We start from the raw sequence: 72,089 nt of genomic DNA, 5'->3' as shown, positions 1-72,089 counted from the left end.
TTTTTAGCCACACACAAAAAAAAAAGAGAGAAAGAAAGAAAGAAAATAGGACTAACCAAAAGCAGAAACTTATTACCATAAATCAAGGATTTATCATTATAAAAATACTAGAATTTGAAAATAAGGAAAATAATCTATCTGAAGTCATTTTAGGTCCAAAACAGAAGAATTTTAAACATAGCAACAAGAAAGAACATGAACATTAGAAGCATCTTTTACAAATAGAGAAAATCAGATCTACTCGATATTGGATCATTGAACTATTGACCACAACTAAGGTCATGTGTCATTTAAGGACTAAAGAATAGTTGAGCACTTAGGTGAAATTCAGGAGGTTGCAACTTCAATGCTTTTAGATATACTAGATCAGACTATTTCATGTTTTTTTTAAAATAACAAATGCAAATCCTTTGTACCATAGCAAAACTAGATTATAAATTGTGGTACTAAAATAGTTAAATTGTTCTCTCTAAACTATATAAGGCATAGCATTTCAGTTGTAAATGTGTTTTAAGTATAAAATAAGGAAAGCTTAGAGTAACAGGAGGTAAAGATTCAATATAGATCAGATAGTTCAGGTTTTTTTTAATGCCTGATTTTTAAAAATACAAACAAAATCAAATAACAGGTAAGACAAAAAAATGGGAAGACTTCAGATGGTTTTCATTTTTTCTATGCTTGTTACTAATGGAGATAACCAGATAGGAAAATGTGTTTAACAATTTAACCTAAAACTTTACTATCAAAAACAATGAAATACAAAATAGTGTAAAAGAATGGTGATATTTTTGCATAAATTATAAAAGTAAAATGTAAGACAAAATAATGGGACTAATATACAAAGTATGAGCTGTCTTTCAATATCTCACTTTAATAATACTAGCCACAATTTCATGATAAATTATGATGATAAAATGTATTCTAGAGTTAAAATGTTTACCCCCATAAGATATGGAAGTCTTAAGGTATCAGGTGATAGTTAATTACTTCTTTCTAGTCACCGTGTTCAGGAATAATCAATTTAGTGTGTCCTGTATTTAGAACATACAAGCTAATGTCAAATCATTAAATAATTATCACAGTTTTATTAATAATTGTAATATATTTATGCTATATTTCATAATCAGCAAGACTGGTCCAATAATTTGCTCACTACGAATAAGTTCTATACTTTGGAAAATAATTAACTCTCTAAGGCTGCTAAGCACCATTTAACATATTAAAATTGTGATTTACTAAATGGCAGAAGTTAATCTAAATGAAACGAATGCAGTTCTGCAATTTTTTTTTTTTTTCTTGCTCTGTCACCCAGGCTGGAGTGCAGTGGCATGATCTTGGCTCACTGCAAGCTCTGCCTCCCAGATTCACATCATTCTCCTGCCTCAGCCTCCCGAGTAGCTGGGGCTACAGGCGCCCACCGCCACGCCTGGCTAATATTTTGTATTTTTAGCAGAGACGGGGTTTCACCGTGTTAGCCAGAATGGTCTCAATCTCCTGACCTCGTGATCCGCCCGCCTCGGCCTCCCAAAGTGCAATTTTTGATTATTGTAGTTTTTGTGGCCTCTGCAGTTTATACTCTATATTGTGCCTCATCTGAGTAATGCTCTTACAAAAGTTTAAGGAGAATACACTTCTTTGGATTGTTACACCTAATATACTATTATGACCAAGACCATAGACTGTTGACCTCTGGGTGTTAGGTGCTTCCATTGGGTGGCTTCTAAAGACACACCAAGGGAAGTAATTAGAACTATGTGCATGACAAAATTAACAGATGAGAAATGTCTGAGTGCCAATACATGTTTATTCTAAGAAGCCTTTCATGCATCTGCTGGGGATCAAGTCCACATCATATTTTTACAAATTTTACAATTACAAATTGCAATTATAATTACAACTTCACATCAGAGTACACAACACCTGTAATTAGAAGTCATGCTTATTTTGTCTTTTTCCTTAGTCATCACAAGCAGGACACAATCATGTTCATTTCTTGTGACTCATGACTGTGCCAAGGAGATAATTTGAAAAAAAAATCCAAAGAAAAGAAACCAGATGAGATTTTTCAAATATTGGTTTTAATTTGGAGATATCTTTACTGCTCTTGAGTTTTCCTAAGGAAATGCTGATGTTCCTAGTATTATTTCCAACAAAATAAAAAGAAATAAAAATAGATTTGTATATGCCCTTATTTTTATTAGAATATAGATTTTTACTTCATCTGGAAACACTTTTTAGTTATTTACTTGGTGAAGAAATCTGAAAACAAAGACATGTGCCAAAAATATATAAAATTCATTAAGGCAATTTTATTATATGATTTCTTGTGCCTTTGCAGCACTGAGACCTATTTTTCAATATTTCTGAATGTTGAAATAAATGATCACAGGTTCTTATATGTCATAATACCAACAGTGGACATTTTGATTGGTTGCTTAAAATTATTTGTTATGAAAATAAATAGCTAGTAGTGACAGTGAAAATGTCATGATCACAATATAAGATGTTAATTTGTAAGACTGAAATTATTTAAATTTCAACAAATATTTTGGACAACTTACAAATGTAGTTAATATGACAGACAGACCACAGTTTGGAAAATGAGTAAAAAACAATATTTTGAAGCAGTAATATAAATAAATGTGTAAAGTATTGATCTGAGAAATCTGAAATATGCATTAAAAAGGTTTTGAAATCTTCTTACCATCAACATTTCTACATCTTTTGAAATAACAGTTCTTCTGCCTCTCTGCCATAAGTAATTTACTTAGTTTTTTCTCCTAAATTTCTAAATTCTAATAACAAAATTCTTAATTATATCTAAAAGCAAAACTATCTCTTTGCATTACTGAAATTACTGAACTATCTCTTTGCATTTCATGGCCAATGGTCAGTTGGGAATAAAAGAATTAACAGCTGGTCTGTAACTTGTTTTCTTCTCTGAAGCACCTGGGAATAAATAGTCTAATCAAATTGCCCTCAAAACATACTAATTGAATCTCTTGATAGCATTTATTAGAAGAATGTTTTCTTATTTATGGAATGTTTTTAGCAAGATATACCTGGTCTGTCTAGGTTACTTATGACAAACACACCTGAAATTTATGGATGTTTGTGGTATGATACTCTGGAAAAATGTTTCAGTTAGAGATGGAATTATCAGAGAAATAAATATTGGTATTTCATGGTTGTGCTGATTATAAATTCATTGCCTCTCAACCACAAATTCATCTTTTTAGACTGCTCTGGGAACATAGATTTGGGTCCTTTTAAATATTTGTTTTTCCTGTGCCAGTTGGCAGAACGTTTTGTCAGCAGAGGGCACTGCAAGAGAAAAAGAGCTTTGTTCTGTACTTCGGATATGTTGGCTTTGTAGGTTCCTACAGCATTCATAGCTTCTCTAGTGCCTAACTCTCTCAGCTCAAGACAGGCAGCAATATCTTCATAGCCAGCAGCTTCCATGACACGTCCCATCTCCAGAGCAGTTTTGAAGAAGAGTGGCCTTTTCCCAGTGTCCACTTCTGCAGTGTGTGGCAATCAGTGGCACTTCACAGCACCTCTCAAACCACAGGCACTTCCACAGTATCTGGCCCCTGCAATGCACATGGGGCAGCAGAATCATGTAGTAAGCAGCTTTGTCCAGTATCCCAGATAGTGGATTTCTGGCAAGTTCCAAAGGCCATATTTCCAGCAAGTTCTGCTGGCATGACATCTCACGACTTCTCTGTCATCCAGTGAGCAATAGCTGTGCCCTCTTCTACAAAGTTGAGAACTCAACAACTGTGTGATTTTCTCTCCTCATAGGACCCAGAATGATACAATAATCTAACTAGCTCTGTTTCTGAAGGCGGTGCTCTGATTATATCATGTAGAAGCATAAATGTTAAATTTGGATGAGTGTCTTACAAAAGAGATCTGAGGGATCGACTGGCAGTCTCAGGCTCTTCTGCACCTTGTCTGTGTCTTTCAATTACCTGTAACGTTTGAGTTTGATTCTGAGCAAAGTATTTGATTTTCGTATCTAATTTTACAACTCACGTTTTTGTGTTATCTCTGTATATGTAAAAGAAAAGCACAAATTGTCATAAAAATTACATTGCTGACTCCTAAAAATAAGACAAAGGGACAAACTTTCACTATGAATATATATTACAAAAGCAGTGTTGGAAGAGTACTAGCATGTTCTAAATAAAATATGTTAAATGGCTTCACCAAAGAAAAAAGATAAATTTGCAAAATGTAGAGTTTTTGGAATATGAGTATATTATACCTTCATTTAGTTCTATAGAATCCTTTAGGTTTGGCTATCATTTTAAAAAAGTATTCTCAACTCTGGATACTCTACTAACATCTATTCTCCATTTCCCATACACACAAGTATCTTTCAAAAATATACTATTTTATTGTAAACTCGATATTTTTAGCACTCTTAGGGCAATGAAAGTGAGAGTAAATAACCTAAGGATTGGATGAAAACAGATTTAGTAATACAATAGTTTGACTGACAATATGGTTTGGCCCCTATAATCCCCACATATCATGGGAGGGTCCCAATGGGAAGTAATTGAATCACGGGGTGGTTTCCTCCCAGCTGTTCCTGTGATAGTGAGTGAGTTCTCACGAGATGGATGATTTAATAAGGAGCTTCCCCCTTCACTTGGCTCTCATTCCCTCTCCTGTCTTCCTGTGAAGAAGTGCCTTCCTCCATGAATGTAAGTTTCCTGAGGCCTCCCCAGCCATGCTGAACTGTGAGTCAATTAAACCTCTTTTCTTAATAAATTACCCAGTCTTGGGTATTTCTTCATAACAGCATGAGAATGGACTACTACACTTGATTACTATTTAATAAAAATTAAGAAATAAGACAAATGCCCAAAATCAAGGAATGTGTATTTTTAAATATTTCCTCATTTTTTATTTCACAAATAAGACCCAAAAAAACTACTAATTGAGTTGTCATAAAGATTCAATGAAATAATGAATGTGAACATTCTCTCTTTTTTTTATTATTATTCAGGCTATGACAACTAATCTACAAAACAACCAGTTCTAAAATTATGATGACTTATTACACGAAGGTTTAGGTATTGTTCACAATACATGACTATGACTAGGCAACTCTCTCACTTCTCCTTACCCCAGGACTCAGACTGAACTGAATGAGCAGCCACCAGACTAAATGTTGGCATTCTGCTGGCAGAGTGAGAGAGATCTCTGGATAATCTTACATCCACAATTAAATGCTCCAGTTTGGAACCGGAACTTGTTATTGCCACTAACAATGCATTGGATAGAACTAGTTATATATCGGCCTCGCTAAAAGGGAGCCAGAAAAAGTATATCAGGGTTCTGAATATACACAAAAGCAGAACTACTTATAAAGTCAGAGTGATAAATACCGTAATCTGTCTTCTTGCTGTGAAATATTTCACTCAATTTTGAACTCAAAACACAATAAACCTTTTCACTAAAAGACACCTCAAGTCCAAAATCATGTATGATGTGCAACAGGTTCTATACCAGGTAGACCTGATCCAGACATTTATAAAGTGAAAAAAAGTATCTGCCCCTTAAACACTTGGTACACCACATTAAATGCTCCCATTGACAAGAAAGAGAGAGAGTAGAAAATATAGATCTCACTGGTTTATAGCAAAACAGAAATTCTGCTGTGCAGTTATTATAGGGACGCTTCGTTGTGGATGGAGAATGTTTCTTGATTAGGCCAGGTTATTTTCCTAAAGAGTGGGGGATTCCAAAATGATATTCCTCCATGAACTTTGCCTCTGCCTTCTAAGATTTTTTTTTTCCATTTTTCATTATTGCTTGATTAAATTTCAAGTGGGCATTAGAGGATGTGTTTGCTTATGGGGCAGTTTTCTCAAATTCTTTTGCCGGAGTTACTTATATCCACAGTTATTTTTGAGAACATTTTGGTTCTTAGATTTGCTATTTTTTTTTTGTCGTTTTTGCTTGTATGATGCTCTCTTTTGTGTTTTGTCTTTTGGTTGTTATTTTTTGTTTTAATTTCCATTTTAATTTTAGACTCCGGGGGTACGTATGCAGGTTTGTTACAAGAGTATATTGCATGATGCTAAGGTTTGGGCTTTTATTGATCCTGTCACCTAGCTAGTGAACATAATACCCAATGGAAGGCTTTTCAGCCCTTGCCCCTCTTCCTCTCTGTCTCAGTCCTTCCCACTCTCCCAACTTTTGGAGTCCTCAGTGTCTATTGTTCCCCTCTTTATGTCCATGTGAACTCAATGTTTAGTGAAAATATGACATATTTTGTTTTTTGTTTCCACATTAATTCACTTAGAATAACAGTCTCCAGCAGCATTCCTGTTGCTGCAAAGGACTTTCTTCTCTTTAATGTTAGGTGGTAGTCTGTGTGTATACGTGCCACACTTCGTTTATCCATTCTACCACCGATGGGCACATAGGTAAATTCCATGTCTTTGCTATCGTGAATAGTGCTGCAATGAACATTAAGTGCATGAATCCTTTTGGTAGAATTATTTATTTTCCTTTGTGTATGGGATTTCTGGATCGATTTGTTGTTACGTTTTTAGTTCTTTGGAAAATCTTGAGATGTTTTGGTGATATGCGTTCCCATCAACAATGTATAAGCGTTATCTTTTCTCTACATCCTGCATCTGTAATTTTTTGACTTTTTAATCATAGTCATTCTGATTGGTTTGAGATTATATCTCATTGTGGTTTTGCTTTATATCTCTCTGAGGATTAGTGATGTTGAACATTTTTTCATGTTTTTGGCCACTTGCATGTCTTGGTTTTGAGAAGTGTCTGTTCATGTCCTTTATCCACTTTTTAATGGGGCTGTTTTTTTCTTGTTGATTCATCTAAGTTCCTTATAGATACTGTAAATTAGTCCTTTGTTGGATGCATAGTTTGAAAATATTTTCTCCCGTTCTTTGGGTAGTATATTTATTCTGTTGATAGTTTCCTTTCCTGTGCGTTAGCTCTTTAGTTTAATTAAGTCCCATTTATCTATTTTTTATTTTGGTCATCTCACCAGAAGTGTATTAAAAGGCTTGAGAAAAGATTGTGAGCAGTGTCAACCATGGATATTATGTTTGCTCTTATTCTTTATCTCAATGCTTTATTCTTCCTAGTTATAAATCCTCACCAAGAATATTATTTCTCATATTTTATTGAAGATTTTATAAAACCTATGGATAATAATTAATCAGGTCTGTGATGTACATTTAAACCTAATCCACATGGATATTGACTCCTACTGTAAATCCTTAATATTACATAGTGCATACATTAGTTCATTGGACATAGCACATTTTAGTCAAGACGTCCCTCATCAACATGGATATCCCCTACCAATTTTTGATGTCTTAATCTACCAAACTCCAAGAAATCATCATCCTGCTCTGGAGTGCTACCCTCCTCGCTCCAGGCCAATGATACTTGGGGGTGACTACACTGAAACTATACCTGGCATCCAGTTCTTACTTCAGGGCCATAAAACTAAGATCACCCACATATTCCCCTTAAATAAGACATCTCAATGGGCTAATGACTACCACCATATTAACCAGTCATGGGAGCACTGTCATGCATTTGGTATTTTTAATTTTGGGGGTGATATCACTTAGCATCATGGAAGACCTCGTCCCTGCCAAATCCACTGTCGACAGACTCGGATGAAGTCCATAGTTTATATCTCGGCTGATATGAGCAACTAAAGGGAAGGCAGTTGAGGTGTAACTACAGCTGAATGGTCCACTATTTCCATGCTAAGGGTGCTTCAATATTTTTCATCTGCCTCTTCTTACACGTTGGCTGAGGTTTATACTATGGATCATTTACATTTCTAGAAACCTGAAATATCGGTATTATTCTCCTACTCACAGCTATGGCAACAGTATTCATAGGCTAGTTCTCCCGTGAGGCCAGATATCATTCTGAGGCGCTACAGTAATTACAAATCTACTATCGGCCATTCCATATATTGGAACTGACCTTTTGCAATGATGATGTGATGTAAAATCCATCATCAACATAATGCAAAGTAACTGAAAACCTTGGGACATTTTCTGACAAAACATATGTTAACTTCTCATTGGTGATTAGTGGTGATTCAAACATAATTGAGTGAAAATTAAATAAATGTGCCATTTTTAAGTGTAAAATAATTACTGTCACTTAAAGTATGTATGTAAAACTCATAATTTTCTAATTTACATTGACATAGGTTCTAAGGCTTTAATAAAGGTTTTCATTAGGGAAAATACATACTGGAAAGTTATCTGTCTCTGAGAAAAATATGAAGTTATGCAATAGAACTAATATTCTATGCACAGGTAGCAAAAGTCAATATTGCTAAGGCCTTGCTCTGAGTAAATATTGGAGAGGATGAAAAGTAACATGAGCTTAACTTCGTTGTAGATTAGCATGGACTGAATGTTTATGATCTGACAAATTCATATATTAAAATTCTAACACTAAAGATAATGGAATTAAGAGGGGGCCTGTGGGATATGGGATTAGTGCCCTTATAGAAGAGACTCCATAGAGATCTCTTGCCCCTTCCATCAAGTGAATTTACAGCAAAAAGATGGTTATCCAGGAAGCGGGCCATCATCAAACACTGATTCTGCAAGCACCTTGACCTTGGACTTCCTAGGCTCCAAAACTGTGAGCAATAATTTTTTGTTGTTTGTATTCTACTCAATCTATGATATTTTGCTGTTGTAGCCCAAACAGTCTAGCACAATGTCCCAAAGAATATGAGTATAAATATATATACATATATGACATACGTAAGTATACAAACATTGATTTCTGAAAAAGTCACTCTTTAATATATGTTATATTTCTACATTTCTATTTTATTGTATATGCTAAGAGAATGAACCACATGAGTTGCTTCATTCAATTTCTTGTTCATTTTCCAGTTTGCACTTATACCATGTCCTTTCTTGATTTCTAATATATATCTCTTCTCAAGACTAGAGAAGTACACCCAAGTCCATCTTTCTACAGAAGTTTCCTGGAGAAATAATCTAAATAAATCGCAGTCATCCCTTCGTATCTTTGGTTTCAACATCCATGGATTTAACCACAATTGATCAAAAATATTTTTAAAAGTTGTATCTGCACTGACTCTGTAGACTTTTATTTCTTCTCATGATTCCCTAAAGAATACAGTGTCATAAGTATTTACATAAAATTTACATTACATGAGGTATTATAAGTAATCTAGAGATGATTTAGAGTCTGTGGGAAGGTATGTGTAGGTTATATGTAAATACTACACCATTTATGTAAGGGACTTGAGCATCCCTGGATTTTGGTATCCATAGTGGAGTAAGTCCTAGAGCCAACCGCCAACAGACACCAAGGGATGACTCTACTTCAGCGAAAGGGAATAAGCAACAAAAATAATCATTTAAGGAGACCACTCCATTAAAGAGACCACTCTTTTATTTGTTCTTTCCAAAAAATTGTTCAAAGACAAATCACATGTAAATTATTGTCATTTCTAGTCTTTATAAATAATAGAGTGAAATGAGAGGAAAAATAATTTATTTTACCTATATTAATAATGCTTTGTTTGGGGTTTATGCAACTTGGGGATGGTTGAGCCAAAAGAAAAATCATAATAATGACAATGACAATGATAATAATAAAGAAGTAGAAGAAGAAAAGGAGAAAAATAATTGAGTTGCTTGGTTCCAGATAACACTGAAAGTTTTAATTTTGAAAAATGTGTTTTATGATGAAGAAAAACAGGAAGAAAAATGAGAAAAAGAGACAAGAGAAAAATAATTGGATTGCTTAGTTCTAGATTACACTGAACATTTTTCTTTTTGAAAAATATATTTTATATCTAGTTATAATATGACTATACTGATGAACTAAAAAGAAAATAGAACATTCTTGGTATGCTCTTGCTGAGTTATAGTTTTAGGAATATTCAAGTATTCACCTGCCTACTTGTCATTTTTTTTCTTGGATGTCTCACAGGAAACTAAAACACAGTATGTCCCAACTAAAACTCTTTATGCTATTTCCCAATACCTGCTCTTAGTCAAACAAATACACCAATACTTCCTGTATTTGTAAATGTTACCAATTTATACCCTATTACTGAAGGCCAAAACCTAGGAGTCACAGTTAAAACTTCATCTCATTCTCTTGAAATGTTAACATAGAAGAACAGGTGAGGTAAAAGTAGAAGGCTAGACCCTCTTGCGCTGACCCCTCCCGTTTTACCTCAGTGTAGATTCTTAGTAAATTGTAGGGAATTAAAATTCCCCAAAGGGTACATTTCTTCTGTACAATATTTATTCAGGCTATATAATTGAAGTAGAATTCCTTTACACCAGAGTGTGAAGACAAATTGCCTGCGAACCAAAAGTAAAACCCCAAATACCCTGTAGAAAAGGAAGTTCTCTATTAAATTTCATTTAATTCAGGCTTTTCTGAGTGAAATTAAGTGTCTATGTTAGGATCATGCTTGTTCCCGAAGGATCACCCATACAAAGCTACAGCCATACCAAAAAAAAAAAAAAAAAAAAAAGAAAAAGAAAGAAAGAAGAAGAAATAACATTATACGGTATAGTAGATGGAGGGTTGTGTAAATAAATAAACAGATAAATAAAAATGGTAAAAATCAACAGAAAGGATCTTTAACTTGTTTAACTGGACAAGAAGAATTGGATAGTACAAAGATTTCTGCAGGTCATATGTTTGAAACGGCTTACCAGAATTTGCAGGGTGTACTCATGTATGGCTATTATTTAGGTAAAGAAAAGGGACAGCAAAAGATTGACTGTCCTGCATGTCCGTCTTTTAAATCAGTAAGGTCTGTGCGAAAAATGCAAGTCGGATTTACAAGTCAAATTTGTTAAACCCATTGGGCCAGTTGCAAACCATTGTTAAATATACTGACCCCAAGGGTCCTTCATCAAGTTTCAGACTTAAAGAGCACATTGTAAATCCACTGTTCTCATACTGGCCAGGTTTAAAGAAAGTATTTTAAGTTCATCTGTAAATCAACTCTATCTCCTGAAACAGCCTAGTAAATTTCTTAAGTGACTGCATATTTATATTGAACATAAATGAATTACTTTGTTTCAACATGTGTCTATAGTGGGGTTTTTATTTGTTTGTTTTTTAGTTTGTCCAGTAAAGATGTACAAATTAGAACTCTAATAATTTATGCAATATTAATTGGGTTAACAGGGATTCCTGATTTTCCAGAAAAAATGGTTAGATTCAATAGTTCTATTTTGTATTAAATGGTGATACATATCTGTATATACACGTATATATATGTAGCTACATCTATATATAATTGCAAGAAATAAAGTTAATTTTTCCTTTTATTTTCTTTTTTTAATTAGGAAATTTATTGTAGGTGTGTGTGGGTGTGACTGTGGTGTGTGTGTTCATCTAGTAGTAAGTGACTTTTCATTATAATTTTATTTTTATTTTTTAATTTATTTAGATTTTGTTAGAACAGTTTGGAGCTCAGGTCAAAACTGAGCAGAAGATAAAGAGTTCCCATCTACCCTCTGCTACCACGCATGCAGAGCTTACTTCACTATCAACATACTCCAGAATGGTATATTTGTTACAACTGATGACCCAACATTGACAGGACATTATCACCCAAAGTCCATAATTTATATTAAGGGTCATTCTTGGTGTACATACTATGAGTTTTGACCAATGTATTATATTTTTATACTATTATAATATCATCCAGAAAAGTTTGACTGCCCTAAAAATCTTCCGTGATTCAAATATTCATCCCTTTCTTTCCTCTAATTCTGCACAACAATTAATCTTTTTACTATCTTCAAAGTTTTGCCATTTTCAGAATGTCATGTACTACTACAGCTGAATCATATAGCACATACAATTTCCAACTGGCTTCTGACACTTGGTAATATGCATTTGTTTCCTCCATGCCCTTTCATGGCTTGGTAGGTCATCTCTTTTTAGCGGTGAGTAATATTTCTTTGTCTGGATATACTATTTTATTTTACTCAGTCACTATTGAAGAGCGTCTTTATTGTTTCCAGATATTGGCAACTATGAATAAGCTGCTATGAATAGCTATGTGCATGTTTTTATGTAGGCATCAGTTTTCAATTCATTTGGCTAAATACCAAGGAGTGATTGCTGGATTATATGCTAAGAGTTTGTTTAGTTTTGTTAGAAATAGCCAAACTGTCTTCCGAAGTAGCTGTACAATTTTGCATTTCACCAACAATAAATGAGAGTCATTATGGTATATTTCTCCCCCTTGAGTTAGAGCTGGTGCTGTTAGGAACATCAGTGACAACATTACCATAATCATAGCTTAAAATACACCCCAATTGCCTGGAAATCATTTCTTTTCTTTTCCTTCTTTTTAATTTTTTTTCTTGGCTGATAAAAGATAATGGAGGTTATAATTTGGGGATCCAAGAAAACTCTTACGGAATTAAAAATATAGACAGGGGAATATTATACTTTGATCTACTTCCTAGATCATTCAGATGCTGGTATTCTAAACCACGTGAGTAATTTTCTTCTCAAATTGTAGAAAAATTGGTATCTTAAATCTGCTTCATGAGATTAATATTCTCTGTTAAAACAGCTTTTAACAGAGACAAAGTTAATGTGGGAGAAATTCCTACAGAAGTGACTAATGAGAAAGATTTTGAGTAGCCAGTTTTTTGCACTGTTTATGATGCATTACATAGTTTGGACAGAGACAAATTTCTTGCTCACAGTATTTTTCTTTAGGAAAATAGTTTCTTAAATCCGTAAAAATTCTAGTAGAGATTAATACAATTTAAAATGAGATTGATTCAATAGCAGAAAGAGTTAAACTCTAAGAATCTACTATATCCAGGTCAAAAGCCTTGACAGACTATCAATTTAGACAGTAAAAATTTCTGGGAAGGAAGCCAAGTGAGATAGCACCAAGATAAAGAGCCGTAAATGTGAAGAATGAAGTTCTCTCTGCTTCTAAAGGACCACCTTACTTATCTTGCTCTTTTTAAATTTAAAGATATTTGCTTTATAAAGTCTGAGGAAAATGGTGGGGACTTATCAAGGGTTAAAGGCAACAAGCATTAATTTTTGCCTCCAAGTTCATTAAGACATCAGACATATTTAGAAGAACCCTAAGCTGTATGCCAGAGTTCAGGTATTTAGGATGAGATAAAGTTTATTTCATTCTTTTTTCATAGTGGGATTACCTTAAAAGAAAAAGACTACTATAATTTTGGAGGAAATAAATAAACATAAATCTGAGTTTGCAAAGTTGAAGTAACTGGAAATGTCCTCATGTTTCCCTGGGTATGTTTTTAGAATTAGTTTATTCTGCTCTTGCAAAAATACCATTCTTACCTAAATAGAGCAAAGGAATACAAGCCACTGATTACTGGGCATTTTAAGTGAGACAGCTCAGAGATGTTAACCTTCACCAAAATTCTAGCATTCAAGATACAACATTTGGTAATAGGGTTAGTGAGTAAAACTAGAACAATGATACAGATTTTGAGGAAGGAGTGATCTAATCCCCTATTTATAACATAATTATGTAACTGATGCCTGTGAATTACCTCTGGTTATCAAAAAATAAATGATGTTGTATCTTCTATTGATATAAGGGCATCTGATAGAATTTTATTTTGAAATATCTCTCTGCATTTCAATTTGTTTGGTAGAAAGTCAATGATCTGGGGAATGCATCAACTTCAATACAAGTTCATGCTGACTGCCAATACAGGTTCTTTCACATTACTTTGGCAAAGCAAAAAAAAAAAAATCATATTTCCTGTTTGGTTGCCGGAATATATAAATTTATCAACATTTCCATAATCTGAAAAAAATAGACTATAAACCAATGAACTTTGAAGTTGGGTTTCTTTGGGAAGTAGAATTTGAAACAGAGGTTTATATACAAGGATTAATTAGGAACTGCTCTTTTAATAAACATTGTTGAGGAGTGAAGAAAGCAGAATTGGCAGAACAATAATTTGAACTAAGATTTGGTTACAACAGAGGTCTTGGCTGATCAAACTCAGAGCTCTGGCATGGGGATAACCCTACAGACTTGTCTTGTATTGAAGCCAGGCAACTTGCCTTTACATTCATTGCCTTGGCCAGACATTGAACACTGCCTTCTTGGGTAGGAGAATATAACTTTAGGCAAGAAAACTTTTTTAGATGAGAGTCATTCTTAAAGAGGGGCTCAGGAGATAGATGTGAGCTGCCAACACTGCAAAAACCTGAAAGAAATGAATGATTTATTCTGGTAGCAGGGGATCTCTAGGAAGCCCTAAGAGCGTAGACCACCTCTTGTGTGACTTAGAGCTGCTTGTTTGTATAATGTGGTAAGAAAATACATTTTAAGTAATTTTAGCCAGCAGCTCTTCCAGGAATAATTACAAACTGATGTTTATGCGTATGCATTAAAGTTCCCATTGCTATACCTTGTTGATACTATATTCCTGCAGTTATACGCTCATAACTGAAACTGATTCTTATGTTATCTCTAATCTACTACCAAGTCTAGTTTTGTCTTGTGTTTGACTTGTGCTTCTAGTGGTTTCAGAGATTTACCTGACGGCTTGACTAAGAACTTTATCCCTGAGTGGTCTTAACTCCTGATCAACAAGCACTTCTCAGATGATAGTTAGTGAACTTTCCCACTTACCTTCATTATTTGGCAAAGAATAGATGCACAAGTGAGTCACTTGGGTGCCTGAATATGTATTATTAGTTCAACTATCTCCTGATGATTTAAGTTCATTATCTCTAAAAAGAAAGTGACTTGTTTCCTTGTCAGCGGTTCTCCTGCAATGAGGAGCCTGAAGTGAATGAGTGATAGCCATAGGTTCGAATTGAATTGGACTCTTGCTATTTCCCTAATAGAAGCATTTTCCTTCTGAGAACCTAGGCTCCAGAACAAAACCTACAGTTGTGTAGATAGGAAAGGCAAAATCTCCAAGTGTGTTTCTGGAGAATGCTGAAAAGTGACACTACTACTTATGCGCTTTGGATTGTATTTTACTTATTAAGGACACAGGGCTTCATAATTGTCACTGAGGTAGAGTGTATACTTTATCTTTGCATATAGTGTCCATCACCACAAGGCATCACATCCAAATGGCACTTCAACTTCACCTTGAACAGGCCATTCCTTTGCCCTATTAAGCCAGCACCTTCTGTGTACTGAATGGTGCAGTAATATGATAGGACTCTTGGATTTTAGATCATGAGTTGCAAAATTCTTGATAAATAATTGGTCTCTTAATCCAATTCGGTATTATTCAGGATCCTGTGTTGGTGAATGAAATACTCTGTAACCCTTAAATATTGTATGGGCAAGACATTATGTGCAGCAAAGGCAATACCATACTTTATATGTGTTGATTCTAGCCAAGATAAATTGCCACACCTTTTGGGATTGAAGGGGTCCGAGGTAATGTCTCTTTGCCACAACAAAGTGGCTGGTTAATCCCCTTAAAAGACAGTGACATGTTAAGAGTTCATAATTTGTCACTGTGGGTTGCAGTTACAGTAGCTAAATTGCCCTTCTCACTTCATGTTCACCACGACAGTTCTTTTTATATGCCTCCTACTCACGGTCTCCTAGTCTGTCATTTCAGACCTAGATCAACCAGCCCAGTCAAGCCATTCATACTGGGGTGTGTGTGTGTCATACTTTTCTCAGGCTTACTCTCTTTTCTCACGGAGTGAAGGTCCAGATTTAATGTGAAAACTAACCATCAGGAAGGTTTTCCCTCCCCACTGCCTTTCAAGGGCACCTAAAGGAGGTCTGTAGTATACTCCAAATGCATTTTCTGCTTGCCCTGACATATGAAGTGAAATCACATACCATATCAAGACAATCCATCTGTAAAAACAAGCATGGTCTTTCTACTCCTTCTGCTGGTTTTATTGGAACCACCCTAAAGGGACACAGTGTGAGCTCATGGAGAGGCATGGTACAAGCATGGGGCATGGTACAAACACAGGGGCTGGCTACCTGCTCACACAATTTACTTCCATCCTCCAATATTGCTTGTGAACTGGGTTTACCACTTTTACTTCACCATGAAATCCTGCCTACCCATCCAGTTTTACGAGTTAGTGAGTGCAACAGAACTTACCTCATGGTTGGCATTTCTAGCTACCAGGCACCTTGGTGTTTTTTGGACAGGCACTTCATTTCTACCTGGATTCACTATCGTGTCAGGAACTGCTTTTCAAATGGTATTTTCCTCTGTGGATGGCATAGTTTTATCAATGATCTATCAGGCTGCCTTATGATTCTCCCATGGAGGCTTGCTATAAACTCCACACAGTGTCTTTCTGTAACACTAACAAGTCTAGAACCACAGTGTCTGCCAAATCCTATAATACAAAAATAGGATGGACTTGCGTTACATTTCAGACCTTCTTCAGCATCCTTTCCTGCTCTGATACTCTCCAAGGTTGTTAGTCTTTTGTGTCACATAGTATATGAGTTAAAACATCATTACAAATTGTGGAACATGGTAATTCCATAAACCCAAAGGCCTACCAAAGATTTTGTGTGTTTGTTTTTCTCTCTTATTGTGGAAAGTGTAAGTTACAATAATTTCTCTATTACCTTAAAAGAGCCATTCCAGTATATACATACCCTAAATCACTGGAAGCCTAATATTTCCAACTAATGATGAATGCCCCTGAATATATTTAAGCTTTATTTCAACCCTCTGGAATGCATGTGTCTTACCAAAACTTTTAACCTACTGGCCACTTCTCGTGAATTGGGAGAATTAATGTAATACAGTTGATATAGAGGCTCAATGTCATAGTCTCTATTTCTCTTCAGACCATATTATGGCAGAGAAAAGAAGAGGTGGGCAAGACCAGAAATATATGTTGTTTAGGATCCCATCTATATGCAAATTGTTTGGTTTTCGTTGTTGTTAGTTAAGGTCTTCTGAGAAGCACACACAAAGACATAATTAGACAATGAAGACATTTAATGGGCAGGAGAAGGTAGGCAGACCTTGTAACCTTGACATAGAATTTATAACTATAAAAACAAGGGGAAAGAAAGAAGAATTGATTTGGAAGAGTCGCAGACTGCAGTGAAGCTCTGAGAAATTCTTGACCAAGTAAATGAGAAGCCCCAGAGGAAAAAATGCCCATTAGTGGAGTACTACATTGGGCTAGAAACAACCCAACTTTATTCCCTAGTCATGCTTATTCTTTGTCTATAGGAAATCCGGAGAGAATGCAGCCTTGTCATGAGACTGCTGGAAATCCAAATGTGTGGCAGATGGAGGACTGTTACCATCTACGCTGCTCACAATAGGTTCTCTTGAAAGGACATCTGAGCAGCACAACTGCATGGCCGTCAAAACCTGACTCTGATCAGGTTTTAACACTATATTTATAATTTTCTTCGGAAAGAAAGCATCTATTTTCTGGATCAGACATTAGAATTAATTACAGCAATAACAACATCACTTTCCCTTATCCCAGTCTCTCCAAGGCAATGAAATGAGGGCAGTTGTCAACTGCACTTTCGGGTCTGCGCTACAGAAGAGGAGCCCTCAAGTGACAAATCTAGGATCTTATAAGGAGCTGCTGTGCAGCTGCCGCCCTCCCCTCCTGAGGAAAGAAGAGAAACCTTATTTTCCTAATGTAAACAAATCTCAAAGAAAAGTCCCTAGGTTTTTGCCTTCCTTCATGGCTTGAGGTTTTATTCCTTTTCAAAGTGTAAACACATGGTTCAGAAAGAGATAAACTTATACATCTCTCAGAAGTATTTTATTCTTAGGTTTCTATTCAACAGTCCATTAACCTAGATTGCCTGCATTTGTTGCTCTGAAAGCCATGAACATTCAGAAGCATGGAAACATTTTTTGCTACAATTTCATACTTCTTGCACCGCACAAATAATGCTTAACATATGCACAGGCAGGAAGCAGCTCCTCTATGGCTCCTATGGGCCTCTCTTTCTCAGTTCAAATTTAGAAGAGGGAGGTTAGTGACACGCAGACCCAGCTCCATAGTTGTTTTCAAGGCCAAGCTTGGCTTCTATAGCCTTCTTCCTCTATTATTTATTCTAAATTCTCATGCTCAGCTATCATCTTTGCAGTTTTGGTTTCTTATGTGGTAACGGAACTCAAACTCTCATTCCTGAGTGATGTGAGTTCTTGGTAACCATCCTCTTCTGAGGCCAGAAATGTTGCATGAATACATTTATGGTTACAATTAGAAAAGAAAACACTAAGGGATACTAAAATGAATCGATGGCATGAGTTACACACCTATTTCTTCCTTCCCTAATTGTGTAAAACCATCTGTACCACTTTCTGCTGATCAGAAGAAAACACCCTTGACAAGATAATGCATTCTTTACTTATCTTCTGGTCCCTATACACAAAATGTCTAAAGTGCTTAGGTGGCAAGCACCTAAAAAGCTAAAACATGTAGTTTAATGTGATGCTTACTGTATCATGAGAAAGTGATCTTATGTAGTCTAAAATTCTCCTTAATTCATTATTACATTCCTCCACCCTTGATTCAGCACCTTCAGAATCCAATCACACACATACCATCCTGTCTCCTTCTAGTAATTGTTGGCTAAGATCTGCAATTCACTTATGACGTATTCTGTACCATTAATAAAAATGTCTATTCCTTTCCACACCGGATAATATTATGAATTAATGCTTGTAGTAGGCTAAATATGGCCACCCCCAAAATATTAAGTCCTAATCCTTGAGACATAAAAATGTTAAGTCCTAATGCTTGTGACATAAAAATGTTATGAGGCAAGAGGGTCTTTCAAATGTGTTAAGAATCTTGAGATGGGAATATTATCCTGAATTACTAGGGTGAGCCCCAAATACAATTACATGCACCCCTATAAGAGGGAGGGAGAGGGAGTTTTAACACAGACAGAAGAGGGGAAGGCAGAAGGCAAAGATAGAGGCAGAAATTGGAATGATTAAACCACAAGCCAACAAATGCCCGTAATGACCAGAAATCCTGACAGCACTTTGATTTGGGATCACTGAAACTGACTTCAGACTTTTAGCCTCCACTATAAGATAATAAATTTCGGTTGTTTTAAGTCACTAATTGTGCTAACTAGTTAAAGCAAACACTGGAAACTAATACAATGCTAATCATTAAAACTGCACTTAGAAAGAGATGTAAGGTTAGATGATGAGGGGAGCACATGTTTTCAACAAGGAAGATAACTGTGCATTTTCTTCAATAGCTGAGTTTTCAGCTTTAACACAGAGGACTGAGATATTCTGCAGGTATAGAGGTGCCAGGAGAGTCGGAGGTTTGATGACTTCTGAATACATTGACAAAGATAACTCTATATGAAGTCTCAGAGTCCCAATCCTTTCTATCAGGTCTCTGACCTCAGTGTAACATATTGCTAGCATTGAGAATCAGCTTTCTCTGGAGCTCTCCTTCTCTCATAATTAAGACTTAGCCATGATCCTGAGCTTTTCCTATGTTCCAGCTGTAGGAAATGAGTCTCTTTACATGCTGCCAAGGAGGCCATCTGGCTTTCACACTTAGGTTTTAATTGGAGATTAATCATCCCCAGACGTTCTGAAGCATTGAAGAAACTCAGCAGCACCCACTGGATTTTATAAAGTTAGTATTACTAATTCCTATGGAACTCTCAAAATCCTGAGCCATTGCACTTTCTAATATATTCCTTTCCACTGGTATTTCTTCTCAGTTAAACACCAATGGAAGTTTAATAATTATACCACTACCACAAGTCATACCCATGGGCTATTTATTAGTCAGTCAACTACCACTAACAGTAGGGTCTTCATAGCCAACCAGCCAGCAAGCCATCCAACCCCAAACTCCCATTTTAGAGTTGGCTACTTTGGTTGACTCCTGGCTTCAAATGTTTATGGTCAGGTTTCCTAGGAAAACAACTCTGACACACAGATTTACATACAAAACTCTTTTTTGTTTATTTTTTGGTCTTTCGTTTTGTTTTGTTTTGTTTTGGGGGGAAAGAGGTGGTTTTCTTTGTCATCCTGGTCCTTAATAGTATTAGCCAAGGCTCCTCTCAGCTGCTCTCCTGCCCTGCTCTGCCCTCTACAGCCCTCTCTTGGAAGGACTCCCCTCTCCACCAGTAGAGGACGCCAATGTGACATGAAGGCTGCTGGGAAATGTAGTCCATGGTCTTAAAGGGTCTGCTCTGAGTCCCAGGAACCCCTCCTCTAGCTGCAGGATGGGCTTAAACCTTTTAAGCCTAGAATTTACAACAGTTTGGGGGCCTTTCTCTCTTGGTTCTGCAATTAGCCCTATCCAGAACACTTTGCAAAGCTTAAAGAGAGCCCAGGGCTGTTCACAACTTCCCCTTCCTCTAAGGCCTCCAGCACAGTGAGGTAATGGAATTGTGATTATGACATCACAGACAGTTCAGCTGCTTGCACTGGGGGAAAGGGAGAGTATCATGGTTACAGCTGGATCACCTAAGGCAGAGAGGGAAGGAGCCAACAGGTATATGAAGAAGACTGTATTTCCTCCTCAGGAAGAAAAAATCACCTATAAGTAAGTCTCCACCACTGCCTCTCACTTCAACCAAAGTTTCAAGTCCTTTTTAGAAGCCCTGAATTTAGATGTTAGAAGGTGAAGAGACTGGGGAACAACTAGATGGTTACTGGTTGTTATGTAAATTTGAATCTCAGCAAGCATTAAAGATGATTCAAAGAGATTGGCAAAATAATGGAAAAAGGAGAGGTTTTAAATAATGCCTTCATGTTGTGATTTCTTTGTAGGGCAGAATTTTAGATTTTTAATGTATTGGAAAGTAGTAATAATGCAATTAATTGTTATGGTTATATTTAGTAACAAAGTTCCTCAGAAACATCTGTGTTCTCTACATATTTTGTGTTTTACTTAAGACTAGATAGATATTTTGAACCCAGAAAATTTGAGACAGGTCTCAGTTAACTTAGGAAGTTTATTTTGCCAAGTTTGACGATACACACCCATGACACAGCCTCAGGAGGTCCTAATGACATGTGCCCAAGGTGGTCAGAGCACAGCTTGGTTTTATACATTTTAGGCAGACATAAGACATCAATCAATACATGTAAAATGAACATTGGTTCAGTCCAGAAAGGTGGGAAAACTCAAAGCGGGGAGGGGTCTTCCAGGTCGCAGGTAGGTGAAAGACAAACAGTTGCATTCTTTTGAGTTTATAATTAGTCTTTCTAAAGGAGGCAATCAGATAGGCATTTATCTCAGGGAGTAGAGGGATAACTTTTAAAAGAATGGAAGGCAGGTTTGCCCCAAGTAGTTCCCAGCTTGAATTTCCTTTCTGGCTTAATGATTTTGGGGCCCAAGATATATTCCTTTCACATTTCTTTCCTTTCTTTTTACAAATGTTTTGGATAAGGCATTTTAGAAGAAAATGATTCTTTGGTTCCAGGTTTTGTCTGTATCGCATGGCTAGAATGGTTTATTCCTAGGCAGGTAGGTCCCAAGTTATTAGGAAAGCTCATGGTTAGAAGGTTGTGAAGTCTCATGTCCTGTAAAGAGAAAATAGGGGGAGGAAGGGAGAAAAACAGTAACAAACTGAAGAAGAATTCTGGAAAATCGATATAGGCCACATTACTCTGAAGTCATACATCAGTAGGCAGGTATGAAAGTGGCTTATATATGTAAGTAGGTTGCTGTTATTTTCTTCTGAATTTTAAGATGTCTAGCTTCAGTTCACAGGGCTTTAGGAAAGCACAGCTTAGTTTTCGGTGATTTCAAATCAGGAAAAAATGGGGGAAAAAGGAAAAGAAAGAAGAAAAAAGTGAAAATATTATTTTGGAGGCTTGTAGCCAGGAAAAATTAGAATTCAGCCGAAACTGTAGAAAATAATAAAAATTGAAAAACATGAGGCAAGACTAGAATATAACAAGAGGTGTAATACAGTTTTTGAAACATAATCTTTCTGTCTCCAGTTTCCCATTTTTACTAAAGAAAAATCATAGTAGGGCTGATTTGCCTTATTATACTTGGTCAGATTATTTGTATAAAGTACAGCAAGAATAATTATTTTTCATATAGAACTTTTTAAATTGGCTTTGATGGAACTTTGTTCCACAGAAAGAATCTCAGATAAGACTTTTTTAAAGCCAAGCCCAGCCATCGATTTCTACCATCAAATACCTACAAGTTGGGTGAATTTCCTCTACTCTTGGGGTTTCAAGATAAACTGTGGGCTCCTGGACCTGTCAGAAAGTGACATTCTTTACTTACTACAGGTCAGAAACCCTGTACAGGGACTGTGGAAACTATGAAGGCAGTCTTCCAAAATACTTTTACTGGCTCCATTAAGTCATTTGATTCTTTAAAGGAAAGCACACCATTCCAGTCAAAGGCTTGGTAAAAATAACCAGATTTTTCCAATTGTGTCCTGTTACAAATGGAAACAGATTTTTATTGCACTTATGCAAATAACTGTATTGCCATAAGCTAAGAATACACACAAATAGTTTCCAAATTCTGGCAAAATCAGGGAGAAACAAATATGCTCCAAAGTTTATTCATAGGATTTTAATACATTGTTAAAAGCTGTCAATAGCTTAAAAGTTTCAAGACCCTGAAAAACAAAACAAAGCAAAAAGTCAAAAAGATTAGTTCAGTTCATGCAGTTAATTCCTGTTCTGCTTGATATTTGTGAATATTTTAGCTCTCCATCAGTCTTAAAAATGTTTCCTCTATTCTGATATCAAAATCTCCAAAGTTATCAGAAACCTGCATTCAAGAGCACCTGTTAGAGTTTAATAGCTGATTATAAAACCACCTTCTAAAAAGTACCAAAACAACCCAACAGTTGTCCAGGGATGACAAAAAGTTTTAGGGCAGCCATAGTCAAAGGCACAGTTGACAAGAAAATCTGTTACCTCTGTGGCACACAATAATTTTAACATAACAATTATGACTATTACTTATAATGTACATGTCATATGAGAATTACAGGAGTTTCCCATAATTTGGCAACACATACCAATAACATATTTATACTAATACAGCCCAAAGAAAACCAAACGCCATTTCATATTTGACAATGCTTCCTGCATAATTTTTGTACCCAATAAGCCAAATGATGTCATTTTTGGACTTTATTAAACCTAATATCTTAAAGGATTAATTAGGTCAGAAAAAGACATAATTTATAACTTGATTTGGGAAAGTCTGTCAAATATCAAGGGTTTAAAAGACTTGATTTCACAAAATAGGATTACTATTCTGTAAATAAGCCACTCATTTAACCAAAGTGATAACTCAAGGATTTCAAAAAAAAAAAAAGGTGAAAACCTTCATTCTTTGAGAGAGGAGACTTAATTTTCCAAACAATAAGCCCTAATAAAAACATCATGAAGGTAATTAACTTTCTTTTTCAAAATTTTACCAACAATTATATGATTTTAATCTTGACCATAAGACATAACTTCCATAAACCTTTGATAACCTTTATAACCTTTATTAAGGAATTGGTTAATGCTTAAAGAAAACCTTCTTAATCTGACATAGGGGCCCATATACTGTTGTTGCATCAGTGTAATTTGAAATTGATGATTAATTTAGAGAGAAACTGAATTTATTTTATCTTTCAAAATCAGCCCTTACAATCTCATGTGCCCACCTCTTCCACTATAGTCCCTGGGCCTTGAGGAGTTGAATAGCTTTAATTTCTGGCCCTGTGTCTCAGGAATGCACTATAGTTTGATTGGCATCTTCTACAGGACCTGAAGATGAGGCTTTAATTGCTATCAGTATTTAAGATTTAGTAGGTCTTGGTGTCTTTTTTATACCCAGGTGTCAAAGCCCTGTAACTCAATGTCATAAGAACTTTAAAGGCACATATAGGAAGATACATGGATGTAATAACCTTAATTAAAAAATATATACATGTATCTTATTTTTTACTAAGCAAACCAAACTTAATAATAATGGCATGGTAATTATCTCAATAAAACATAAAATCTGTTAGGCCAGTTACCAAAAGGCAAAAGAAAAGACCTCCTTTACTGCACAGAATATTATGTTGGAAGAAAACATTTCATTTAGATCTTTAAAAAAATAGGCCTTTTACACTTGATTTTAGGGGATCTAGAACTAGAAATACCATTTGACCCAGCCATCCCATTACTGGTTATATACCCAAAGGATTATAAATCATTCTACTATAAAGACACATGCACATGTATGTTTATTATGGCACTATTCACAATAGCAAAGACTTGGAACCAACCCAAATGCCCAACAATGATAGACTGGATAAAGAAAATGTGGCCTTATACACCATGGAATACTATGCAGCCATAAAAAAGGATGAGTTCATATCCTTTGCAGGTACTTGGATGAAGCTGAAAACCATCATTCTCAGCAAACTAACACAAGAACAGAAAACCAAACACCACATGTTCTCATTCATAAGTGAGAGTTGAACGATGAGAACATATTGACACAGGGAGGGGAGCATCACACATCGGGGCCTGTCGGGGTTTGAGGGGCTAGGGGAGGAATAGCATTAGGGGAAATACCCAATGCAGGTGACGGGTTGATGGGTGCAGCAAACCACCATGGTACATATATACCTTTGTAACAAAACTGCACGTTCTGGTCATGTACCCCAGAATTTAAAGTATAATTTAAAAAAAGAATTAATAATTAAAAACCTTATGAAACAGAAAAATAGGCCTTTTAAAAGGGGCGAGAAAGCTGAAAAACAATAAAAATTGAACTTTCGGTTAAAAAAATTGGAATCTCATTATTTATTAAGAGTGGATCGGCTTCTTAAGAAAATTTCATTGTTCCAACCAATAATTTAGTGTATAAGTGTGTTTTTTTACATCAAGCCCAATCTCTGGACAGAGCATTATAATTTCCCTTTAATTATAAACAACTTGATCATATTCAAGTTTTCTTTTTTTTAATAAATTGTCTCATTGTGGCTTATACAGACCATTCCTGACATTCTTAGATTTTATGGTTTGTCCTTAACATCCCTCTTTCTTTTTTTTTTTTTTTTTCCGGCTCACTACAAGCTCTGCCTCCCGGGTTCATGCCATTCTCCTGCCTCAGCCTCCTGAGTAGCTGGGACTACAGGCACCCGCCAACATGCCTGGCTAATTTTTTTGTATTTTTAGTAGAGATGGGGTTTCACCATGTTAGCCAGGATGGTCTCAATCTCCTGACCTCATGATCTGCCTGTCTCGGCCTCCCAAAGTGCTGGGATTACAGGTGTGCGCCACTGTGCCCGGCCAACATCCCTCTTTCTTAAACAACCAGTCGTTTTGTTTTAGGACTAAATTTACTATATAAGATTTTTTTTATATATAAAATTATTTCTCTTTAAGCTTTCTTATCACATCAAAACCTCTTTATTTTTATAATTTTCTTTACATCTCTCTTATTTTCTGGTTCCTTTACTCTGTTTCCTACATAAACTTTAAGCTTTGGATTAGACAAAACTTGTTCACCCTTTTTAAAAAGGACACACTTTTTTTTAAGAAGAATGTTTTCCCAAATTTTCATTGGAAAACACCCAAAAAATGAAATCTCTATTATTTAATTTAATGTAAATTTATATTCTAATTTATGATGTTTGTCTGCAAGTATTTATCCCATTACATTACTAATTATTTTATTTTGTTTACCTAGATTATTTATGAAAATTGCAATAGTCATCATTTAAAGTTATGGGACCACCATTGCAAAGTTATAACTGAGACACTGAAAAAGATTTGACCTAACTGAATCCATCTTGCTTTTAACCTCCAAGCTGTGTTTGTTCATTCCTGAGCATAGGCTGGACTAACATTGGGGGGAATTTAGTTTATAGTTTAGTCTGAAACAAAGATGATAACAGTTCTTTCCCCAGAAAAACCCTCCTTATTGCCTGTGTAATAGACTGCCTAAAGCCACAGTATTAGAAGTTATAGTAATTTCACTAAATTCAAGGGGTAGCTATTTTCATTAAACCAATATCAATGTCTTATTTATTAAAAATTACACAGCAAAAATCATTCTGTATTGGACTGGGTTTATAGTTCTGTTACTCCTATGCCAAATTTTGACACCTTATAGTATTTGGCAGGGATAAATATGAAATTACTTGATTAATAAATGCAACCAAAAATTGTATGCTGGCAATTCTTAAGACATTTCTAATATTACTTTACCAACAATTTTAAAGCTAGCTTATTTATTAAGGATTTTACTTAAGTTACATAAACTTGAAAAAGCATTTGACTAGTCTTTTTTTTTCCAGTAAAGTATTTGATTCAAACACCTTTATTTTCTTAAGCCAATTAATGAGAATTCTTTACATATTTTCAGTAGTGAAACTTTGTGTACACAGCACATAAATAAATAGACGTATTAGGTATGCTGATAGAAGTACATCTTATAGATTCTTACCTCCTTTTTTTTTTTTTTCCTATCTTAGACTTGCAAGCTTTTGATAACCTGTTTCCTTACCCTGGCAGTTGTCAGCTAAACAGGCTAAATCTGCATATTAAAGGAAACAACTTAGGAGAAAATCAGATAGCACAATTTACATGATAGTATCAAGAGAAATTCTGGTGAGCTAGAGGGAAATTAAAACAAATTTAATTGCCAATTGAACATAAAATTATAGAAGTCTATTATAAAGGCCTTCAAATATATATATATACACACACACACATATACATACACACATACACACACACACAGATTCTATAGCTTTTTCTTCAGTACTTTAGCCATGAGATAAATACAAATTCACCAACTTGCAAACAAACAAAAAAAACAACCTGTTAGTTCCAAAGAGTGGTTTTCATCTCAGTAGAAAAGTAACAGCAGATTTAAAACAGGCAGAAAAGAAAAATAGAGAAAAAGAGAACCTGGGAACTGTAGTTTCCAGGTGGACCTTAGGGCTCTTTTTCCTTAATGCAAATGTACACAAACACCATATTATTTCCATTTTACCCTGGCAAGCAGAGCTGCCCTGAAACCTACAGAGTGCTCAAAAGGGGGAGGGTCATTCTCCTTGTAGTCTTTTCATTCTTAAATTATTTCCCACTTTTTTATTCCTTAAAAGGAGAAACTTAGCTGTGGCCTAGGGTTTTTGTGTGGTAGATCGGTATGTGCTGCTTGTGGGCAGGACTCAACCATGTATCACTGCTGAGTTGTTTCCACCCTCTTACATGTCTCAGTTACTCTCTCTCCAGATGTCTATGAACTCTGAGAGGGCTCAAAACACCAGGTGATCAGCCCTTATATGCATTTCCTAGACCAACCATTTTTAAAATTATTTTTTGTTGGGGATTTCCCTGCAGGGCCACTGCACATGGCAGGGGGTCAACCCTCAGACATTCCTATGAGGCCCCAGTCACTCAGGGATACCTTTCAGCTGGGAGAAGCAAATGCCCTTTCTCTTCAAAGCTAAGAAAACCCAAGTCTCTCATTAATGTGTGAAAACAACAGTTCAGTTTCTCATGCAAATATGCACAGACAAACCAAATTAAGATGAATTTTGGGAGAAAAAGCAATAGTAAAGACCCTTTAGAATGCACCTCCAAGCTAGAATTAGGATCCTCAACCAACAACTTCCTAGGAGAAAAAAGAAAAAACAGCCAAGACCACTTCCTGCAAACTGCTCATCCACCCGTAACTTTGTAGCTCTTGTCTGCCATTACCTATGCCAAGGTCAAATCCTCTCACAGGGCAAAGTCATCCCTGTTACCCCAAGCCAAAAAGATCAGGTCATGCAATACAGAAAAACAGACCTTTAGACCTAAAAAGAATCTTCCCATGACTCTAGAAAACTCCCCAAAGAAAACATAACATCCCCAAAGAGGATAAGTAGTGCCTTCGTTCTGAATTCTTTAAAGGGGTTCAAGTCATTAGAAGCCTTCTCTAGATTTTTTGGTATTGCCAATAGCAAAGGGGGAAGGAGGTATTGGGTGGAATAAAAGTAAACAAAAGAGCAATCTTTTTTTTTTTTAAGACAGGAAGCAAACACAGAAACCAAGCATATGCTTTTTTGTTTTCTCTTTTTTTTTTTCCTTTTGCAGCTGCGATGAATTTTAGCCAAATTTAAGAGGCCTTGAATTTGAAATTGTCACTCAGATTTGACTAAGTCAGGGAGAGTTGGTCAAATCTGATGGGAGAAAGACCAGAACAAACAACAACAAAAATCTCAACAATATGATCACTGGGTGCTCCAATGGTAAGGAGAAATTGAGACCAGCTGGTTGTTAATCTTAACTTCAGCCAAGACAAACCCCAATTCAGTTACTTACTTAGCGATGAGTCTCAGGCTAAAGACTGCTCTCTACCGTCCTAGAAGCAGGGGGAAAATATAACGCATCTTTCTTCCTGGAAGCAAGCTCAAATTCCGTAAAGGAGTTGCCTGCCTTCCATCATCATGGAAGCAGGAAAAACTTGCCTTCCTTGTGTTGGAAACAAGAAGAGCTCCAAAAAAAACAAAAACAAAAAAAAACAAAAGAGGAGCTGTACAGCAAAATCAACTTTAGATCTTGAACAGATTTTGGGAGATCAGAGATTCTCTGGAGGGGGTGCTCTCAGACCTCAGCAAATTGTCCTCTTGGTTTGAGCCATAAAGTTAGCTCATGCTGGTATCAAGCACCAATAGATCTGTCAAAGGTCAGGGGAGCATCTCCACTTAGAATTACTTTGTGGTTGCCAAATGTGAACCCCCAATATTCGAGATAGTCTCAGTTAATTTAGAAAGTTTATTTTGCCAAGATTGAGGACACATACCCACAACACAACCTAAGGAAGTCCAGATGACACGTGCCCAATGTGGTCAGAGTACAGCTTGGTTTTATACATTTTAGGGAGACATGAGAAACCCATCAATATATGTAAAATGAACATTGGTTCAGACCAGAAAGGTGGGACAACTTGAAGTAAGGAGGGGACTTCCGGGTCACAGGCAGGTGAAAGACAAAAAGTTACATTCTTTTGAGTTTCTGATTAGCCTTTTCAAAGGAAGCAAGCAGATATGCATTTATTTCAGTGAACAGAGGGATGACTTTGAATAGAATGGGAGGCAGGTTGGCCCTAGGCAGTTCGTAGCTTCAATTTTCCTTTTAGCTTAGTGATTTTGGGATCCAACATATTTTCCTTTTATGTTGTATATCCATGATCAGCTAGAAGGTAGATCCAGTGGGGGGAATCATCCTCACTTGAAGGAATAGAGGAGGCAGGAGTCATTGAATCTGCAACTGGGGTGGAAGTGAGGGTCAGTCTGTTTAGGCTAGAGAGTTTCTTTCTGTCATTAAACTTTTGTTTTAATGGGTTTCAAAATTCTGTGATAGATTTTTGATCAATTGTTTTTATTTCAGAAGAACTGGTTTTAAAAACTAGTATTTAAAGCTACCACTCTCTTCTGCACACACACACACACACACACAGACACATACACATACACACACACACACAGTCTAGTAAACATTCTCCTTTCTTCCTGAACATTTTATGATGCTTTGTTATCATTAACCAGTTAAGTTTCAATGGTCAATAGAGACAAACAGTTCTGAGATATTTCACTGATTACAACTGGGGTGGCAGGTGTTACGGATAATATTCATTAGGCTTCTGAACTTTCTAAGCAGACTTGGTGACATTGCCAGCTCTAGCAGCCTTCTTGTTCACACTTTGATGATGTTACTGAACCCTGATTTGGATGCTTGCTGTTCAAAAGAGAGATATGTGAGAAAAGAGTTGGTGACAGAAAAAGCAGGTTCATTCAGAGAGCCAGAAAACCAAGTACCATATTAAATCAGTACAAATTTCAGGCTCTTTTTATGTTAAGGGAAGGGAAAAGAGAGGGAGTTTGGTATTAAGAGGTGACCACCGACTACAGATATCTGGGTCCCAGTGAGAGTCTGAGCAGGTTGGGAACTTCTTTCTCCTTGGTCAGGTCTCAATGTTCCTATAAATGTTTAATAAAATATAGTTGTTTAAGGCCAGGTGCGGTGGCTCGCGCCTTTAGTCCCAGCACTTTGGGAGGTCGAGGTGGCCAGATCACCTGAGGTCAGGAGTTTGAGACCAGCCTGGCCAACATGGCAAAACCCCATCTCTACTAAAAATACAAAAATTAGCCAGGCGTGGGTGTGTGCACCTGGAATCCCAGCTACTCGGGAGGCTGAGGCAGGAGAATTGCTTGAACCCAGGAGGCAGAGGTTGCAGTGAGCCAAGATGTCACCACTGCACTCCATCCTGCGTGACAGAGTGAGACCCCATCTGAAAAAAAAACGTTGTTTACATACTTCTCCTTTAATTCCAGAGTTAGTTTTAAGGGCTGCATTGCACTTTTTATATATTATTTCACTGATCTAAAATTATGTTTACATGCAAAAATAGGTAAAAGCCTCTTAAACAAAACAGTGTTACGTTCTTTTACTGTTTCACTGTTACAGTGATACCCACAGGAAGTGTCTGCTTCGTATTATAAACAGCAAAACAACCTAGAGAAGGATATTCAGACATGTTTTCAATACACATGGGCTAGCCAAGAACCCTATCAATGATGGCAGCACCAGCAGATTTCAAGAATTTGAGGCCATCATTCTGGTTTCTTGCCAGAATGATGACCAGTCTTCTTCAGCTAAGCAACCTTGCCAGCAATGTGAGCTGTGTGGCAAAGACAGCACTGATTTGGCCTAGATGGTTCGGGATAATCACATGACCAGTGAAGCCAGCTGCTTTCATTGAGGGATAATTTTTACTGTTACCAGCCACTTTCCTGTAACAAACATATTTCACAGAAATGTTATTAATACTGAAGCCCTTTTGTCCACAAGAAGAGCTTCTCTCAAAGCTTCCTGGTGCATTTCAACAGGTTTTACTTTGGATGTAACACTAAGGAAAGCAAAGGTGAACATGATATTAGGTTTAATAATTCCAGTCTCTCCTAGGACCACAGGGACAGTACCAAGTCCATCAATTTTGGAAACATCCTGGAGGGGCTGATGCTAAGTCTTGTCAGTTAGTGGGCAGAGAAAGAAGTTGAATTTTATTATTGTCTCCCAAGCCAAGTTGTCTTACATCAAGGCCCACCATGATCCATGATCATAGGTGTCTTTGTTGCTCATCCAAGTGTGTATTTTAATTCACACATTTGCTTGAATGACCAATATTTATAACTGTAGTCTATGGAGGTTGTGTTTTACTTAGTCAACTTGCAGTAACCAGGAATTCCATTAACAGTATATCTATAAAGGTGTTTATCTGTGTTTGATCTATTGAATCTCCTCAGAAACAGAATGGGCAGTCCTAAAATTAATTTGGAGATTATATGTCTATTTAATTAAACCAATTAAAGTTACTCTTAGTGCTTCTGTAAGAGTCACAACCAACAAGGCTATGCATACCTTAATTCATACTCCTCCACATTTACTGAAGGTCAAAGTTGATAACCAGAGAAGTTTATGGCATTTGCATAATGGTCCAGGACTACCGTCTATGACAAACCTAGACTTAAGTTGATTGGACTCTACCACAGCTATAAATGATCTTATTCTAGATTAAATTAAATTTGTCTAATCTTAATCTGGAAAAATATTACAATTGAAAAAAATTTGATGGGTTAAAGAGTTGGAAACAAATCCACAAACAAAGCCATATAAACTACATAAATTTGTGACTAATCAGAAACTTTGAATGGTGGATACTCAGGTGATAGATAAAAATATGTAGATCTTGAAAAACTGGGTGTTTGTCTTTATTGGAATGAAATGAACTTGTTTCTGGGCTTTTTCTACAATTATGCCACTGATCTGTTTATCTTCATGCCCACCCAAAAAAGCTTTACATTTTAGGCCAGGCGCGCTGGCTCACACCTGTTAATCCCAGCACTTTGGGAGGCCGAGGCGGGCAGATCACGAGGTCAGGAGATCGAGACCATCCTGGCTAACGCGGTGAAACCTCGTCTCTACTAAAAAGATACAAAAAATTAGCCGGGCGTAGTGGCGGAGGCCTGTAGTCCCAGCTACTCAGGAGGCTGAGGCAGGAGAATGGTGTGAACTCGGGAGGCGGAGCTTGCAGTGAGCAGAGACTGCGCCACTGCACTCCAGCCTGGGCGACAGAGCGAGACTCCCTCAAAAAAAAAAAAAAAAGAAAAAAAATGCTTTACATTTTATTGTTTGTAATATCTCTCTATCTGGCACACTTTCCTTGGTTTTCTGCAGGGTAATCTTAGACTTTAAATGTTCTTTATTTTTTTCACATTTTGAATTACCTAGTCCAGTTTCATGAAATACCCTATTGGGATTTTGAGTGTTTATTTTCATGAACAAAGTGTATCATTTTATGTATGTTTCTTTTCTATATTTTTAAATAAATTATTATACTTTGATTAAAATAGTGTTATTCCATATTATAAAAGATTAATTTTATGCATATTTTATTTGCTGTTCTATTTAATTTTTACTTTAACTATATGTGAAATTAATTTATTTTAATGGCTCTCTTAAAAAGCAAGCATTTAACTTTTAGTACTCTGTTACTACATATATATTTTTAAAATAGACAATGATATTACTTAAAATATACGTTTATTTTCTTCCTTTATAACATATATATTTTATATCTTATTTATACGGTTACTTATTTATTTGTTATTAGTATTTGTTTATTGTGTTGGCTAAGAATTCAAAAACAATATTGAAGACATGGTGTCAATATGTGTATCCTGGTCCTTGAACTTGCTATAAATAACAATTATGTCAGATTAAGGATGATCCTTTAGTTTTCTATGAAGCATTTTTAATCTCAAATGGATCTTTCCTTTTAAAATATTTTTAATCACATAATTTATATATTATGCTATTGTGAATTACTCTAATATGTTTAGTCAAATAGTCTCAAGGACATGTTAATGCCATGAATCTCATACCCATGATTTTTATCAAATAATTTTTAACATTTTGTTATCACTATGGATTATGTTAACATGCTTGTTTTTTATATTGTTGAGATTGTACAAATATTGAATTTCCCAATCAGACTCTCATGAATCAGAAATCTCAGTCAGTATCAAAGCTTAGCAAATAAGCACCAGCTTATCTGAAACAGGGAGAGGGCCAGGACTTAACAGCATGACTCCCTAGCTGTTTTCTCCCCTAATGTGATGTGCATTGGCCTACATTAAAATATAAATTTCTAAATAAGGTGGGCAGTAACAACACTGGTATAGAAGGCAGGTCATGAAACATCTCTATTTTATGCTCAGTTATTGGCTTACATGACATTTCCCACAAAATCATGTCTCATAAATTCATGTATTCTAGACTTATTTACTATAAGCAATCCTTGACAAATATGTACATCCTGCTAAAGGCAAATGATTAGTTTTTTTTATTTCCCCAAAACGTTTATCTAGTAAAGGAGTGAAAAGATTGCTGATCTGCTGCTACGCCCACAGTTAAATTCATGTTCGCATTGCAAATTATCATGTATAAAGTAAACACAATGCCAACAAAAAATTTGAATACAATTTTCACAAGTGAGTTATCATGTAATAGCCACCCAGGTTCAGAAATAGAACATTGACTGTACCTTGGAAGGGCTCCTTTCTAATAACAATCCTAATCGTCACTGAGAGGTAATATCTAATTTAATTTTTATGATAGAACTCCTGTTTTCCTTATAAAATTATCAGCTGGGCCCGCCTTCCTAAATAATAGAGTTTTATTTTTCCTGGTATTGAAATGTATTTATATGGATTTTATATAAATCTTATAAATTGATTTTTATAAAAAATATGAAATTATATGTTATTTTATTTTTTATCATTCTTCTATCTCATTATATTTTATATTAATTCAGGTTGTTACATGTTTTTGTGTTTAGTTATATCCACTAATGAATAGCATTCCATTCTATGACTCTTCAAAAATTTATTTAAGCGTGCAAATAGGCCTTCGTGGTACCTCCTAGTTTGGTTTAATATGGGGAAAAAACAGATTGTGTATTATGCAGAAGCATGTATGGGCATGTTTTTCAAAAAATATTGTAAGGCATACACTTCTTGGTTCACATTTACTAGAAAATGCCAAAGTAATTTTTTAAAGAATCTTTCATATCTCTCCCATAGGGGAATATGGAAGTTCCATTGTTCTATTTCTTAAAAAGCAAATAAACAACAACACTAACAAGAAAACACTCAGTGTTGGCAGTCTTTAGTAACTTCAGCCATTCCTAGCTGTATAATGGCATCATATTGTGTACTAATTTAAATTTCTTTCATTTATGCATTTGAGCACATTATCTTATAGCTACTGTCCATTTGGATACCTGCTTTTTTCTGGAGGCCCTGTTCCAGTACCTAATTTTTCTATTACCTTCTTTCTTTTTTTTTTTTATTTTACTTTAAGTTCTGGGATACATGTGCAGAAAGTGCAGGTTTGTGACACAGGCATACCTGTGCCATGGTGGTTTGCTGCACCTACCAACTTTAAATTTTCTTTCTTTCTACTGATGTATTGAGTTATTTAAGTATCCTCAATAGAAGCCTTTTTATTATTCATCTTACATGTCTCTCACAATATGAATTACATTTTCAATCTCTTAATAACTCTTAAAATCATGAAGATATAAACTTCTATTGTCATTTATAAACACTGTTGAATCTTCCGTATTTTCATGTACCAATTGAATGGGAACTGATGGTGGGCTATAATATTCGACAGGCATTAAGACTCTTTTGTTTCCACATGGTTACAGAGCAAACGAATAACAGGCATTGAAAAGATGACACTTGCCCTGCTTCCCTGAAGTGCCACCTTTGTTGTAAATTATGTGCCCTTATGGGCACGTATCTACTTCTGTGTTCTTTTCTCACCTCTGTTGAGCCTTGTACAGGTATCATTGTACAAATATCAAAATATCCTGTCTTAATCATTCTGGCTTTACAATTACTCCTAGTATTTGATAGAGCACGACTTCTTAAATTGAGCATGTATAGATTTCATCTGGAGTTCTTGCTAATCCCTAGATTTTTATGTTATTTATATGGCATACTTCTTAAATTTTGTGTTTGGTGCTGGTATGCTATCATGTATTTTTTTTTTATGTTGTTTTCTCTGGTCTTTCTGATATGCTACCTTAGAGCATTAAAACTATTAACTAAAACACATTAAACAGTGTAAAATTGTATGCAATTTATTTTACTGGCTTCTTTTATACTTGTTCATATATCAGAAAAATTTTTCTCAACAGCAAGGCAACTATTGATAAGGAGTTACAACCTTTACACAGTAGACTCTTCATTTAAATTTGAATCATAGAGGTTACTTCTTTTCTTGTCATCACCTGTTTAGTTTATGAACTAGATACATTCCAGTTGCATTAATGTTTAAAAGAAAAAAATTATTAATTTAATTAAATATTTCTTCTATCCTTGAATACTTGTACAGAATAATGTACTCTAACAATAGTTAAATATTAGATGCATATTATTGTTGAATCATTTTATTTTGATTGATATAAAGATACATCAACTTGCAAATGATAGCAGCAGTGATGCTTAACTCAGTAGTCTTTAATAGCTCATTTATTTTTGACCCATTTTGAAGTATGAATTGAAAATTGTTGTGAGAGTAAAAATTGCCTTTGAAAACAAGGCTTCTACAGCTTTTATTAGAAGCCCTTGAATAGTAAGTGAGTTTTGAGATGGTATATGTTTTCTTCATTTTAGAAATTATTAAGGCAGTTTCCTCTGATGATACTAAAATAACTTTAGAAAATAATATGAAAATGGTGAAAGTACATCTAATACTTTTATTGTAACCCAAAGCTATTCTATGAATATATGAACTGTCATTATTTTCAGTGTTCTATGATTAAAGAATAAAAATGACTTAAGGATAAAGGGTGCATATTGCTTCATAATATTTAGTTGTCAATTACATATATTGGGAAAAAAGGATCAGGCTTACTTTAAATAAATTGTAATGTTATTATTATAAGCAATTGTATCTCTTAATTTCCTACATTTTATTTTAATAATAGACTAGATCTCAGCCTCAAAGAGTTTTCATTCTCAAAGTTACTTAGAGATCACTTAACCTTCAGTTACAGTTAACCCTTGATGTCACATCAGTATTAATCTTACTTGGAAATAATTATATTATTATCAATTGAATATAAATTAAAATACATTTTAAAAGAAAAGCTGAGCATGGTTTTATTTTGTAGCTAAAAATGTAATTTAAGAATCTACTATTTAATTGTTTAATCTAAACAAATTCTCAAGCAGTATGTCTACCACATGTAATTGATTTTTTATTTTATGGAGTCTTTTGATGGGCAAATGTTTTGAATTTTAATTAATTTCAACTTATCAGTTTCTTTATTTTATGGTTGCTCTTTCAATCTCCCTAAAAAAATTTCCTACCAATGATTACAAAGAAAATTCCTTCAAGACTGTATAGTTTTTAAAAGTATCTTGCAATTTATTATTCATTTTCAACCTGATTTGATCTTTTTAAGTTCTTATATTCATACATGAAGTTTAGAACTGCTTGTTAATTTTTACTACAAGCCTTCTTGGATTATATAACGAAGCATTGGAACTACCAGTCATTTCAGGGAGAAGTAACATCATAACGATATTGAGTCTCATCAAAGTTTGGTAGTTTTCAGTGTAGTGCTCTGTCACTTCATAAGTTAAAGGTATTCCAAAATGTCTAATTTATTTTATCCAATGGTAAATGTAATAATTAAAGAAAGAGGAAAGAATCATGAAAGGTGGCCCTTGAAGAGGGTTTCTGGCAGAGTTAGGTCAGAGGCACACTTTCTTACAGACTAAGAGTTTTTAAGTATTCAAGGTGATGTTTATCAGAGGTTTGGACTGGTTCTGTGTCTTTTTATTGTGCTTATCTGGGAGGGAGAGTTGTGTGTCTGTTCCTATACATCTTTCTGCAGCTGCAGACCTACTCCCTGAGTCTGCTTTTAGCTTCCTTATCTTAGTGCACCTGAAGGGAAAGGAATGAGCTTATTAAGGCCCACTGTTTTACTGGGGCCCATTGTATGAGAGTGAAGTTTGGCAGTTACCCAGAAGACTTTCCCCTCACCTCCCTCTGTGCCTGAGCTGTCTTGTCTGTGTTTTATTCTCTGCTCTTTCTGGCTGCTTGTAGTTAGAAGAGAAGCTTCTACATGATTTCCTTGAAATGCATGAGACTGGAAAGGGAGCTAGAACTTAAGGTGGTGGTGTTTGTCCAAAATGACAGTGCTCCTCCTCTGTTAGAAGGACCATTTTTATAATTTTTGTTTTAGTTTTTATTGCTAGGTTATAAAAAGAAAATTATTATTATATACTAGATTTTAGTAAAAAACATTTAGAATCCTTAGCATTTTCTCAACACAGACATATTATACACACATAAAAGAGATTTTACTTATTTCTCTATCTGTATGCTTTCTAGCTCTTAAATTATGCCACTATTTGTTCTTTCTAGCACAATACTGAATATAAATGTTCAGATGAGCCAGTTGCAGGGCCTCACACCTGTAATCTCAGCACTTTGGGAGGCTGAGGCAGGAAGATCACTTGAGCCCAGGAATTCAAGACCAGAATGGGCAACATAGTGAGACCCTGTCTCCACAAAAAATGAAAGTAGCTAAGATAAGAGGATCACTTAAGCCTGGGAGGTAGAGGCTGCTGTGAGCCATGATTGAGCTACGGCACTCCAGCCTGGGCCATAGACCCTGAAAAAAAAAAAAAGGGAAAGGAAAAAGAAGGAAGGAAGGATGGAAGGAAGGAAGGAAGGGAAAGAGGGAGGGAGGGAGGAAGGAAAGAGAGAGAGAAAGAAGGAAAGAAAGAAAGGAAAGGAAAGAAAGAGAGAGAGGAAAGAAGAAAGAAAGAAAATAAAAAGAAAAGAAAGGAAAGAAAAAAGAAGGAAGGGAGGGAGGGAAAAGTTAAAAGTTAAGATAACATACTCTTAACCTCCAAATTAAAAGAAGCCATTTAATATTTTAACAATAATAATCTTAGTTGCAGATTATACACAATGTATTCTAACCTTATAAAGTTTCCTATTTTATGAAGATATTTTTAAATTACAAATTGGTTTTGGATTTTGTCAATGTGCTTCCTGAATATGTTGAGATAATTTTTACCTTTTTTTGTTGATAATGTGGAATACTATTTTGGTTGATTTAAAATATTAAAAGAAACTTCCATAATTGAGATAAACCCATGCCTGAGTGTGTTAAAATGTTTATATGTTTTACAATTTGATTTGATAATGTTTTATTAAGAAATTCATATTTTATTTTTGAGTGACTTAAATGGAATAAATAAAATACAATCGACCTTTATTTCCTGAAAGAAGTTTATAAAATCACTATGTTTTCATTATTAAAAGTTTGACAAAATATACCAGTGAAGCCACCAGGTCCTTGAAACTTTTTGCAAAATATTTTAAAATTATAATTCTTTTAAAGTGATTTAGGCCCCTTCGGTGTTTTAAATTCCTTTTGTATCAACTTTGCTAAACTGAGTTTTCAAGAACTTTGTTCATGTCATGTAAGTTATTAAATGTATTAATGTAAACATTTTTCTTCATATTGCTTACTAGTTTAAGGTATTTACAATGTCTAATGGTATCTCCATCATTTCTAATGATTATTTATTTTTTCATTTTTTATCTTGATCAACTGTTAGGAATTTATCAAAATAACTAATATATTCTATCTGTAAGCTTAAATTTATGTTTCCAACTTTGTTAATGTCTACGTTCATTTTTCCACTTTCAATTTGTTCCACTTTCAATTTGTGTGGATTGGCTTTCTAGCTTCGTAATATGATATATTACATAATCAATATACAATTGTTTGTCAGTATTATGATTTTTAGTTATAGAATTTTCATTTTAATAGATTCTATTTCTATAGAGTCTTATGCAACCAATAAGATGATACTGTTCTTCATGTCTGTATTTATATTTAAAATAGCAGCATCAAAGTCCTTGTCCCCTATTTCCAACATATGGGTCAACACTTGATGTGTTCCTACTTACTGCAGTTTTTACCGTATATTATATGTATATATACACACACACATATACAAATGTATACACACACACACACATATACAAATGTATGTATACACACACACACACACACACAATCTCCTTGAACAGATTCAAGAGTATCCACCAGTAATTTAATTGCCTGACAGAATTGCCTGCATAAGGTTCAATTAAATAATCTAATTGCTTCATGAGAGCTCTTCATTCTGGCAGAGCTTTAGCTTCAGAAATGCATAACCTCTGAATCTCTATACATTAACAATGACTTGCTGCTAGGCTTCCCAGAGGCCTCCATGAATGTGCTGCCAAGCTTTTGGCCAAGGACTTTAGGAGAATCCCTTCACAGTTTTCTGGGTGGGGGTCCTCTTCTGCATAACTTTATCTTTCCCAAAACCTGCCTAACAAATTTGCGAACTGAGAAGCTCTGATTTTCCCATGTATGTACCTCGGCTTAGCTTGGGATCTGCTTTCCTGATTAGGAATGCATTCGAAGGTAAAATCTTGGGTGAATGTGGAGCTCAGTTATGGATCCAACTTCTCTCACTCTGCTGTTTGTTATCCAACACCAGAAAACAGTTCACTTATAAATGTGTACAGTTTTGCAGTTGTTTAAAGTGAGAAGTTCACCTTAGCTATGGGTAGAGGAAACCCATATTTTTAACATTACATGAAACAATAGAAAAGGAAACATTGTGAATTCAGAAAAGCTACTGAATCAAGCTTCTGCCTAAAACTAACAGAAACTAATTTCACACACACACAGACACAGACACACACAGACACACAAACACATGCATTCATAGAAAATTATGAAGGTCTAATTTTAACCAAAATTATCTTGAGAACAAGAGGATTAGGAACACTGCTAACACTGTATACTCACATCAAAAATCTGCTAAAAATATCATAACCTTAACCTGTTATTCAAAATGATTAAGAAACATTAAGATATTTATAGGACATATGAAAATACAATATGTGAAAGTTATAAATATCTGAAATGGGTGGCAGGAATGCAGAAATAATTAACTTTTTTAAGTATTAGAAATTAAGATTAAACAAATAAGAACCCAGGAGTGAATTATAAAAATAATAATGCATTAAGATGCATAAACGTTAAAAAAGAAAAAAAACAAAATATAAAATCAAAATAAGTTTTTCAAGAGAAAGTAATGAATATTACATATAGACAATAAAACTCTGAGTTAATAGAAATTTCTGAAGGAGAAAATCATGCAAGGGAGCAGAACGCATACTAAAATATATTATTCAGAAAAACTTTATTGAATTAAAAAAAGAAAACTACGTAATGTTCCAGAATGATCAATATGTATTCCAATAAAACTGCTCGACTTCAAGAAAAAGAATCAGTTCTTTGAGAATCTAGACAAAGACAAAAGCATGAGGTATAAATGGAAAATGTAGGAAGTCTTATATATCATCAATTTATGACAAAAGTATATATCAGAAATAACATATCTAAAATTCTCAGGGAAAGACAATGGGGCCCGAAACTTCAGCCATTACTGAGAAGTGGAATATTTAAGTTCCAAGAGTTCATAACTGTTCCTTCAATAAGAAAAAGAATAGCTGAGTTTAATGTTCCCTTCACTTGTGATAAACATTCTTTGGATGTAAATAAAACTATGAAGAATAAGTTTCTCCTCTAAAGTAGTTGCCTCAAAACACAGGTGTCAGAGAGCACAGATTGCTTATGATTATAGGCCTGATGAAAGGACAAGAAAGTTGTAACAGTCAAATTTCATTTTTAAGGAACTATTTTATTTATTTATTTATTTATTTATTTTATTTTACTTTTTTTTTGGAGACAGAGTTTCGCTCTTGCCCAGGTTGGAGTTCAGTGGCATGACCTCGGCTCACTGCAACCTCTGCCTCCTGGTTTCAAGCGATTCTCCTGCCTCAGCCTCCCAAGCAGCTGTGATTACAGGCGCGAGCCACCACGTCGGCTAATTTTTCTATTTTTAGTAGAGACGGGGTTTCACCATGTTGGCCAGGCCTGTCCTGAACTCCTGACCTCAAGTGATCTGCCCACCTTGGCCTCCCAAAGTGCTGTGATTACAGATGTGAGCCACTGTGCCCTGCCTAAGTAACAGTTTAATCAAAGGGTTGTATGAGCATCCCACAAATGAAAAATTGGTTGAATAAAAACCCTAAACTGCCAAGTAGCCATGGCCCATGACAATCACTGAAGGTTAACTGCATCAGGAGAAACAATGTTTAGCCACAAAGAGACTACCGTTTGTGGATCAAGGATGGAAGCCTGGAAGTGTATGGAGTTGTTTTCTGTTCTTTCTCCCTGGTCCACTTCTGGCTATCACAAGAATAGAGAAACTGAAGAATCATACATATGCATCCCACTCTTTGACTAAAATAAATTCCACAAATCAATCAGGTCATATTTTTTTCAGCAGAAAAATGGTTTTGCCTTGAACTTACTTCCAGGGGACATGGAAATGAAGAAGTTGATGGACTATTTGGAAGGCCCATGATCTTCACATAAATAAATATTATTATTTCCATTATAAAGATGAGGAAATTGAAGTCCAAAGTAAAGGAGCCATTAGTTAAGGTCACACAAATATTAAGTGATGAAGAAATAATCCACCTTATGCAGTCTGACCCAATAAATTGTATACAAAAACACCATACTATAGTACCTGTCTTTGCACTACACAGAATATACTATTGAATTTATGTTGTTATATTTATAGATATTATCTTGATTTTATGCAACATTCTTGCCTACTTTCTAGTTGAAGTATTTCTTCAAGAAAGCCTTGCATTATGTACATTCCAAATGTAGAAGCACATCTGGCAGCGCTTACACCACTGTCCTATTCTTAGGCTCACACAAAAACTTCAGTGAACTTCCTAGATCATTCAGTTTAGAACTCATGCTAAGTGAGTGATGAAAGCCTCATGGGTGCTTTGATTACCTCAATTCCTTGGCCATTCACTGGGAAATAATAAGAATTACATATGATAACGTTCAACATAAGGGAACCAATTGCTTTATGTTGTAATGTGGCTTAATATGTACTTGCAAAAAGATGCATTGAATCAAATAGCAATCTCATCAGCTGACCAGGTTATTCATTTAATAGACACAGGTGAGTTATACTGACAATATGGAAGTAACTGCATTTGTGACACTGATAATTCTAAGAAATATCACTACGAGCTGTAGAAAATGTGACTCATGTATTTAATTGGCAATATTAGAATTTCCTGACATTACACTGTGTTAATTCTAAACTCTTCAGTGAGAAGAAAGACTAAGAGGCTTGAGTAGAATAATTTGTTCATAGCTTTACTGTGTGGCGTTATATAGTCTGTACGTTTGGAATGCATGCATGTAGTGTTAACAAGATGTGTTTGTGTGCAAGCAAGGGCAAGTGATGTTGACTTCTCACCTCTGTAAGCCAAACAATATAGGGAGAAAACTTTAAAGATACCAGTTAAAATTAAATATCAGATCTCACATGCCAAGGAAGAAAATATTTTATACATATTATAAATGAGACTTTCAGAGTTAAAAAGCATGAATACTTTTTTTCTTACCACACAGTTACTAAGTGACTGAGTAAATATCTGAGCCCAGCTTATTTCTAAAGCCCACGTGCTTAATACTGTGTAGTTTTACATTTTTTCAGAAGACAATAATAATACATCAGCTGAGTGAATATAAGCCAATATATATACTTCATAAATAAAATACTGTAGTATTTTCTTAAGGCTGCCATAAGAAAGTATCAAAAATTGGTGGCTTAATGCAACACATGTATTTTTTCACAGTTCTGGTGTCTAAAAGTCTGAAATCAAGGTGTTGGTGGGGTGAGTTCTTTATGAGGGCTTTGAGGGAGAATCTGTTCATTGCCCGTCTCCTAGTTTCTGGTGTGTGCCTGCAATCCTTGATTTTCCTTGGCTTGCAGATACATCACTCCAGTCTCTGCCTTTGTCTTCATGCGGTGCCCTTCCTATCTCTGTCTTCTTCTTATAAGGATACAAGTCATACTGGATTAAGGTCCCAGCCTACTTTAGTATGACCAAATCTTAAATTAACTAATTTCATCTGCAATTATGTTATTTCCAAATCAGATCACATTTTGAAGTACTGGGTCATGACTGCAACAAATCTTTTGAAGGGACACGATTTAACCCAGAATATCTACTACATGCTGAGATGCTATATGTTAATTAACATATTCAGAATGTGTTATTCATGACCCAAGGAGAAACCGTACATCTTTTGAATCTTTCTTCCAGTTGAGAGCTAAGCAGCAACTTTGATTTCATAAGCAAGTGTAAGATTCTTTTTACAAAATAATTCAAAATGCAAGAGTTGTAAAAATATTATGCAACAGAACAGTATAACAAATATACTGACTGGAAAGTGAAAAACAAAAAGTACAAATAGCAGTATAAATAAATACTTCATATGTTCTGAAAGACAGAAGATATGAAAAAATTTTCAGATATCTCTGAAATATCAGTCCAGTGATGTGCAATAACTAATAGACTTGTGGACTCAATTAATTATGTATTTAGAGAGGAAGAACGAGGAAGTGCATTTTAGCAAGAATTCAGATAGATTCCAAGGATATGAGTAAAAGCAGAGAGGTATGCAGAAATTTGTTGTGGAGGTTATAAATTAAAGGGCAGTGATTATGCAGTTGTATGCTCAATGTTTGATATTCATTATTTTTATCCATAATAATTAATTTTAAAAATTAATGTTATTTTACCAAAGAATAGCTTATTATAATTATATGTCAGCCCACATTGTTGAAGATTAAGTTCATTATTGTATTAGTGAAAATGCTTTACAGCACTGAATTAATCAAAATGTTAAATTTAAAACTTCATATAAAAGAAATTCATCTCACGCCTGTAATCCCAGCACTTTGGGAGGCCAAGTCCGGGCGGATCACGAGGTCAGGAGATCGAGACCATCCTGGCTAACATGGTGAAACCCAGTCTCTACTAAAAATACAAAAAAATTAGCCAGGCGTGGTGGTGGGCACCTGTAGTCCCAGCTACTCAGGAGGTTGAGGGAGGAGATTGGCATGTGAACCTGGGAAGTGGAGCTTGGAGTGAGCCAAGATCGCGCCACTGCACTCCAGCCTGGGTGACAGAGCGAGACTCTGTCTCAAAAAAAAAAAAAAAAAAAAAAAAAAAAGAAATCCATACTTCATATAAAAGAAGTATGGAGCTAAGTATTCCAGGGTTGAGCATCTATGGAGTTCTCTATACCATACTTCACTATCCTTGTTGATGGTTTTTAAGTTGATTGTTTGATTTCGACTTCTAGAACTCTAGTTATGACAATGTCAGACTAGTATAAAAAACAAAAGGAGGCTCCAACTGTACGTAGCTGCCTAGGTTTCCTTGCACCTTGGTAATTATTACACTGCTGAGTAAACAGCAGCCAATATCTGTTTGGCATTCTGAGCCTCATTTATGCCAGCTCTGCACTGACTATACCAGGATGCCAAAATAGTTGAAAGGAGAAAGAAAGGGAAGAGGGCAAGCCCTTCCCTAAAAATTCAGCCACATTGAAATAGCACTGTCAATCTCACCCAACACTTGCTCTTATCATTCACTGCCAAAAACTTCTACCTAATGTGAACAGGTAGAAAAAACAGGTTGCAAGTAAACATATTACTTCCCCCAAACTTTGTAAGGAATATTGTGCCCAGATAGAAAAAAGGTTTGTGTTTCTCAGGAGTAAAGGTAAGATGGATGTTGTATTCTCTATTGGAGAGCCCAAATGTGAAACAGCTCACTTGCCAGCTGAATAGTTTCAGAAGTATTGAACCCAGCCTTCAGATTTTCAATTATGTAGACAGGTTGAATTAAGTTCAAAAAGGTTAAACTATTTTGCTGAGGTCACTCCAATACCTAATGCAACTATAAGAATGTAAATCCAGGTCTCCTGGACACTAATTCATATTTGATTTGAATATAATATGCCCCTTTGAATGTAATTCTTTCTACACAAGAACAAAAATTATATTCACAGCTTAAATGCAAAAGAGTTACTTCTAAATTTTTACCTTTTCAGTCATCTTTAAAAATGAAATATAAAACAGATATCAGTGTTCAAATCATAAATGTGAATTTCAATAAATTATTAAAAAATTAAGACATTAATAATCACACACCAGTTTTAAAAATTACTACCACTGGTAATGCTCCTGTCCTGCCACTTCTGAGTCAGTAATTTCTCTCTTCACTCAAAGGCAAGTAACAGCCTGATTTTTAACCCCATAAAAGTTTGCCTGGTTTTGTATTCCAGATTTATAAAATCATATATTTGTATGTATTATGTTTGTAAAATTTAACCTAATACGTCACAGTAACTAGTTTTTTTTAATACAGTATCCTTTTGTGCAGATTTTTAATATTCTATTGATGATATATTTGAGTAACTTCTTTGTTCTGAAAATGCCTCTATTCTAAATACTGCCTCTATGAATATTCTTACACATGGGCTTGAGGCATGTATACACTAAGTCCTTACTTAACATTGTTGACAGGTTCTTGGAAATGGTGACTTTAAGCAAAATGATGGATAACCAAATCAATTTTACCATAGGCTAAGTGACAGAAACAAGAGTTAATTCCCCATGTCATATTTCTGGCCACAAAAACATTACCCAACTTCCAGATAAAGACCTGAAAGACTTCTATCATTGAACATTAACATAAATGTGAGCTATGTATACACTTAAGAAAGATTAATAAAAACAAGTAAGATAATAATTTACAATTTTTAGTGATTCAGGGAGTGATGGTGGTCATCGTCGTGAGTTAAATCAAGGAATAAGTGATTGCAAAGCAAAAAATTGTAAGGAGCACCTTCTACCACCGTGCAGGTCAAAAACAATCACAAATATGGCAGGCTTGCTGAGAGTTTTCCTCCCACATCATTTATTGTTGTGCATTTGTATGATTATCATATACTTTACAGATGTTTATTTTAGGACAATTTGTATTTTGCATTCATTCACTTTCTAATCAGCTTATTCCAGTGCAGGGTCACAGGTGACCACAGCCTGTCCTGGCAGCTCAGGGCCCAAGGGACGAATCCACTTTATGCAGGACAGTTTTCATTGCAGGGCACGCTCACACACCCCCCGCACTCACTCAGAATGGAACCATACAGACATGCCAAGGAACCTAACATGCACATCTTTGGGGTGCGGGAGTAAACAAGGAGACCTGGAGAAAACCCAGGCAGACATGGGGAGAACTTGCAAACACCACAGACTGGCTCCAGACAGGAATCATTTATTTTCTCATCAACATTATATTAAAATAACAAAAAGATGTTGAATTAAATGACGTTATTCAAAGACCTGTGCATTTGCACTTGCTAAGAGAGAAATTGCTGGGTTATATTGTGTGTATTTAACTTTATTGAACGCTCCAAAGTGTTTGCAATCATTTTACTTCCATCAGCAGCTATTGGGAATCCTACTTGTTCCATATTTTTTACGATTACACAGTGTTGTGATTGTTTAGATAGATAGATAGGTAGAGAGTAGTTAGATAGATAATGATAGATAAGATAGAAAAGGTAGATGACAGATAAGACAGATGGATGATAGATAGATAGATAGATAGATAGATAGATAGATAGATAGATAAATAGATTATAAGCAGCTTTTCATATTGAGGCTGCATTTTAAATAAATGGATAGGTCTTCATAGTTCTACATTTATCATTTTTTGGGTGATGTAGCTCTTTCCATCTTAGGACAATTTATGTGGAGTATGGCAACCAAGTAGCCAGAAGCATGGCTGAGGAAATAATTTAGTAGTGAAGGGGCATACGCCTCATGCCTACCACTATTATACCAGTCCAGCTCAAAATTATGAAGTAATGGTAGTTTTAGGAATACAGTAATCAAATAGTTAAAATACTTGTGCAATTCAGAGGTAGGTGTCTTTTTCTTTTCAACAACAATATTGACTTCATGAAGCGTATCATCTTATAATGAAAAGAATTATTGATGTTACCATAATTGTTCCTTTGGATCTTTGAAATAACGCATGTTGCTTTTAACATATCTTGATTTAGTCTTTTAAATTTTCATTCAAAATCAAGTCACACTTTTAATAATTTAGGCATAACTTTGTTTTAAGACTTGATTCAGGCCATTGCCAATGTAAAATAAATTAGGCATAGCACTTCTTAAATCTTAGAAAAGGGGCTAGTTAATACTGTTACTGCCCAGAGCTATGATTAGAAACATGATGTGACTTATTTGATTGAGTAGTCTTTTCCAATGCTTACATGCACAATAAATACTAAATTTATTCTAAGAAGTGCTACGTGGTGGTAGGAGAGGTATTATTTATCATATATTATCTGAATTTTTACTATTATATCTATTCTGTATTGGTATTTGTGATAGTTAATACTGAGTGTCAACTTGATTGGATTGAAGGATACAAAGTATTGATCCTGCGTGTGTCTGTGAGGGTGTTGCCAAAGGAGATTAACATTCGAATCAGTGGGCTGGGAAAGGCCGATCCACCCTTTAATCTGGGTAGGCAAAATCTAATCAGCAGCCAGCCTGGCTAGAATATAAGCAGGCAGAAAAATAAAAGAGAGACTGGCCTAGCCTCCCAGCCTACATCTTTCTCCCGTGCTGGATGCTTCCTGCCCTTGAACATTGGACTCTAAGTTTTTCAGTTTTGGAACTTGGACTGGCTTTCCTTGCTCCTCAGCCTGCAAATGGCCTGTTTGTGGGACCTTGTTACCGTGTTAGTTAATACTTAATAAAGTCATATATATATATATGTATGTATATATGTATATATATGTATGTATATATATATATATTAAAAAACTCACACACACATACACACACACGTTCCATTAGTTTTGTCCCTCTAGAGAACCCTAATAAGGTGCTTTAAAAATTTTTGAACATCAAAATATATACCATATAGGTAATTCTCTTTTAAAATTTTTCTAATCTTAAAATGCCAAAAACAGCATTAATAGAAAAATATACCATATCCAAGGTGGTAAATTATTTAAATATCCATATTGTTATTTTTAGTGTTATAAAATGAGAGAAAAGATATGAATGCAAAAACAGACTACTAGATATAATTTTTGTAGAAGATGAACAGATCAAGAAAACCGTTAATGACTATAGGTGTGTCTTAGTTATTCTTTTCATATGCTATACAACAAATATCCAAAAGATATGAAAATATGTTTTCAATATATGTATAAATTGTTGATCTGTGTGAGTGGTTAGATATGCTTCTTATTCTGATGAATAAAAATGACTTGATACATATGCTTTCATATGTAGGTAAATTAATATAACATTTATTATTTCATTTATTTTTGTATATATCTATATGTATGTGTTTGTAAATATAATATGCGCTTGTGTGTGTGTGCGTGCATATGTGTGTGTGTATTTCTCCTGAAATTTTATGATGAAAAGGAAAGATTTCACCAATGTCTGTTATTACGGCTGAACTACACAACAGTAATTTAGGTTACTATGTAACCTGCGTGGCCTTCAAGTGTCCATGTGTATGTGTGTGTGTTTCATTCTCATTTTTAAAATGAAGAATCAAGCCTAGAGAACTGTAAGTAATGTATGCAAAATAATTGAACTAGTAAACGATGCAGAATACTGGCAGTCAGCTATTCTTCATATTATTAATACTTTTACTGGTTTTATCATAATACCTTTCTGTTACCACTAAATAATCTGTTTTCATTTTTATTCATTATATTACTTTTCTATGCTTCTAATTTTTCTAATTTTACTTTGGTAAATGCCATCTTATTTATTGATTATCATATTTATTTATTGATAATCAATGATAAAAACGAAGTACATGTTTTCAGGATATTTCAGAGATTATTTAGCCTAGACTTGGATTGTTATTACTATTTACCTCATATTTAATAATAAAGGCATTATAAAAACCATAAGTCCTTACTGGGGAATGGTTATAAGGCTTTTGCATATTTCTTTTTTTATTATTATACTTAAAGTTCTGGGATACATGTGCAGAATATGCAGGTTTGTTACATAGGTATACACGTGCCATGATGGTTTGCTGCACTCATCAACCCGCCATCTACATTAGGTATTTCTCCTAATGCTATCCCTCCCCTAGTCCCCCACCCCCTGACAGGCCCCAATGTGTGATGTTTCCCTCTCTGTGTCCACATGTTCTCATTGTTCAACTCCTACATATGAGTGAGAACATGTGGTGTTTGGTTTTCTGTTCCTGTGTTAGTTTGCTGAGAATGATGGTTTCCAGCTTCATCCATGTCCCTGCAGAGGATATGAACTCATCCTTTTCTATGGCTGCATGCTATTCCATGGTATATATGTGTCACATTTTCTTTGTTCAATCTGTCATTGATGGGCATTTGGGTTGGTTCCAAGTCTTTTTTATTGTGAATAGTGAATAGTGAATAGCAATAAACATATGTGTGCATGTGCATTTATAGGAGAATGATTTATAACCCTTTGAGTATACACCCAGTAATGGGATTGCTGGGTCAAATGGTATTTCTAGTTCTAGATCATTGAGGAATCGCCACACTGTCTTCCACAATGGTTGAACTAATTTACACTGCCACCAACGGTGTAAAAGCATTTCTATTTCTCCACATCCTCTCCAGCATCTGTTGTTTCCTGACTTTTTAATGATCACCATTCTAACTGGCATGAGACGGTATCTCATTGTGGTTTTGAGTTGCATTTCTCTAATGACCAGTGATGATGAGCAATTTTTCATGTTTGTTGGCTGCACAAATGTCTTCTTTGAGAAGTGTCTTTTCACATCTTTTGCCCACTTTCTGATGGGGTTGTTTGAGTTTTTCTTATAAATTTGTTTAAGTTCTTTTTAGATTCTGGATATTTGCCCTTTGTCAGATGCATATGGATAGATTGCAAAAATTTTCGCCCGTTCTGTAGGTTGCCTGTTCACTCTGATGACAGTTTCTTTTGCTGTGCAGAAGCTTTTTAGTTTAATTAGATCCTATTTATCAGTTTTGGCTTTTGTTGCCATTGCCTTTGGTGTTTTAGTCATGAAGTCTTTGCCTATGCCTATGTCCTGAATGGTATTGCCTAGGTTTTCTTCTAGGGTTTTTATGATTTCAAGTCTTAAGTTAAAGTCTTTAATCCATCTTGAGTTAATTTTTCTGTAAGGTGTAAGGAAGGGACACAGTTTCTACTTTCTGCATATGGCTAGCCAGTTTTCCCAACACCATTTATTAAATAGGGAATTCTTTCCCCATTGCTTGGTTTTGTCAGGTTTGTCAAAGATCATATGGTTGTAGATATGTGGTATATTTCTGATGCCTCTGTTCTTTTCCATTGGTCTATATATCTGTTTTGGTACCAGTACCATACTATTTTAGTTACTGTAGCCTTGTAGTATAGTTTGAAGTCAGGTAGCCTGATGCCTCCAGCTTTTTTCTTTTTGCTTAGGATTGTCTTGGCTATGCGGGCTCTTTTTTGGTTCCATATAAAATTTAAAGTAGTTTTTTCCAATTCTGTGAAGAAAGTCAATGGTAGCTTGATGGGGATAGCACTGAATCAATAATTTACTTTGGGCAATATGGCCATTTTCATGATACTGATTCTTCCTACCCATGAGCATGGAATGTTTTTCCATTTGTTGGTGTCCTCTCTTATTTCCTTGAGCAGTGGTTTGTAGTTCTCCTAGAAGAGGTTCTTCACATGCCTTATAAGTTGTATTCCTATGTATTTTATTCTCTTTGTAGCAATTGTGAATGGGAGTTCACTCATCATTTAGCTCTCTGTTTGTCTATTATTAGTGTATAGGAATGCTTGTGATTTTTGGACATTGATTTTGTATCTCGAGACTTTGCTGAAGTTGCTTATCTGCTTAAGGAGATTTTGGGCTGTGATGATGGGGTTTTCTAAATATACAGTTATGTCATCTGCAAAGAGAGACAATTTGACTTTCTCTTTTCCTAACTAAATACCCTTCATTTCTTTCTTTTGCCTGATTGCCCTGGCCAGAACTTCCAATACTATGTTGAATAGGAGTGGTGAGAGAGGGCATCCTTGTCTTGTGCCAGTTTTCAGAGGGAATGCTTCCAGGTTTGCCCATTCAGTATGATATTGGCTGTGGGTTTGTCATGAATAGCTCTTATCATTTCGAGATATGTTCCATCAATACCTAGTTTATTGAGAGTTTCTAGCATGAAGGGCTGCTAAATTTTGTCAAAGGCCTTTTCATCATCTATTGAGATGATCTTGTGGTTTTTTTCGTTGGTTGTGTTTATGTGATGGATTACATTTATTGATTTGTGCATGTTGAACCAGCCTTGCATCCCCAGGATGAAGCTGACTTGATCATGGTGGATAAGCTTTTTGATGTGCTGCTGGATTCAGTTTGGTATATTTTATTGAGCATTTTCACATCAATGTTCATCAGGGATATTGGCCTGAAATCTTTTTTTGTTGTGTCTCTGCCAGGTTTTGGTATTCACATGATGCTAGCCTCATAAAATAAGTTAGGGAGGATTCCCTCTTTTTCTATTGTTTGGAATAGTTTCAGAGGGAATGGTACCAGCTCCTCTTTGTACCTCTGGTAGAATTCGACTGTGAATCCATCTGGTCCTGGACTTTTTTGGTTGGTAGGCTATTAATTGCTGCCTCAATTTCAGAACTTGTTTTTGGTCTATTTAGGGATTCGACTTCTTCCTGGTTTAGTCTTGGGAGGGTGTATGTGTCCAGGAACTTATCCATTTCTTCTAGATTTTCTAGTTTATTTTTGTAAAGGTGTTTATAGTATTCTCTGATGGTAGTTTGTATTTCTGTGGAGTCAGTGGTGATATCCCCTTTATCATTTTTTATTGCATCTATTTAATTCTTCTCTCTTTTCTTCTTTATTAGTCTGGCTAGCAGTCTATCTATTTTGTTGATCTTTTCAAAAAACCAGCTCCTGGATTCATTGATTTTTTGAAGGGATTTTCCGTGTCTCTATCTCCTTCAGTTCTGCTCTGATTTTAGTTATTTCTTGCCTTCTGCTAGCTTTTGAATTTTTTTGCTCCTGCTTCTCTAGTTCTTTTAAATGTGATGTTAGGGTGTCGATTTTAGATCTTTCCTGCTTTGCCTTGTGGGCATTTAGTGCTATAAGTATCCCTCTATACACTGCTTTAAATGTGTCCCAGATAGTCTGGTATGTTGTGTCTTTGTTCTCATTGGTTTCAAAGAACATCTTTATTTCTGCCTTCATTTCGTTATGTACCCAGTAGTCATTCAGGAGCAGGCTGTTCAGTTTCCATGTAGTTGTGCAGTTTTGCGTGAGTTTCCTAATCCTGAGTTCTAGTTTGATTGCACTGTGGTCTGAGAGATTGTTTATGATTTCCATTCTTTTGCGTTTGCTAAGGAGTGTTTTACTTCCAATTATGTGGTCAGTTTTAGAATAAGTGTCATATGGTGCTGAGGAGAATGTATATTCTGTTGATTTGGGGTGGAGAGTTCTGTAGATGTCTATTAGGTCCTCTTGGTCCAGAGCTGAGTTCAGGTACTGGATATCCTTGTTAATTTTCAGTCTCATTGATCTGTCTAATATTGACAGTGGGGTGTTAAAATCTCCCACTATTATTGTGTAGGAGTCTAAGTCTCTTTGTAGGTCTCTAAGAGCTTGCTTTATGATTCTGGATGCTCCTGTATTGGGTGCATCCTCTTCTTGTTGGATTGATCTCCTTTACCATTATGTAATGGCCTTCTTTGTCTCTTTTGAACTTTGCTAGTTTAAAGTCTGTTTTATAAGAGACTAGGATTGCAACCCCTGCTTTTTTTTTTTTTTTTTTGGCCTTTCATTTGCTGTTAAATATTCCTCCATCCCTTTATTTTGAGCCCGTATGTGTCTTTGCATGTGAGATGGGTCTCCTGAATACAGCACAGAGATGGGTTTTTAGCTTTTATCCAATTCGCCAGTCTGTGTCTTTTAATTGAGGCAAGTATCCTATTTACATTTTAAGATTAATATTGTTATTTGTGAATTTGATCCTGTCATTATGATGCTAGCTGGTTATTTTGCCCGTTAGTGATGCAGTTTCCTCATAGCATCAATGGTCTTTATAATTTGGTTTGTTTTTGACGTGGCTGGTACCGGTTGATCCTTTCCATGTTTAGTGCTTCCTTCAGGAGCTCTTGTAAGGCAAAATCTGGAGGTAACAAAAATCTCTCAGCATTTGCTTGTCTGTAAAAGATTTTATGTCTCCTCCACTTATGAAGCTTAGTTTGGCTGGATATGAAATTCTGGGTTGAAAATTCTTTTCTTTAAGAATGTTGAATATTGGCCCCCACTCTCTTCTGGCTTGTAGGGTTTCTGCTGAGAGATTGCTGTTAGTCTGATGGGCTTCCATTTGTGGATAACCCGACCTTTCTCTCTGGCTGCCCTTAATATCTCTTCCTTCATTTCAACTTTGGTGAATCTGATGATTATGTGTCTTTGAGTTGCTCTTCTCGAAGAGTATCTTTGTGGTGTTCTCTGTATTTCCTGAATTTGAATGTTGGCCTGCCTTGCTAGGTTGGGGAAGTTCTCCTGGATAATATCCTGAAGACTGTTTCCAACTTGGTTCTGTTCTCCCTGTCATGTTCAGGTACACCAATCAGACGTAGATTTGGTCTTTTCACATAGTCCCATATTTCTTGGTTCTTCCTTCCATATTTGGTCTTTTCACATAGTCCCATATTTCTTGGTTCTCCCTTCCATATTTCGACTTCTTCCTGGTTTAGTCCTGGGAGGGTGTATGTGTTCAGGAACTTATCCATTTCTTCTAGATTTTCTAGTTTATTTTTGTAGAGGTGGTTATACTATTCTCTGATGGTAGTTTGTATTTCTGTGGGGTTGGTGGTGATATCCCCTTTATCATTTTTTATTGCATCTATTTGATTCTTCTCTCTTTTCTTCTTTATTAGTCTGGCTAGCAGTCTATCTATTTTGTTGATCTTTTAGAAAAACCAGCTCCTGGATACTTTTCACTCTTTTTTCTTTAATCTTGTCTTCTCACTTTATTTCATTGAGTTAATCTTCAATCTCTGATATCCTTTCTTCTGCTTGATTGATTTGGCTATTGATACTTGTGTATGCTTCACGATGTGCTCATGCTGTGTTTTTCAGCTCCATCAGGTCATTTATTTTCTTCTCTAAACGGGTTGTTCTAGTTAGCAATTCATCTAACCTTTTTTCAAGGTTCTTAGCTTCCTTGCATTGGTTTAGATCATGCTCCTTTAGCTCAGAGGAGTTTGCTACTACCTGCCTTCTGAAGCCTACTTCTGTCCATTTGTCAAACTCATTATCTGTCCAGTTTTGTTCCTTTGCTGGTGAGGAATTGTGATCCTTTGGAGGAGACGAGGCGTTCTGGTTTATGGAACTTTCAGCCTTTTTCTGCTGGTTTCTCCCCATCTTCGTGGATTTATCTACCTTTGGTCTTTGAAGTCGGTGACCTTCAGCTGGGGTCTCTTGAGTGGATGTCATTTTTGTTGATGTTGATATTATTCCTTTCTGTTTGTTAGTTTTCCTCCTAACGAGTCAAGCCCCTTTGCTGCTGTTCTGATGGAGTTTGCTGGAAGTCCACTCCAGACCTTGCTTGCCTGGGTATCACCAGTGGAGGCTACAGAACAGCAAGGATTGCTGCCTGTTTCTTCCTCTGGAAGCTTCATCCCAGAGGGGCACTTGCCAAATGACAACCAGAGCTCTTCTGTATGAGGTGTCTGTTGGCCCCTACTGGTAGGTGACTCCTAGTCAGGATACATGGGAGTTGGGGATCCACTAGAGGAGGCAGTCTGTCTGTTATCAGAGCTCGAGTGCTGTGCTGGGAGATTCCCTGCTCTCTTCAGAGCTGCCAGGCAGGGAAGTTTAAGTCTGCTGAAGCTGCACCCCCAACCACGCCTTCCTGCCTACTCTGCTCCAGAGACGTGGAATTTCATATATATGTCCCTGACTCGGGCTGCTGCCTTTTTTTCCAGAGATGCCCTGCCCAGAGAGGAGGGAATCTGGAGGGGTAGTCTGGCCGCAGTGGCCTTGCTGAGCTGCGGTGGGCTCCTCCCAGTTCACATTTCCAGGTGGCTCTGTTTACACTGTGAGGGTAAAACAGCCTACTCAAGCTTCAGCAATGGCAGACGCCCCTCCCCGCACCAAGCTCTAACATCCCAGGTCGAGCTCAGACTGCTGTGCTAGTAGCGAGAATTTCAAGCCAGTGGATCTTAGCTTGCTGAGCTCTGTGGTTGTGAGACCTGCTGAGCCAGACCACGTGGCTCCCTGGCTTCAGCCCCCTTTCCACGTGAGTGAATGGTTCTGTCTCACTGTTGTTCTGGGTGCCACAGTGGAATGAAAAAAACAAACAAACAAACAAACAAAAAACTCCTGCAGCTAGCTCAATGTCTGCCAAAACTGCCACCAGTTTTTTGCTAGAAACCCAGGGCCCTGGTGGTGTGGGCACTGGAGTGAATCTACTGGTCCGTAGGTTGCAAAGACCATGGAAAAAGCACAGTATCTGGGCTGGAGTGCACTGTACAGTCCCTAATGGCTTCCCTTGGCTAGGAGAGGGAGTTCCCTGACCCATTGCACTTCCTGGGTGAGGCGATGCCCCACCCTGCTTTGGCTGGCCCTCCTTGGGCTGCATCCACTGTCCAACCAGTCCCAATGAGATGAACTGGTTACCTCAGTTGGAAATGCAGAAATCACACACTTTCTGCCTCGATCTCGCTGGGAGCTGCAGACTGGAGCTGCTCCTATTTGGCCATCTTGCCAGCAATCCTGGCTTTTGCATATTTCATACCAAATTTCAATTATTCTCTTTTAACCTGTGAAATATTTTAAATGAATGCACTTGAATGTATAATGTATCTTTTTAGTATAAAGATTTTCAGGTAAACTAGAACAATTGGTGTGTAGTTTTTCATTAATTTTATGCTTTAGATTTATACTTTAATGTATTTTATAACTCAAATATAAAAGTTTTTCTGTGGATGCTCTGTAACAAAAGCCAGTTATGATTAATTAGCAGAATGAGTATATATATGCTTACCAGGCACTGACAGTTTAGTGGGAAGTTAATATTTCTGGGAGACAAAGATCTGGATGACCCTATAAATTCATGTCCTCCCCCTTTGAAGGAACTTAGCAGAAAGCTGAGTCATCTCATGAGAGGAGACTCATGTTCCAGAGCTTGGAGGCTCCCAGTTTGTATCTGAGCAAAGGCTTTTCCTCAGTGAGGAGCAAATTTCATTCTTACGACCTCATTTAGAATTTCCTTGACTTCCTATCTCTACGATGCATAAAATATTCAGAAGGTGGGGGTATGCTTTCTGAGAAGAGCAGACATTACGTGTGCAGTCCAGCACTGAACACTGGCACGGCTCCCTCTGAGACAATGGGAGATTTGGTATTTTGTGCACTCTGCTCTTTCTCCACTTGTAAGTTTTTCTCTACACTTCCCCAAAAGAAAACAACTGTGTTTTACAATTCTTATATTAGTGCTATATGACACTAATAACCTGTGTGTCCCTGACTATTTGCAAATAATTATAATAAAACAAATGAGTAGTGCACAAACATAACCTTTTTAAGTAAGTATTTTAAAATACATTCAAAGAGAGAAAAAATCTAGACTATTACTTTGAGGGATTTTTTTTTTCTTATGATTTCTCCAATAAGCAATTTTCAATCACTGAAAGACATGTCTTCTGAAAAAGCAATAGTATATAAAATAAAATGTAGGGACAACCTGAGGTAATCTCTCTGAAGTCCCATAACAGTTTTAAGAAACTCTTCAGGCACAAACAAAAAAATCTCATTAATATCACCAGTTTATTTGGAAGGAAGACAAAAAGACTCAAAAATGGAATGGCTACAATTCTTCAGAAGCATCCATCTGGAAAAACTCTCATATTCATACATTCATGCTAATATAATTCTTTTGTAGGCACAATATGGTGTCTCTGTGTGTGTGTGTGTGTGTGTATACATGTTTATATCTTAGAATACTCTTTTAATAATGTAGAATAGAAAATAAGAATGCTTTTTAATTTAAAAAGTTTAAATCTGATTCAGAACTTAAACTAACTAATTTTTTAGACAAAATATAATTTGAGCTATATATAATATAGCTCTGGAACTATAATTGTAATTTTTATAATTTCTATTTATAAATGTTTCCTGTGTAGTTTTCAGTTTTACCTTAGAAGGAAAAGAAAAGGAATCATTATTTTTTGGAAATAAACTTCTCAAATTTTTAATTTATATTAATAATAATTAAGATTGTGCCTTAAACGCCAAATTAGTTTGCTGAGCATAGGAATTGCATCATTGTAGTGAATTGAAAAGTAAACAAATAAACCAGTTTTCAATTTTCTGCCTGGATTTCAAACCTCCTCTACAGAAAGTAAATAAAAACAGTATCATTGAGCCCTTGCTACTCCACGTATACTCCATGCACAGCAGCCACCAGCATCAGCTGTGGGTATTTTTCAGAAGGGAAGAATTTAAGAAGCCTCCCTGGTACTGCTGAGCCTTGACTCTAACAAAACCCCCAGTTGATCAGTTTCTAATTAAGGTTTGAGAACTCTTGCTGCAGACCTATAATTGTTGAACTTGGCTGTGTTTTAGAATCAACTGAGAGAATAATAAAAATGCTAATGGCTGGATTTCATACGCACGTGTTCTAATTTAATTAATGTGACTGTGGCTTGGACATTGGGATTTTGAAGGTACATCATATATTCCAACGTAGTGCTCTCCTCTAGGCTCTTTACAGAATGCTTAATATCATGTAATTCTAAACCCAATTTGCAATGAAGACATTATTGCCTTCACTTTGTATTTGAAAAGGGAGGGTACAAAAAAACCTTAACATTTTGAAGTTTAAAGATCATAAGGCCGGGCATGGTGGCTCATGCCTGTAATCCCTGCACTTTGGGAGGCGAAGGTGGGTGGATTGCTTGAGGTCAGGAGTTCGATATCACCCTGACCAACATGGTGAAACCCCGTCTCCACTAAAATAGAAAAATTAGCTGGGTGTGGTGGTGGGCACCTGTAATCTCAGCTACTTAGGGGGCTGAGGCAGGAGAATTGCTTGAATCTAGGAGGCAAGGAGGTTGCAGTGAGCCAAGATCACATCACTGCACCCCAGAGTGGGTGACAGAGAGAGACTCCGTCTCAAAATAAATAAATACATTTTAAAAAAAACCCAAATATCATAAAGGAGAGCTGGTATTCAAATTATACCCTCATTTTTCTGTAAAAGTCGTATTGTCTTTGGTACATGGTCATAGATGTGAAATTTCAGGAGCATATACACTGAGCCACATTAAAAAAAATATATATATATTTATATATTTTATGTATACATATAAAATCTAAAATGAAAAGTTCTGACCTAGTCTCTTCATCATAGAATCATTAAGACTAAGAAGTTTACTAGCCAATTTCAATTAAAACCTGGCTTTATTCTTTAAACATTTTTTGCTATAAAATATCACGCAGACTACCAGCAATGTTGAGGTAGGGAAAGTAGTGACTTTTACCTAATCATTACATGTCTAAGTATACAGTATTTGTTTGTTTACTTTTATGTTTATGTAAAAAAATGGCCTATTCCAAAAGATACACGCAAATTAGAATGGATACATGCAAATTAGTAAAATTCAAATTCTCCAATTGGATACCATATTGAAATAACAAAGGGAAATTTGGTTAGGAATAAAACATACTTTGAAGTCATATTAATTGCTTGCTTAAGCATACATGCTCATTGTTACATTTGAGCAGCAATTATAAAAATATAAATTTAAAGAGTTTTAGGAGCCATACTTTTCATTAGGCAAAAGAAAATAATTTTCATTAGGAAAAAACAGATAATTAAAAACTTTTCAAACAAAAAATAGATAATTAAAAATGAGGGATTTCATTAAAAATGCTTTTGCATAAAGAAAATGAAAAAATTTCACGTACAAAAAAATTAGCTGGAATTTTTTTGTTGTTTAAATTTTTTTTAAGCTTTTTAAACAACTGAATGTAAAATAAAGGTGAAGAAATCTTACTGTAGAATTTTAAGTTATGTTTTAGCAGCAGACTATTTTTATGAAAATATCACATGTAGTTGTAAAATAATTGAAAAAGACAATGACTATCATTTGATTGAGCAAACATATGATACACAATTTCTAAGTTTTATTTTTCATATGCTTTGTAATAATTTCATTAGATAGATATTATTGTCATTACATTTTATAGTTGAGGAAAGAATAGAGGAGATTGAGTTTAACCTAAGACTTGTTAAAAGTATAGCTATTAGACTGAGCAGCTATAAGTGTAATCTTGACCTACTCATTTTTCCTCATTTTCACCAATAAACATTTCATTAAATCTTAGACCTTACAAACCTGTTTGAGAATAGGGTACGTAGATCAGGGGTCAGCAAACAAAGTGGGCCAAACCCAGCCTGCCACATGTTCTTATAAATAAAATTCTACTGGGCCAGAGTCATACTCCTTTGTTTCTGATGTCTGTGGCTGCTTTCACACTACAATTGTTGACTTTAGTAGTGGTGACAGAAATGACAGATGTAGCAAAGACCTTCTCTTTCATAGAAACAAAAATGTTTACTATATGGTCATTTACTGAAAAAGTGTGTCCACCTATGATGTGGAACAATATTTTCTGAAATGTAAGTTTGGAATATTAAAATTATAATCAATATGCATTGGAAAAAGTTTTTTATTGTCTAATATCTTTGGGAAAATGATAAACTAAACTATTTTTCTTGTATGATTCCTCAGCATTTTAAATATATTAGTATGTTTTTGAATCTTAAAGGGAGATTATATAGTATAGCTTTAATACAATTTTTAAAACTCTAGGATGTATGTACATTCTTTTAGAGCTAGTTTGTGAGTGCTAGGAGTACAGCAGTGCACCATCTGGTAAGCACTGCAGTATGAAATTATAGTTTAATTTCTCCTTTCAATAAATCTACCTTCTAATTATACATTTTACTTTAAGAATAAAATTAGATATAATTATTCCAAGTTTGTATAATAATTATTTCCAAACATTTTTTAAAAATCAAATAAATAATAATTAGCTGAAAAGTTAGGAAATTATTGCTTTTTATATTTATTTCAAACTGATTGACTGTCTCAATCTATTTCTTTCACCTAATTACTTTTGAACACATCAACACTTTTCATAAAATCTTTTTTAGAAAATACAAAAATGGCTTCATTGAGTATTTCTTATTTTGTCGCTGCAAAAGCACAAGCAAGTTAGAGGAATAATACAGAGAATGTCATTAAAATTCCGTTGAGGTTCTCAGACCCTCTGGTAGCTACAGTCAGTTTAGGAGTTTATTTCATAGTAATGAAAAGTAGAGTTGGAGGACATAATTTTAGTGTAAAACTCCAAGAAACATTTGTTTCTCTGTTTAGAGGCTGATAGCTTTTGGTAGCAGCCGGTTTGAGGTTACACTCTCTGGAAAAAAATCATAAAAGGGTTGCTATTGTACTCTCTCAAATAAATTCAAACGTGTGCTTTAACAGCATCCAGATCATTGTTAGAATCAACATCAAAGAAGCTGGTAAGGATGGTGGGTTATTACAGAATTCCATAGACACCGCCTTGGTAGCATTTCCAAGGTCAAAGTTGACTTAAGAAAAAAATTTTTCAAATATTTGTTTGCAAAGTCAAATTGGTCATTCTTGTCCACACACTATTTTATCATGTGAGTATACGAAGAATTTAGCAATGAAAACAATTAAAAGGTCTGTATTTTAAAATCAATATATTTGAACCAAATAAATATGAAAAGGGAATAAAAATATTTAAAAACTAACAGTAGTTAAAATATAGTTAGCCATTTACTTGAAAGTTTATCCCAAGCCATGTTTCTTCAACATTTGTAACATTTACTTAGATTTTAAGTATATTGGTAAAAATGTTGGTGTCTTTAATATATTTGTTTATGTACTATGTACTACGGCCCGTTGTATGTGAAATCTCTTTAAATAGGGTTAATGATATTTAGTACTACTTTTAGGAATTTGAAAGAAAATATATAACACAGCAGTTATTATATATATATATAAAGAAATCTGCCTTTCCCATGGTAGAAAAACTACCACTGAGTACTATCCTCACTACCTGGGTGGCAGGATCTGTATCCCAAACCTCAGCATCATGCAATATACTCATGTAACAAACCTGGGCATGTACACCCTGTATCTAAAATAAAAGTTGAAATTATAAAATAATAAGAAAAATTATAAATGTTACAACCTCTTATCACGATATCTATAAAGGGTCAAAATCATTTTTAAAACTTCAACCAAAATTTGTTTTATTAAATATATTGCTGTTTTCTACTCCTGAGAGAAAAATGAGAACCATACTATTGACCCTTTGCAGTAAATAAGAATAGGAACTTTTTTAAAATTCAAATTAAAATCTCAACTAATTTAGTTTGTGTGATTAATTGGACTCCCTTCTTTTCTGACTTTGGTGTAATACCAGGACATGTTTGATTAAAAAAAAGATAAAAATGAAATCATATAGGATAAGAAAAATGCACGGGCAAGTATACTCTGCTGTGCAATATGACAAAGTGAAAGAAACTGACCCAGCCCAGGTAGCCTATGTGAGTCAGAAGTTATTGAATGGAGTTGGCACTAAAAAATAAAAATTTAAAAAGTGTCAGTTATTCAATTTTCCAACTCCTCAGAAATGCCTGTGGTATTGACTGCTGTATCCAGGCCACATCTGTTCTTAGGAGTATTGCAATAATCAGTTTGGTTGTAAAGACAACTTTTCATTAGTCAAAACATTCCACAGTAGCCAGGATATTTTTACTCTGGATTTGAAGCAAGGAAAGAAGTAGCTTGAAAAGAGACACACTGATTTAGACGTTTTGCAGTGATAGCAATATGCTGTCTCAAAAACAATAAGGGGAAAATAAATAATAAATAGATTTTATTGATTATAAAAGTCACTGTACTCACAATTTCCTACTGTAAATTGTGAATGAATATTACAAGGAGCTCAAATTTGACAGTCTCAAAAGATACTTCTAGCAAATTATATCTGATTGTCTTAAGAGTAAATGCTTGAAAGTCAAGATACCTGCCCTTTTAATATAAGAAAGCTCGTTTTTATTCTCCTAAATTCTGTGGATTCAAGCACCATAAGGCCTGTTAGCTGATTTTGGTCAAAAACCTAAAAGACAAAATGGATAAAGTTTTACATATTTCTTGTCTAAAGAGGGAAAATGGGAAGTATATCATCCACAGAAATCCTGTTCAGTGATGGTCAATATGTTCAATATAGACAAACACAATAGTTTGCCCTATCTTATGGAAACCTGATTTTTTACCCTTGTGAACGTTTTAACAAATGTACATTCTAATTATTGATTTTATAGTCATTGCTTAACTGAAAAATAATATTTGTTTTATATTTATAATTAGCACTGTTAAAAAATCAAAAGACTGATTTAGAGTGTGTCTGTACAAAACTGAGTTGTGTGACATTGACAACACTACATTCAGAATTAACTTAGCATATGTTTATGTATATTTGTTTGTATTTTTTCTCATTTATTGTTCTTCTTTTGCATATTAAGTGATGTTTAATGTAATTTGTGCAACAGAGGAGTGGAAGTATTTGAGTCATTTTGGAGTAAAGCATATAAAATATTCAAGGCTTTATAATCCTTAACGATTACACGTGTTTGAAAAAAATATGCTTCACTGGTTATCTAATTTTATTTCAGTATTAAAAGGAAAAACACACTATCAGCATTTTAAATTTATGATTATTACACATATTCAAAAAATTTATTGAAGATGGATGTGCATGTGAAATAGTTAAGCAGAAGAGAAAAAACATAATTACTGCTAGCTTTATGTTGTCAAAAACTGTTAAGAGAACAGATTTTATAAAAATAACTACAAAACTAATGTAATAAAAGATAAAAAAGATAAATTAATATAAATGTATGGTAAAAAAATAAATGTCTAACATTCCCTAGTTAAGGTAGAGAGATATTTACAGAGCAGGAAATAGTGGAGAGGAAATAATTATTATTGTTCTTTTTTATAATTATAATGTTGCCATTTAGTAATAGGAAACAAGACCATTGGGGAGCTTAAGGATAAAATATGTGCCAAACTACAGTTTAAGAAAGGGCACTGGGGCTGGGCATGGTGGCTAACGCCTGTAAGCACAGCACTTTGGGAGGCCAACGCAGGTGGATCACGAGGTCAGGAGTTTGAGACCAGCCTGACCAACATGGTGAAACCCCATCTCTACTAAAAATACAAAAATTAGCTGGGCCGTGGTGGTATAAACCTGTAATCCCAGCTACTCAAGAGGCTGAGGCAAGAGAATCGCTTGAACCCAAGAGGCAGAGGTTGCAGTGAGCCGAGATCACACCACTGCACTCCAGCCTGGGTGACAGAGAGAGACTCTGTCTCAAAAAAGAAAGAAAGAGGAAAAAAAGGGCATTGGGTATCCTGTGAACAAGACTATGCTTGACTAGATTACATAGTACTGGTCCAAATAACAAGAAATGAAGCAGCAAATGTGCATTGCAGTTAGTATTGGTGCAATAAAATTAATACTCACTAAAAAAAAAAGAAAAACCATGTTGTATCATGTACATTTTTAAGATTTAGAAGATGAATTCTCTTAAAGCAGGAAATGACCATCTATATATGTGATATTTTTAAAAGAAGCTGATTGCTGAATTTATGGGACAATCCAATTGCCAGTAAAGAAGTTAAAAATAGTAAACTGGGGCCAGACACGGTGGCTCACGCCTGTAATTCCAGCACTTTGGGAGGCTGAGGCGGGCAGATCATGAGGTCAAGAGATCGAGACCATCCTGGCCAACACGGTGAAACTCTGTCTCTACTAAAAATACAAAAATTAGCTGGGCATGGTGGTGGGCCCCTGTAATCCCAGCTACTCAGGAGGCTGAGGCAGGAGAATTGCTTGAACCCGGGAGGTGGAGGCTGCAGTGAGCCGAGATCCCGCCACTGCACTCCAGCCTGGTGACAGACCAAGACTCTGTCTCAAAAAAAAAAAAAAAAAAAAAAATAGTAAACAGAAGGTGAAAAAAATTAGTAAAGATAAAGCTTTGAAAACACATGCAACTAGCAGTTTGGTCTTCTGAATAATATCTAAAGATATCAAAGTAAATGGATCACTTAGAGATCATGAAAGTGACTTTATCTCATGGAAGATGGAAGATATCTAATCAAGTTCAATAAAATAAAGTTGCTCTGGTCTTATGCCTTAGTATTTCTATGATGGTATTATTATTATTAAAAAATATAAATGTGAAAGAAGTAAAATATATTTGACTTCATTTTCTTCCAAAGCCTAGGAATCTTTATTATCACTCACTTGTTTTCTTAAAAGAAAATGAGTATTAATTACAGCCACTTTTAATTTATTTATTCACTGATTTATTCATTGACTTATTCATTCATTATTTTTAATAAAAGCTCTATGAGAGCAGAAGTTTTTGAGGGTCTCCACATCTGCTTTATCTTATCTAACATCTGTAATCAAGGTATCTTAATATTTTTTTAACTGCTGATTATTAGTATATTGAACAATACCTAAAACATTGTTAAATTAATGAAAAAATAAACAAGTATCTTAGAAACCAAAAGGTTATGGACAATTAGAAACCTCGAGTCCAGAAAAATCTGAAAAACTAATTCTTCAAAGAGTTAAGATAAAGTAAAAGCCAATAATTAGAATGATTCGTTTGATAAGAGTTCCGAAAGTTACTGGCTACACAAGCATAATGTACCCCAAAAGCCAGAACTGCCAAGTGAGGATTTGCATCTCTTTCAAACAGGGATTGGTTCAAAGATTTCTCGGGAGTTGTAAAACACCTAGATGTCCTTTTATGCACCATATACCATGTAACTGACCCACTTGTTCCATGGCAGAAGATGGGAGGTGAAATAGGGAGAGACTGCTTTTCGCTGTGTGGAGATGTTTGTACAACCAAGAGAAGAAAAAAATGGAGATATAAAAATAAGAGAAAAGAATTCTTGCATCCTAAGCAATTATAACCTCAATTTATCTTCTCCTTTTAGAGTCCCGGAATGCTGAAAGCCAATCTTGGAGACTGTAGGTAGAAATTTGAAACATATCTCACTAGGGAGTTGATCAAAATAAGAAAAAAGAACTATCAATAATAAAATTTCAGTAACTCAGTAACTCCTAACGAAAAGTGCTTTGCTCTTTTATCACCAAATTTGTGAGCATCACAAGTCCATCATATCAGCCACAGAGAAAGAGCTTCCCACTTGTTTTTATTTTATTTTTTAAATATTGTTTTACTTACATAAGAAAAGAGGAATCAGCAGAAACAAAGCCTCCAGATGAAAGAGGAAAAACTTAAAGACATAAAAATGACCAAAAAAGTTACACACAAAACAATAATTGATACTTTGTAAAAATGTAAAATTATATATAATGAGATGTTTATAAAGATTCATATATGTATTTTTTTAATATAATATATAATATAATGTATGTATTATTCTATGTTTTATGTATAATAGCAGAAATAAATCTATGTTTTATGTAAAATAGCAGAAATAAAAAGTCATAAAGAACATTGGAAGGTAAAATTGATTAAAGCTCAAAGAAAGTAATAAACTAAATATCAAAGAAAGTAATAAACTCAAAAAACAGAGAGCTATATTATGATAAAAAGAGATAAAGTTAGTTAATCTATAGGGCAATTTCTGAACATAGAAGAGAAGGCAGTAAAATAGAGCAGGGGAATAAATAAATTTTAAATGAATAGTTCAATAACATTTCCCAAGATTGAAAAGTAATAATGTTCATAATGGAAAGGCGCACCCAGCAAGATGAATTCCAAACAAGACGAATAAAGTTGCACACCAACATTTGTCATAATGAATTATCAGAGCACCAGAGAAAAATAGATGTATACAAAGGGTCCAGAGAGAAATGAACTGAAAATCAACAAATAAGAAAAATAATATCCTCTACAAAGAAAAAGTAAAAATGGCATCGGACATCTTGACAGTAATATTGGAAGACAGAAGCAATGTGAGCAAAGGCTTCAAAATTATGAAAAAGAATTATGTCCTGCCTAGAATTCCTACTTTCAGCCAAACTCTAAATATCTAAAACAAGAGTAGAATAAAAACTTAATGAGATATGCATCATTGTAATAAATTGCTTTTCCATCTATTTATATGGCAAATACACTGGGAGATGTGTTGCATACTCAACGTGCTGTAGTACGCCAAGAAAAAAGACACAAATCTCAAGAAATAAAGACTTCCATTTTCTCCACACCCTTGCCAACACTTACGTCTTGTGTTTTTGAAAATTGCTATTATAAGGGGAATGAGGTGATAGCATATAGTGGTTTTAATTTGCATTTCCCTGATAATTAGTGATGTCAAGCACCTTTTCATCTTGCCACAGAGGGAAAATTGGAAACTATATGAAATGATAGATATGTTCATTTGTTTCACTATTGTAAGAATTTTCTCTATCTGTATATCTATAGATATATAGATAGCCATAGATATATATGTATGTATACATATGCATATATATTTATGTATACATATGCATATATATGTATGTATACATATGCATATATATGTATGTATACATATGCATATATATGTATGTATACATATGCATATATATGTATGTATACATATGCATATATATGTATGTATACATATGCATATATATGTATGTATACATATACGTATACGTATATATGTATACGTATACATATATGTATATATATAAATGTGTGCATGTACGTATCTTGTAACATCATATGTATACTTAAATATAAACAAATTTGTTTAAAAAATTTAATAATAGAAGCACTCATAGTCTTAAAAAATAACCATAATATCTGAGAGCCAGGAAACATTTTAGAAAGGGGTTTAGAGAATTCTATGCATGAGGATTAAGGGAAGTGCCAGGATGCCTGTTGTGTGAAACCACTGTGAGCAAACACTCCAAACTGGGAAGGGAAAAAAGCATTACTGTGGAGAACAGAGGTCAGTGTGGTAGAGGAAGGACTATGGATGATGACATCATGGGGTGCTCAATTCATGTGGAATGGAGATTCAGATCTACAGTAAGTAATTGCAAAGAATCTGTGAAAGGCTCATATAAAAATAAGTCTAAGGAAAGCAAGTAGGCATATATTAACTCCAGAAAACCATAAAGCTAAGCAAAAGTTAGCCTAGATGTGTACAATTTAGTCTTAGTTTCTTTTGTCTATATCTGGTAATTTCTAATATTTATTTTAAAAATAGCTGTTCCTTTTGTCATATTCAGCATTTTAAATTTAAGGTATAATTATCAATTCCTCTTATTACTTATTTGTTTCAAAATGCAGTTTAATGTTTCTTGAGATATTCTTTGTGCCTCCATATATCAAGTTTGGAAAACATTCTATAGATGATATATACACATTATTTTGTTAAGTTTATCAATTGAAATATAATTGACATAAAGTTGACATATTTGATTTTTTTAGTGTTTTTATATACGCATACTATTATGATTGCATACTATTATAGATAATTAAAATAAAATGTCTCAGCCATCTATTAAATAAGCCTTATGTATTTTAATAATTTGGAATTTACATGTTTATATTGTGCCTACTGTATCTCTCAATGATAGTAGTAGTAGAAGAAACAGTAGCACTCATTTTAAGAAATAATTTAAAAATTTATGTTGGAAATTGATCTATGTAATAAGCTCATTTAATGCTCAAAACAATAATCAATATAATTTTTGCCCTTTGACATAAAGATGAAGAAACAAATAAACATAAAGTTTAAGTTACTTTATTAAAGTTTTACAGATAAGTGTCACACAAGAATCCTAACCCAAGTAATCTCCTTCTACAGTTCATGTCTTTAAGAACTTTTTTATTTTTGCTTGAAAAGTACAGTTTAGCACTCTAGATTGACCAGTTTATTTGTACTTAGGTTATGGTATTCACTTTCTACTGTATTGTAAAAAATTACTAATTACAGTATAAGATGATCCCAAAAGTAGTAGCATTAAATTGTTTTAATTTTATTAATATTAATCTTTTTAAAATTTAGAATATAATGCTATTAAGCAAAGTATGTATTTTTGACCTTCACATACAAATAACCCTCAACAGTTACTGTTAAGAAAGCCTGTATGCTGCAGGTATAGAAACTGTGTTTATGTTTAATAGTACAGCTTTATTGAAACATAATTTACAAACAGTACGTTCTCACTCAGTGTGGTTGACAGATTTTTAAAAACTTGTCTTTAAGTAAAAAAAGACATAAAAGAAATCTATTTGGGTATTTACCATAGGCTAATTGATGTAAGCAAGAATTAAATTCTTAAGGCATATTCTGGTCACAAAAACATCATCATACATCTAAATAAAGACTGAAACATTACTAATATCGAACATTGAAATATGAGCTACACATGTATTTGAGAAAGATTAATAAAAACAAGACAATTATGTACCCAATTATTCCAGTTCAGGGTCAAGGGTGGCCAGAGCCTACCTCTGCAGCTTAGCGTACAATGTGGGAACCCATTCCAACGGAATGCCATTCCACCTCAGGGTGCACACATACACACACACACACACACACACACACACACTCACCATACTGGGACTATTTAGACTTGCCAATTAACCTAATGTGCACATCTTGAGATGTGGGAGGAAACTGGAGTTCTCAAAGAAAACCCACAGACATGGGAGAACGTGTAAAGTCCACACAGAGGCCCCAAAGAGAATCAGTGATGTTATTAGAGGACCTGCTATATATCCACTCATTCAAAATGCACAATTCAATGTTTTTCAGTATATCCACAGATATGTGCAACTATCACCACAATCAATTCTGTGACATCTTCACTGTCTTATACAGAGACTCTATGCATATTAGCAGAGACAACTTTCTTCCCCAAACCCCACTGGCCCTAGGCAACCACCATGCTATTTTCTGTCTCTATAAACTTGCATATTTTGCACATTTCATATAAATGTAATCATACAGTATGTGGTCTTTGTGACTGGCTTCTTTCACTTAGCATGATGTTTTCAAGGTTCATCCAGGTAGCAGACTGTATCAGTTCTTTATTTCAATTGCTGAATAATTTTTCATTGTATGGATCCACCACGTTTTATTTATATATTCATCACTTAATGAGTATTTGAGTTATTACCACTTTTTCCTATTATAAATAATACTGCTGTAAATATCCTTGCACGTGTTTTTGTGTGAACATATGCTTTCATTTCTCTTGTGTTGATACTAAGGAGTGGAATTGGTGGATGATAAGGTAACTCAATGTTTAAAATTGTGAGAAACTTTAAAACTCTTTTTCCAAAGTGCTGTACCATTTTGCATTCCTCACTGCACTTTATGAAGGTTCCAACTTTTAAACATCTTTTAAAATGCTTATTTTCCATCTTTTAAAATTATAATTATTCTTTTCTTTTGAGACAGAGTTCTGCTGCCTAGGGTAGTGTGTGCAGTGCTGTAATCCTAGCTCACTGCAGCCTCAAACTTGAGGGCTCAAGCAAGTTTCCCACCTCCGCCTCCCAAGTAGCTAGGACTAGAGGCAGGTGCACGCCATTATGCCAGGCTGATTTTTAATTCTTATTTTGGTTCTTTTTTAGATACACGATCTCACTATGTTGCCCGGGCTGGTCTCAGACTCATGACCTCAAGTTATCTTCCCACCTCAGCCTCACAAAGTGCTGGGATTATAGGCATGAACAACTGCACCTGGCCAATTACAATCACTCCACTGGCTGCAATAGATGCTGACACCATATTTGTATAGCCTTCTGGACTATGAGCCAATTAAAACTCTCTGCATTATAAATTACCCAGCCTCATGTATTTCTTTATAGCAATGCACGAATGGCCTAACACATCACCAGTACTGTGGATCCTCACTGCTGTGTTTTAAACCTTTATATTCAAATACAATATCTTTAAATTGATGCCTTATAAAATTTTCTAACTAGGTAACGACTAGTAGCTTGTATATATAAAGGTAAAGCTAAAGTTGTGTAAATGTTTATTTGATAGTAATGACATTTCACATTTATGTATTTATGTGTGTATGTATGTATGCATGCATTTATTTTATTTGTTTTTGAGACAGAGTCTCTCTCTGTGGCCCAGGCTGGAGCGGAGTGGTGTGATCTCAGCTCACTGCAACCTCCATCTCCAAGATTCAAGCAATTCTCCTGCCTCAGCCTCCTGAGTAGCTGGGACTACAGGTGCGTGCCACCAAGCCGAGCTAATTTTTTTTTTTTTTTTTTTTCTGACGGAGTCTCGCTCTGTCGCCCAGCTGGAGTGCAGTGGCTCAATCTTGGCTCACTGCAACTTCCGCCTTCCGGTTCACGCCATTCTCCTGCCTCAGCCTCCCGAGCAGCTGGGACTACAGGCGCCCGCCACCACGCCCGGCTAATTTTTTGTATTTTTAGTAGAGATGGGGTTTCATTGTGTTAGCCAGGATGGTCTCGATCTTCTGATCTCCTGATCCGCCAGCCTCAGCCTCTCAAAGTGCTGGGATTACAGGCGTGAGCCACCGCGCCCGGCCCCAATTTTTGTATTTTTAATACAGACCGGTTTTCACCATGTTGGCCAGGCTGGTCTTGAACTCCGGACCCCAAGTGATCCACCAGCCCTGGCGTCCCAAAGTACTCAGATTACAGGCATGAGCCACCGTGCACAGCCCACATTTATGTGATAGTATTTGTTTTTTAATATTTGGTATCACTTTTCTTACAATTACTTAGTAAAAAATTTACTAGCTCAGTATTATAAATGTGCCATATATAAATTTGAAAGCAATAAAATAGAGGCTGAAAGGTCTTTGAATATAAATGGCAGTATAAATGTATGGAATACAATAATGAAGAGTAAAGAATGTGAAATGACATAATAATCAGACGGAGAGAACAAGTATTATAGCTAGGCCATAACAGAGTTAATCTTCACTTTCTGATTTCACTGTTTCACAAGATATAACTATTGTTTTCTTATTTAAATATAGCCTAAAATCAGTGGAAAACAATCAATGAAAATAACTCAGAATGATCGCTAACCAGTTCTATTCAGACCCCCTTGATACAAATTATTTAAAGTCAAATTAAATACACAACGGATATGATAAATTCTTGCAGAAACAACAAAATCAATCACCTCTGATTATGTTGTCATTGAACGGCCACCTATTTAAAGAAATATTTTTATGTTTACCCCGTCTAAACAGTTTCCTTCTTGAAATATGCATTATCTTAGTAGAGTATAGTAAGCACATAAAGCCATGTAAAGCCGCTTATAGTAAGCACCCAATACGCATTAGTTAATTATATGTTGAAGTTTGGAAAATACGAAACATTGGCAAGTAACTGTATAATCATCCATTGGTAGGCATGATTTTGGAGATGTAGAAGGAAATGACATTCTATGGGGCAAGCATTATTCCTCAGTGAGAATGAGAAATGGCCAGAAGGAAATGAAATAATAACCTGGCTTCATCATTACCTTTTCATCATTATCCAGCCCTGTGCTTATTAAGGTGGCACAGCATGTTGGTTAAGCATATAGTCTTCAGAATTATAGAATCTGAGACAAAATTTTCAGTCTGCCAGCTTCTAACTTTATGATCTCAACCTACAAAAGCCTCTGTTTATTTCTCTGTAAAATGAGTATAAAAATACTAACAGGAGTGCTTACAAAATTAAACATTTATAATGTTTGACATAAGGAGACAGTAAAATATAGACATTATCATTTTTCTGTCTACACACCATGATATACTTTTACTCATGTTATTGTAGCATTAATATTAATTTATGCATTGCATAATTTG

The 72,089-nt window shown here is 35.2% G+C and overlaps 1 long non-coding RNA gene across 1 annotated transcript; it reads left to right on the top strand.

Moving 5' to 3' along the window:
- The first annotated feature begins 20,445 nt into the window (after positions 1-20,445).
- On the top strand, positions 20,446-70,088 carry LOC129524185 (uncharacterized). The gene is made up of 3 exons (XR_008667900.2): positions 20,446-20,589; positions 28,104-28,258; positions 69,877-70,088. It is a non-coding gene; the product is annotated as an uncharacterized lncRNA (long non-coding RNA).
- The last annotated feature ends 2,001 nt before the right edge of the window (positions 70,089-72,089 follow it).

The sequence above is a fragment of the Gorilla gorilla genome, chromosome 7 (assembly GCF_029281585.2).
Source record: "Gorilla gorilla gorilla isolate KB3781 chromosome 7, NHGRI_mGorGor1-v2.1_pri, whole genome shotgun sequence".
Taxonomy (NCBI): domain Eukaryota; kingdom Metazoa; phylum Chordata; class Mammalia; order Primates; family Hominidae; genus Gorilla; species Gorilla gorilla.
This window is presented reverse-complemented; position numbering and strand designations above follow the sequence as displayed.